The sequence below is a fragment of the Lynx rufus genome, unplaced genomic scaffold (assembly GCF_022079265.1).
Source record: "Lynx rufus isolate CCGP_SWC_20201006 ecotype Redwood Valley unplaced genomic scaffold, mLynRuf1.p SCAF_19, whole genome shotgun sequence".
Lineage (NCBI taxonomy): Eukaryota > Metazoa > Chordata > Mammalia > Carnivora > Felidae > Lynx > Lynx rufus.
Genome location: NW_025814833.1, coordinates 14,267,651 through 14,337,604, shown reverse-complemented (window position 1 = coordinate 14,337,604; position 69,954 = coordinate 14,267,651). Strand labels below are relative to the sequence as shown.

At 49.8% G+C, this 69,954-nt stretch overlaps 2 protein-coding genes and 1 long non-coding RNA gene across 10 annotated transcripts; 1 reads left to right on the top strand and 2 right to left on the bottom strand.

Annotated features, from left to right (window-relative positions):
• Positions 1 to 7,117: 7,117 nt before the first annotated feature.
• SLC25A5 (solute carrier family 25 member 5) lies at positions 7,118 to 10,251 on the bottom strand. Its single transcript, XM_047081874.1, has 4 exons — positions 10,076 to 10,251; positions 8,549 to 9,035; positions 8,191 to 8,331; positions 7,118 to 7,526 (listed from the first exon to the last, which is right to left on the bottom strand). The coding sequence occupies exons 1-4, from the start codon at positions 10,184 to 10,186 to the stop codon at positions 7,369 to 7,371; spliced, it is 897 nt and encodes a 298-aa protein (XP_046937830.1). The 5' UTR covers positions 10,187 to 10,251; the 3' UTR covers positions 7,118 to 7,368.
• A 10,859-nt stretch (positions 10,252 to 21,110) lies between these two features.
• On the bottom strand, positions 21,111 to 55,373 carry SLC25A43 (solute carrier family 25 member 43). Its single transcript, XM_047081873.1, has 5 exons — positions 55,099 to 55,373; positions 47,340 to 47,581; positions 44,616 to 44,788; positions 22,574 to 22,708; positions 21,111 to 21,987 (listed from the first exon to the last, which is right to left on the bottom strand). Exons 1-5 carry the CDS (start codon positions 55,371 to 55,373, stop codon positions 21,787 to 21,789), a joined length of 1,026 nt encoding a protein of 341 aa, XP_046937829.1. The 3' UTR covers positions 21,111 to 21,786.
• Positions 53,750 to 61,342, top strand: LOC124513874 (uncharacterized). 8 transcript variants are annotated; one of them, XR_006962535.1, is made up of 6 exons: positions 53,750 to 54,548; positions 55,928 to 56,133; positions 57,790 to 57,898; positions 58,363 to 58,692; positions 59,544 to 59,663; positions 60,883 to 61,342. It is a non-coding gene; the product is annotated as an uncharacterized LOC124513874 (long non-coding RNA). The 8 variants fall into 8 exon arrangements; XR_006962537.1 differs by lacking the exon at positions 53,750 to 54,548 and adding an exon at positions 54,642 to 54,814; XR_006962533.1 differs by lacking the exon at positions 53,750 to 54,548 and having other exon boundaries at positions 55,470 to 56,133.
• The last annotated feature ends 8,612 nt before the right edge of the window (positions 61,343 to 69,954 follow it).

Here is a 69,954-nt window from a genome sequence, read left to right as displayed (position 1 = left end):
TCATGATCGTTGTTGTAAATAAACTAAGTGCTCTGAGCTAGAGCTCAGAATTCTCACTATAACATATGTTCCTATTCGGCTATTCAGTCCAGTCCAAGAGTGTCCTTTTCTTTCTTTTTTTAAAATATTGATTTATTTTTGAGAGAGACAGAGACAGAATGCCGGTGGGTTAGGGGCAGACAGAGAGGGAGACACAGAATCCGAAGCGGGCTCCAGGCTCTGAGCTGTCAGCACAGAGCCCGACGCGGGGCTCGAACCCACGGGCCGTGAGATCATGACCTGAGCGGAAGTCGGAGGCTTAGTAGACTGAGCCACACAGGCGCCCCCCTTTCTTTCTTTATAATCTTCTCTGTGTGTGTGTGTGTGTGTGTGTGTGTGTGTGTGTGTGATTCACTTTCTGTAGAACCTGTGGCATTTTCTTGAGACTATTTTAGAAAATCTGGAGGGCAGGGATAAATCCCATGAATAAAATGAAAAGAATTTAAAGCGTTGTTCTAAGCACTTCACACGTTAACTCTTTGCCTCTATTCCTACAGGGTGGGCACTGTTGTTATTCACATATGCCAGATGGGGAAACTGAGGAGCAGAGCCGTTTAGTTGGAAAGTTGTCAAGTGAGAAAGTTTGGCGTTTGACAGTGAGCCCTGGGTGGGAAAATGGGGAATGGTGGGGGAGGGGGGGCTCAAGTGATAAGAAAGTCCCAGACTTGGGTCAGGCCTCTGCCCTGCTGTACAGGCCTAGCCCCACATTCCTTTCTCTATTCCAGTTCCAGCAGCTTACATGATTTTGGAGCCCTCTTTTTAAAATACACAAGCGTATCTCCCTTGTGAACATTTTACAAAACCACGTGACCACAGGACTACGTTGCTATGGTGCCTTCCAGGGGTGGGAAGGGGTCCCGGGCAAGGGACGGCTCTTAGCGTCACAGTGCCTCTGCCTCTGCCCGGGAGATGTCTCTGCTCCTGGCCGAGCAGGGCACTGGAATCTCATTTTGACAGAAAGAGTTTTCCTTTTCACTCCCCAACACGAGGCCCTGGGAAAGTCCATCTGTCAACAGCAAAGCAGACTTTGCTCTGGTTATGTCTTCACGTTCATATATGCCCTTCGCGTTATATCTGCAGGTCAGGAGTGAAAACATCAGAGTCCGTGAAATGCATCCCGTGATCAAATTTGGCTTAATCTCCACAGTCCTAAATTTCCTGCCTGCATTGCAAAAGTTGCCCAAGGAAATGAAATCCCAGGATGAATGTTCGCCATCAGAATAAGACCTCGCTTCCACTGTCCCCTGCTTTGACAGTCGTGGAAAAGGCATGAATTAATAGACTCTTTTAATTTATCTCAGTTTTGTCTCTGAAGAGGGTCCAGTGAAAACAACCACTCAATCTGTCACTTGAACATTGTTTATATTTGTTGCCAGGATACCAAAGGCTCTTTTAAGCCTTTGGCTCAGAAGAGCACCATGCATCTGAACTTGTTCACCTGCACATAAAGCAAATAATGGCTGAAATGATGGGAAAGCTCCTCCAAACATTTTAAGTGGCATACAAGGCATTTTTTTGTGTCCAGAAATCGCAGCATCCGATATCTGTTGTTCAAATAAATCTCCACCTGCCTACCGAAGTGCGCATTATACGCGAGATCCGGCGTTGAAAAGACAGTTGTTAATTACTTGGAGGTAAATCAGGCCACCTTTGACCCAGACCCCGAGCTGTAATTTTGGTGCTCAGTTTCTTGGTCCCGAAATTAATGTAAATCTTTACATTTGTGATTTCACTTGCCAATGCCGACCCGCCCACACGGTCTGCAAATGACTCTGTGTTAGACATTGAAAAATGTCCTCTGGAAGGATTCAATCACCGCTCCCCAGTCTTTTCACTGATTCTGCTTTATGTAAAAATGACGGAGCCTGAGAACATCTGAAACTCAAAGGGACCCAACAGCAGAAACTAAACCCCTGAGGTTGGAAGTGGCTCGTCACGACCCCCCACCCCCGGGGTCGCTCAGCAACCAAAGCTGAAACCTGAAAGGAAAGCACTAGCTTGGGGCTTTTATAAAGGGTCACACTTAGAAATCCCCGCTCAGAGTCCAGGAGCTATCCCTTCCGCAAGGCTCGTGCCTTCGATGGCGTCTGTGAGTCCTGGCATTCCCCACCGTCTGATACTGGTCTGGAAGCATCGTGCCATTTTGAATCCAGGCGGTCAGAATATGATTCCGATAAAAACAGACCAGCTGCTCTGACAATCTGCATTAATTCTGGAGGAGACAGATGCACCAGACCCTGGCCCATAACGGTCACTTTTGAGGAGGGCCACTGGGGAGGGGAGAGGCAGGGCAGAGAGGAATTAGAGAGACCGTAACTCGCAAACTTCACAGGAGACGTGAAATTGAACGCGGTAACGCTGACGCTTGAAAATCTGTCACCCCGGTACAGCAGTACTTTGAAAACATTTCTACCAAAGTACCCATAATGGCAGAGGAGGGCTGAATGCGTTCTCCCAGGGGTCTGGGTCCAGCGTGAGAAAGGGTGCTCTGTATCACAAGAACTCTCTTTGCAGCTTATGTTTTTAAAATGCATTGCAATTGTGCCATAGACTCGCTAGCATATCTGCGTCGCTTTCAATATGAAAATAATAGCGTAAATGACTTACCGTCCACGAAAACTGCCCCTGCGGGGAGACACTCCCGGTTTCTTTCTCCAGCGGCCCGGAGCACACGCCGCACGCCGCCTCCAGTGACTGAGTGAAGAGCCCCCGGAATGGGAAGCGCTGCTGTGAGCAAGCTGACCTGTATTCTGGCTCTCTCACCTGGAATCGGGCTCTACGAATCCTGTTATGCATTGAATAGCAACAAAACAACGGCATAAATTAGGGTGTTGCTAAGATTGTGTACCATCAATGTTCGCGTGAGCATAATGGACATAATGAATTCTATAGCACTATCCTGCACAGCTTGGAGAGATTAAAACCACTTTGTCTTGAAATTAAATCTCAAAAATCATTGAGCAACAAGAATGGAAAGAACAACAACAACAACACCCCCTCGTGTATGTCAGCCGCCCAATTGTAGGATGTACCGCTTCTTGCTTTCTGATCATTAATGCCCGGTCCCAGGTTTATTCTAATAGCTGCCAGATCAGGGAGTCCACATCCATCGTTATAACCATCAAGGGGGGTTGGGTTCCCTTGTATTGTGGTTTGCGGCGTGCGCGGCGAGCCCCTTATCCGCTTCCAGGATCAAAACCTGTAACTGAAAAAGACCTCGGCTGAAGTTTATTTTATATAAATGCTACTAATATAATATCTCTAGGCTGTTGCAGAAGAAGAAAAGTGGGCTTCAATTCAGTCTTCTTACATTTCTTTATGTTTACCTATTAATGCTATTGACTATATTCCTTATGCTGTACCTTTCATCCCTGTGACTTATTTATTGTATACCCGGAAGCTAGTGTCTCTTAATCCTTCCTGCCTATTTGGCCCATCCCCTCCGCCACACTCCCCTCTGGCGACCACCAGTTTGCTCTCTGTATTTGAGACCGTTTCCGTTTGTGTGGGTGTGTTTGTGGGCTCGTTTGTCTTGTTTTGCTTTTTAGATTCGACATGTAAATGAAATCATACGGTATTTGGCTTTCTCTGATTTATTTCATTTAGCATAATACCTTTCAGGTCCGTCCGTGTTGTAAGAGCTCATTCTTGTTTATGGATGAGTAACATTCCACTCCGCGCATACACCACATCGTCTTTATCCAGTCATCTATCGATGGGCACTTAGGCTGCTCCCATATCTTGGCTATTGCCAATGCTGCTACAATAAACATAGGGTGCACGTACCTTTTTGAATTGGTGTTTTCATTTTCCTCGGGTAAACACCCAGCAGTGGCTTTACTGGATCACACGGAATTGCCATTTTCAATGTTTTGAGAAACTTCCATACGGCGTTTCCATAACGGCTGCGCCAATTTACGTTCCCACCAACAGGGCACGAGGGTTCCCTTTTCTCCACGTCCTCGCCGACGCTTCATATCTCTTTGTCTTTTTGATAATAGCCATTCTAACAGGTGTGAGGTGACAGCTCATTGTGGTTTTAATTTGCATTTCCCTGCTGCCAGGGATGTTGAGCCTCTTTTCACGTGTCTGTGGATTGAATTCATTCTTTAAATATTTATTTATTTATTTATTTATTTATTTATTTTTTGAGAGAGACAGAGACAGCGTGAGCAGGGGAGGTGCAGACAGAGAGGGAGAGAGAGAATCCCAAGACAGCTCCTCACTGTCAAGCACAGAGCTTGATGTAGGGCTCGAACTCACCAAATCGTGAGATCATGACCTGAGCCGAAATCAAGAGTCGGACAGTCGACCGAACTGAGCCACCCCGGGCGCCCCTGATTGAATTCGTTCTTTTTAAAAATTTTTTTTTCAACGTTTATTTATTTTTGGGGGGACAGAGAGAGACAGAGCATGAACGGGGGAGGGGCAGAGAGAGAGGGAGACACAGAATCGGAAACAGGCTCCAGGCTCTGAGCCATCAGCCCAGAGCCCGACGCGGGGCTCGAACTCACGGAGCACGAGATCGTGACCTGGCTGAAGTCGGACGCTTAACCGACTGCGCCACCCAGGCGCCCCTGAATTCGTTCTTAAGTTGTGCCCTGCTTGGGCAAATCTTCGTTCAACCAAATGGAGCCTAATTATGAAAAATTCACACTGGAATGCTTACTAGATGCCAGGTGCTATACTTGTTCTATATGCTCTATGTTACGTGATCCTCACTCACAACACCCCTAGGAAATATGGCTAACACTATTATATCCCCATTTTATGGATGAGGAAACTGAGACTCGGGAGAACGGAGGTGCCTGAGGTCATACATCTAAGCAAGCAGCAGAGCTGGGATTCAAATCTAAGTACTTTTTTTTTTTTAACGTAGCTTATTTATTTTAAATAAGCTCTATGCCCAAGGTGGGGCTTGAACTCGTGATCCTGAGATCAAGAGTCACATGCTCTACCAACTGAGCCAGCCAGGAGCCCCTCAAATCCAAGTCCTTCCGATTCTGGAGCCCCTGAAACCTTCACTGTCTCCTAATAATTGTCATAGTCACCACTTATGGAGTGGTTATTATGTATGTTCTATGGTGGATGCTTCGCCTAAATTCTTTGATCCTTGTAACAACCTTCTGAGGCAGGCGTTATCACCCCTATTTTATAGAGGGAGAAAACCAGGGCTTAGAGAAATCAAGTTAACTTCCCTAACAGCAAAAGCAAACAGCAGAATCCAGGCTTCTCTGATACTACGGCCGAGTTTTGGGTTTTTGAAAACTTTGAGATATCTTTGACATATAAAAATGGTATATATTTAGGGGCACCTGCGTGGCTCAGTCGGTTAAGCGTCCAACTTTGGCTCAAGCCACGATCTCACGTTTCTTGAGTTCGAGCCTGCTTGGGTCCTGTCTCCCTCTCTCTCTGCCCCCCTCCCGCCGTTTGTGCTCACTCTCTCCCTCAAAGATAAATAAGCATTAAAAAAAAATTTTTTTTTAAAGGTATATATTTAACGGGCACCTGGGCGGCTCTGTTGGGTAAGCATTTGACTTCAGCTCAGATCATGATCTCTCGGTTTGGGAGTTCGAGCCCCGTGTCGGGCTCTGTGCTGACAATGTGGAGCCCGTTTGGGATTCTCTGTCTGCCCCTCCCCTACTGGTGCTCTCAAAATAAACAAACTTAAAAAAAAAATGATATACATTCAAGGTTAGGACTTGATGTTTTGATACCTGTATACGCCACGACGTGTTCTTAACTAAGCCATATTCTGATTCCGGTGCTTTTCCAGGGGGCATGTAACAAAACCCTGACGTCCCCAGGGCATTACTCCACGGCCCCCCGCAGACCCCGTGTGTGAGCTGCACTTAGACACCCCAGGGTGTGCGACGTCCCTCAGGTGTTTCACCCATGCACGTGGATCACCGGTCACTTTCTACCCTTAATGATGTGGCTTGTCAGCCCTGGTACTTTATTGCTCAAGTCTTGGGTTACAGGCAAAATCCACTGGATTTCTGAGGCCTAGCCAAGAGCTGCACAAACTGTAAACACGTTCTCATGTGGATCCCAAATAAGGGATTATTCAAAAGAAACTAAGTGTCCTCCGTTGACTGGGCTTATTATTAGCATGTTTGACAAAAGGTGGCAGATGCTACATTTCCTTTTTATTTTTTTTTAATAAAATGAGTTTTGAGGTCGTGGCAGGTGTCTGGCTCCCTCTAGAATCTTAAAGGGCCCAGCAATCCCCGCACTAACTGCCGGCTCTAATCCTCTGCTTTGAACGCGATTAAAAGCAGACGGCTTGGGCCAGGTGGATGAGGGAAGGCAACTGGACAGACGGAAGTCTGGAATCATTGTAGTTTAGGATTTTTTTGTTTCGATGAGATGAAATTCGTGTAACGAGAAGCAACCATTAAAGAGGTTTTTAAGTTCGTTTTGAGAGAGAGCACACAAGCGGGAGAGGGTCAGAGAGGAGAGGCAGAATCCCAAGCAGGCTTGAACTCTCGAACTGTGAGATCATGACCTGAGCCTAGATCGGGAGTCGGACGCTTAACCGACGGCCCCATCCGGGCACCCCCAGTAATCATTTTAAAGTGAACAATTCAGGGGTGCCTGGACTGCTCAGTTGGTTTAGCATCAGTCTTGACTGAGGCTCAGGTCATGATCCCACGGGTTTGGGAGATCGGGCCCCACGTGGAGCCTGCTTGGGATCCACTCGCCCACTCTGCCCACCCCTCCCCCCCTTACAGGCTCTCTCTCAAAATATTAAAAAAAATAATCAAGTTTATGGTTCTTAAGAACCACAGGATTAGGAAAGATGGCTACATAGTACTTTTTGGAGAAAGTGCATTCAGTTAGCACCATCCACAGGCAAGGGACCAGTGGTGTTTGGATACAGTGTGCCTGAATTTCATTTTGCTAGTGTCTTGGGAAAATGGATGGGTTACACCACACCAGGCTGCTCTGAGAAGTGAATGGCCAGCTGCTGCCTGGAAAAGAAAGCTCATCTCAGGAGATCCTGTAGCATTTATTAAACATGGAACATGTGCTCAAACGTAGCATTTCCTAAAGTACGAGAAGTCACAAACAAAAATATGTTTCGGATAGTGTTTATTTCTTCAAATTTATTTATCAGGAGTGACTGAAATAAAAAATATAATTGAGTCCCGTCATCGTGGAAATAGCTTTGAGAGAAAACTGGTCAGATGAACATTATTGCTTCCCATTTTCAACCAGTCAATAGTTGCCGTTGATAAATAGACAGCCAACAGTCTGTCGAGAATGCTCAAGATGTGTTATATAATACAACATGCCTGTTCACAGGGGAAGAGACTAGGAAATAACTTATGTGAACTTCTTGATTTCATCATACAAGACAAGCACGAAGGCACCACCCATGCCTCTGAGAACATTGGACCACGCCCCCTTGAAAAAAGCTTTGGCCCCTTCGTCACGAGCAATCTTCCTCCAGCAGTCAAGCGTGCCTGTGTACATGATGTCGGCTGCAAAGAATAAAGACATGGAGTTGGTGGCCAAAGTCCTCCCCAAGACTTACGACACTAAACCAGGGGCGCCCGGGGGGCTCTGTCAGTTGAGCGTCCGGACTCAGGTCATGATCTCACGGTTCGGGAGTGGGAGCCCCACATCGGGCTCCGAGCTGCCTGTGTGGAGGGCCTGCTTTGGACTCTCTGTCCCTCCCCTGCTCGCAGTCCCACCTCTAAGAGCTAATCGCACTTTTGGAATATCCAAGGGTTACACGCTTGTGTGGGTGATACTGAAATATTAATGCCGTGGCTAAGACAACAGGGATAGGTACACTACCCATTGGTCTTAACCTCTAATACCATTTAAGCCCCCTCACTCATAGGCATGCAAAGGGCCCGCTCAAAGGCAGATACTATCAACCCCATCCCTTGACCAGAACAGACTGCATTCCTCATTTTAGAGAATCTTAAGCAGGCTTCACGCTCAGCACGGAGCCTGACTCGGGTCTCCGTCCCACGGCCCTGGCATCGTGACCTGAGCCGGAATCAAGAGTCGCACGCTCGGCTGCCTGAGCCCCCCAGGCGCCCCTACACTGCATTTGTGAAGTCAGGCATCGCTAGCTTGTGGCCACACGTTGTCCCGTGCCCGCATCTCTTTCTCTTTTGCTCAAGTGGAACTTACTTCCTTTGCGCCCCGACTGCATCATCATTCGGCGGCGAACAGTGTCAAAGGGATAGGAGGTCAACCCGGCAACCGCTGTGACGGACTGTGCGATCATCCAGCTGATGAAGATGTGAGTGTTCTTGGGATCCGGAAGCATGCCTGGTAACAGGAAAGGGACACTTTGACCGGAAAGCAGAGTTTTAGTGGCTTGTTGTTTTCTACACCCCACCCCCAGCCCCTCGCGTGTCCAGTTTGTACGAGACAACCACGGCTTCCTCTAGCAATCACAGACCATCTCGGGCTCCGGAAAATTAGGGTGGCATTACTGATCTTTTAGATGAAAAGAACACAGCTTCAAAGCACACAGAGAACTTACCCTTTGCGGTATCATAGATACCAAAGTAGGCAGCTCGGTAGATGATAATGCCCTGCACAGACACATTAAAGCCTTGGTACAGGCCCTTAATCCCATCAGATTTGTAGATCTTAACCAGGCAGTCACCAAGGCCTCGGAATTCCCTTTCCGCTCCGGCTTTGCCCACATCGGCCGCTAGACGGGTACGGGCAAAATCCAGAGGATACACAAAACACAAGGATGTGGCCCCAGCGGCGCCACCCGATGCCAGATTCCCTGCAAAGTAGCGCCAAAACTGGGTTCTCTTGTCCACGCCACCCAGGAAGATCTGCTTGTATTTATCTTTGAAGGCGAAGTTGAGGGCCTGGGTGGGGAAGTATCTGATGACATTGGCCAGGTTACCGCGCCAGAAGGACAGGACTCCCTGCTCCTTGGGGATACGAACCACGCAGTCTATGATGCCCTTGTACTGCTTATCTGCGGTGATTTGCTTGCTGGCATGCTGCACCTGATAGACAAGGAGGCCAACAGGGAGAGTTACAACCGCGGAGGAGGGAAAAAGGAAGACAATACTTCCTCCCGATCACTGAGGGCGCTTTAAGGTTAGTTACTTCCTAAATCTAGTCTTCTAGGTCACACAGGATGGACCCTCCTAACCCTCAGGTTGTCACCAGCGGAAGGGAGGTCGGCACCCTTAGAAGGCACTAAGCCTCCACCCCTTTGGGTGGGGACGGGGCGCCCTCAGGTGGACCCGTGCCCTTTAGACCCGGGAGAGGTCACTCACTACCTCAGATCCAGGTTCGGAGGCATTAGGTAGGGCCTGTCGTACGCAGGGCGCGGTCACCTTGGTGACCGTGGCCTCCGCCTCAGGTCTCCGGGGCTGCTTCCCTCTCCCGCTCCGCCCCCACTCCTCTCCCAGAGGTGACCCGCGGGCCACCACCCCTATGCCCGACCGGGAGCGCCCTCTAGAGCCGCAGCGGGAGAGCGCGGCGCGAGGAGGCAGGCGGCGGGGACACGCCGGCGGCTGCGCGGGGGCGGACGCAGTAGTCACACGCGCTTCCCGGCGCCGGCTTCCGGCCCGGCGAGGCGAGAGCGCGTCCGCGGGCGGCGCGGTCCCTCGACCTGCCGCGTGGCCTCCGCAAGGCTGTTATCTCCTTGCCGCGACCTTGAGGCCCTCGCCACGGCCACGCGTTCCTGCGTCCAGCGCCGGCTTCCAGGCTTCGCCCTTGACCTCCAGGCCCCGGGGAGACTGCCACTCCCGGAAAGCCCCCTCCGAGCTGGCCGCCTCCGGGATGCCAAGGCCCTGGTCTCCCTCGCCTCCCTCCGCCCCGACCCCTTCCTAGATCCACAACTTCAGGTCACTAAAGCACCTCCCTCGAGTTTGCCTGTGGGTCCGCCGCTGCGGCCACCCCAGCCCGCACGCGGCCACTTCCCCCGACCGGCCTGAAGAGTTGGCTCCCCTCCACCCCTGGCGCAAGGCTTTCCGCGCCTCCCCCGCCCCCCACCCCCCGCCACTTCCTGGTCGGGTTCTCCAACCCCCGGACCTACCTGCAGCAGCAGCTTGACCCGCTCGATGGGCGCTACCGCGGTCTTGGAGATGGCCGCCGCCACTCCACCCGCCAGGAAGTCCTTGGCGAAGGACACAGCGGCATCTGTCATTTTGAAAGGAAAGAGGAGCCGGGCGACTGCGGGACTGCGGTAGGAACCGGCTGGGACTCCGGGAGTGCGGGGCGGAGCGAAGCAAATGGCCGATTTATATAGGGCGAGCAGGAGCCGGGGCGGCCGGCGTCGGGGGCGGGCCTTGGGCGGGCACTGAGCCCCGGCGCGCGGGCCCGCGGGGCGGCTGAGTGGCTCAGCGCGCGGGGGGCGGAGCCGCGGAGTGGGGCCCGGGGCCGCCCCCCGCGCCTCGCCGCTCGCCCGCCGCACCTGCCCTGGCGGGAGGAAGGGGCGACCCCAGGGAATACCTAGGCCCGGGGCCGCTGGACTCTTGGGAAAAGCGCGCGAGTGGGGAGGGCGAGTGAGCTCACGGTGTGCCTGGTTAGAAACTTCCCGAGTATCAAAAAAAAAAAAAAATCCCTATAATCAAGATAAATATTCAGTGCAATATTAAAAAAAAAAAAAGTAATACGGGCAAACTACGGCCCGTTGGCCCTGTCGCCTGTTTTTGTAAAATAAAGTTGAATCGGAGCCCCAGGGTTGGGATTAGGGTAAGGAGGATGAGGCAGGGTCATGGAAGTGCAGGGTGGCATCCTGTCTTTATTCTAAGTTTGGATAATTTGTTCATCATAGACTTTTGCATTACTTTGGCCTTTTTAAAAATAGTGCATTACAGATCGTTGGTCTTGATTACTGAGTTGTTTGGCGCCCCTTAAGCGAGGGCGGGTGCCTCGTTCCTCGCAGCTAGACCTGGCTCTGCTCTGGAGCTGCCCGGGTGAAGCCAGAGGAAATTGGGGGAACAGCAGAGTCGGGACACTGTCAGCGTGCCCCGGACTCTGGTTTGTAAAACCGACTTAACAAAGATCTTGCTGGGAATTGGCAGAAGACACTCCAAAGAACTCGGCTGGGGGTAGGGAAATTAGTTTAGCCAGGGGTCAAATAAAGAGGTTGTACCAGGAAGGTTGAGAGGCTGTGTGAACTAGGTTGGCATTTGGCTCCTCGGATGCAAAGTAAAGTACTCTTGGATTGAGTAGATTCCTCACTCCAGAAGCTTTCAGAGGAATCAATTGAGTTAGGTTGACAGCCATTGTGTCAATGGACAAGTGCTTACTGACTCCCTTAATCCCTGCTCTGGGTAAGCATTTGCCAGACAAGTCCTTAAAAACCTACTTGCTAGCTTGAGTGGGCTCTCAGGTTCAGAACGGGACGGGAGAGTATGAAAACATATCATACGTCTAAGTAATCACAAGAATGTTGACAAAAATGATCATTGTTGTAAATTGTAACTGCTGCTGATCCAAAGCTCCCAGCACACTGAAGACACAGGGGTGTGCATCCCTCGCTTTCCTATCCCGCCCTCTCCCAGCTTCTCCGAATCTGCTCATTGAAGGGCCCAATTCTCGGGGTTCCTCCAGGATTGTCAGGTCCTTCATTTAAGTATACTTTGCAATCCATTAAGTCTTCCCAGGAAGAGGTGTTCCTGGGACACCTTAGAGGTGTTCAAAGAAGAGCAGTTTTTTGTTGTTGTTTTCAAATGTGTGTATTTATTTTGAGAGAGAGCGCGCGCACGTGCGTGAGAGAACGTGAGTGGGGGAGGGGCAGAGACAGAATCCCAAGCAGGCCCCACGCTGTCAAGTGCAGAGCCCAACTCCAGGCTTGATTTCCACGAAGCGGGAGATCATGACCTCAGCTGAAATCAAGAATCAGAGGCATAACCGCCCGAGCCACCCCGGTGCCCCCAAAGAAGAGAAGTTTTGAATCCAGCTTTGTTGATCCTGGGTGACAGCTTTGACCTGTGTTCTTGGAAGCTGCTCCTCTTCTCATTAGTTGATTATAACGGTGACACAGCTGGATACCGAAATGACCTTACTGTAGAGTTTAAGTGATGAAGTATATTCTCTGAAAGTGATAGCCACTCCTCTCACCTTTACTGGTGAGAGAATTAACAGCTAAAACAAAAATCTACGGAGCATTTTGTTTAGAGGGAGGTGGTTTTTAGAGTGCATTTCAAAATAATATTCAGGGGGCGGGCGCCCGGGTGGCTCGGTCGGGTGAGCGTCCGACTCTTGATTTCAGCTCAGGTCATGATCTCACGGTCTGTGATTTCGAGCCCTGCATCGGGCTCTGCATTGACAGTGTAGAGCCTGCTTGGGATTCCCTCTCTCCCTCTCTCTCTCTCTGCCCCTTGCCTGAGTGCTCGTTCTTTCACTCTCTCTCAAATAAACTTTAAGACTAAATAAATTATAGTAAAAAAAAAAAAAGACAAAAAACCAGGGGCGCCTGGGTGGCTCTGTCGGTTAAGCATCCTACTTCGGCTCAGGTCATGATCTCAGGGTTTGTGAGTTTGAGCCCTGCTCTGGGCTCTACGCTTTCTCTCTCTCTCTCTCTCTCCCTTTCTCTCTGCACTTCCTGGGATTCTCTCTCTCTCCCTGTCTCTGCCCCTTACTCACTTGTGCTCTCTCTCAAAAATAAATAATAAAGAAAAATAAAACAACAACAACAACAAAAAAACACACAAAAACTAATTCATCCAGTGAAGCCTTAGTGGGGGCTCTGTGTTAGTAACTACTGTGAGTTCTGGAAGCTCTTTACAATACACGTATAATTAAGAAAAAGGAGCTAAAGCTAAGGCCGTGCCTAGTAATTCTCAAGAAAAAACTAGGAAGAAGGTCAGAAATGATACTTAAGGCCTCAGTTACCTATGTCCCAACACACCCAGAATATAGGTCATAAAGTGAATGTAAAATGCTGATACAAGCAAGAAAACACAAGTTTACAGGCATTGTTCAAACTTGGTAGAGTAGGACTTCTGACTGTCATTTGGAAAAGGAAGGGGAAACCTGGTTCACAGAGATACTATGTAGAAGGACAGCCGAGTAGTAACAATGCAGCAACAATGTATCAGTAATTCATTGGCTGGAGGGTGAAAATGAAATGAAAGGGAGAAATGAAAGTGATTGTAGTTGTGGAAGGATACAAGGAACTGCCTGGTTAGATAACAGCTGTGAATAATACTTCATAAAACCATCACATAGGCGAGAGATGGTGACCAGAGGCATAAACCATCTGAACACCTGCTGATAGTCTCATTATTCTGATAGCAACACATTGGATACATTCTTGACTCTCTGGTTGGTAATTACAGTTCTCAGAAGTCTAAAGAATCAGTGAGGTAAATTGCTAAATGGGGCTTCATCCTGATAAGAAATAAGGAAGATCTGGTTAGCAAAGTGAAAGTGACAAGAATATTGGGGAAATTGGGGCGCCTGGGTGGCGCAGTCGGTTAAGCGTCCGACTTCAGCCAGGTCGCGATCTTGCGGTCCGTGAGTTCGAGCCCCGCGTCAGGCTCTGGGCTGACGGCTCAGAGCCTGGAGCCTGTTTCCGATTCTGTGTCTCCCTCCCTGTGTCTGCCCCTCCCCCGTTCATGCTCTGTCTCTCTCTGTCCCAAAAATAAATAAACGTTGAAAAAAAAAATTAAAAAAAAAAAAAGAATATTGGGGAAACTGACCATGCCAGTGCCATCTGGATGTGTTCAGCAAAAGAATGCTGGGCATGGTCAGATAGGTTAACTAATGTGTGTGTGTGTGTGTGTGTGTGTGTGTGTGTGTGTGTGTGTAGGGGATAGACTTCACAGGGAAAAGATTAATAGATGTCCTGGCAAAATACCAAAAGAGAAAGATCGCTCAAGGGGGCAAAAGATTCCAAAGATAAAGTTCAAACCTGTACAATTTACAAAAATTCCAATGTGAAACTACAAAGGGAGAGATACTTACAAATGTAAATGTCCTTCCAGATTATTCTCTGATAAGCTCAGATTTTAGAAGTACATATATAGATGACAGGAGGGCTGGACTTCCGAGGACAAAGACCAAAGAGCATCACAGACCTCTAGGAGCTGAGTCAGAAGGGCTGAAGTCCAGAATAAACCCAGCTTATAAAATGGGATGGACCACAATGTAGGGTTCCAATGTTCTATTTATTGGAGGACATTTAAGGATGAGGAGTTAGAGTGGGCAGCAGGTTGGCTCGGTTGGTTAAGCGTCTGACTCTTGGTTTCAACTCAGGTCATGATCTTAGGACTCGTGAGTTCAAGCCCCGCATCAGGCTCTGCGCTGACAACCCAGAGTCTGCTTGGGATTTTCTGTCTCCCTCTCTTTCTGCCCCCCACTCTCAAAGATAAATAAACATTTTTTTAAAAAAGGATGAGGAGTTAAACGGCAGCATGTATGATAAAGAACTGGGGGGTCCTCACTGTGCGTTGGCAATGCAAAAAAGGGCCAATGAGTCTTTATGAGCTTTATGCTCACTTCTGGATGCCATGTTTAAGAGGAAATTGACAAACTGGAACATATTCAAAGAAGGCATCAGGAAGGTGAAGTTCCCGTAAATCATGTCATTTGAGAAATGGCTGAATGAATGAGAGATACTAGGGAAGAGCTTTGGGTGAAGGAGGGACATCATAACTGTGTTCATGGGGGTGCCCGGCTGGCCCAGTCCGAGGGGCGTGAAACTCTTGATGTCAGGTTTGGGAGTTCAAGCCCCACATTGGGCATGGAGCTTGCATTAAAAAAAAAAAAAAAAAAGGTAAAAAGTATCCGAAGGCAAATATTAGGTTAGATTGACCAACTCTTGAGTTTTAATGGACAAATCACTCCGCCCTTACTTAAGCAAGGTGGTAAGCCAGTTCTCAGCACCAGGTTGAGGACCCTACCTATAATCTGGCAACCCTATCAGTGACCACTGAAGCTGGATTTGAGTGTCTAAGAGGTACCCAGGAAAAGCACTCTGTGTGCCGACCTGGCGTGCACCACGGAAGACTGTAACATCACACCAGGGTTTGTCCTGCAGCTACTGAGGAGAAAACAATGCTGATCTTCGGCGGCAATCTTCTTGTCTCTAGTCTCCCATTACCCCTTCAGCTTCTGGAACAGTCTTGCTTACCTCCAGTTTTCACCACGGTCCCTTGGGTTGCTCAAGAAACAAGTGATCCCTCCCTCTTTGCTTGGTTGGTCAAACTAAAACTCCTCAGCTTAGCATTTGAAGCCCTTTTTTCTCCCATCCCCACCAAGGATTTTATTTCTGGCCCCTCCGGGTGTGTTTAGAAAGCATTTGATGGATTCCAGCCCGGGAGCCGCTGCCTTTAAAACAAAAAGCAAAAAACAATCTTATTGAGGTATAATTATCATACAATCAAACTGTAAGTATGTAAAGTTTACAATTTGGTAAGTTTTTTATGTATGTATAACATCTGTGAAGCCATCACAATTAAGATAGGGAATATTTCCATCACCACACTAAATGTTCTCCCTCTTGCCCCAAACAACCACTGACCGGCTTTCTGTCACCTTAGTTCCCATTTTCTTAGAATTTTCTGTCAGTGGAATTCTACAGGGGTGCCTGGCTGGCTCCGTCAGAAGAGCATGCGACTCTTGATCTTGGGGTTGTGGGTTCAAGCCCCCTGTTGGGGGTAGAGATCACTAAATAAAATAAACTTAAAAAAAATAAATGAAACCATACAACATGTTACCCTTTTGGGGGGGTTTCCTTCTCTCACTTGATATATATATCTATGTAAATCAATATATCAGTATCTATCAATATTTTCGAGATCCTTCTGGGCTCATTTTCACTTTTGGCCTATTATGAGTGATGCTGCTCTAAACATTCCTGTGCAAGTCTTTGTGTGGGCCTGTTTTCATTTCTCTGGGGTTTAAACCTAGAAAGTGGCATTATCAGACTGTTTTCCCAAATGATTATACCATTTTACATCCCCAACGGGAGAGTCCAACATTTCCAGTCGGAGCCAGAGTCCAAGATTTCCAGTCTGAGCCACCCAGGAGCCCCTCAGTCTCTTGGCTTTAAAAGCCGTCTATTTGCTGATAACACCCAGATTTCTGTCTCCAGCCATCGCTCTCCCCTGAACTCCAGACTTGTCCAGGTTCGCCCAGGACAGTCCTGATTTCTGTGTATTATTCGGACATAATTCTTAGCAGCGTTCCGGTGTGTGACTTTCCTGTCGTAGCTGTAACAAACGACCGCAAACTCAGTGGCTTAAGCAGCACAAATTTATTACCTCACAGTTCTGTGGGTCAGAAGTCTGACACGGTACTCCACTGAGCTAAAATTAAGGTGTCCCAAAGGACTGCGTCCCTTTCTGGAGGCCCTAGGGGGATACCAGTTTCCTGGCTCATTCACGGTGTTGGCTGGCAGTCGGCTGAGGGCTATTCTCAGCTTCTAGGGGCCACCCTACCCCTTGGCTCGCGGGCACCTTTGTCGTCAAAGTCAGCAAAAATGAGCTAAGCCCTTCTCATGCCCCATTTCTTCTGCCTCTTGTTCCATCCTTGAGTGTCTGTGACCCACTCTTCCACTTGTAAGGACCCCTGTCATTAGATTGGCCCTCCCTGGATAGGCGATGATAACCTGTCCATCTCAACGTCCTTAACCTTAATCACATCTGCGAAGTCCCTTTTGCCATAGAAGGTAGAGTCACAGGTTCTAGGGATAAGGGTGTGGATACCCTTGGGGGTGGGGGGATCATTATTCTGTCCATTGCAACCGGTTTGGACAGTTACATGGACAGCTTATGCTCCAGCCAACTGTCTACTTGACTTCTCTACTTCGGTATTTCATGTGCATTTCGAATTTAAACATGTCCAAAAGAGAACTTTTAATTCCTTCCCCACCAAAAGCCCCTTTTTTTTTTTTTTAAGATTTTATTTTAGGGGTGCCTGGGTGGCTCAGTCAGTTAAGCAACTGACTCTTTTTTTTTTTTTTTTTTTGTTTATTTATTTTTGGGACAGAGAGAGACAGAGCATGAACGGGGGAGGGGCAGAGAGAGAGAGGGAGACACAGAATGGGAAACAGGCTCCAGGCTCTGAGCCATCAGCCCAGAGCCTGACGCGGGGCTCGAACTCACGGACCTCGAGATCGTGACCTGGCTGAAGTCGGACGCTTAACCGACTGCGCCACCCAGGCGCCCCAAGCAACTGACTCTTGATATCGGCTCAGGTCATGATCTCGAGCCCCGAGACAGGCTCCACACTCCGCGTGCGTATGCTTGCTCCCTCTCAAAATAAATAAATAAACATTTAAAGATTTTATTTTGTTTGATATTTTTAACTTTGTCATGTTTATCTATTTTGAGAGAGAGAGAATGAGTGGGGAGGGGCAGAGAGTGAGGAGAGAGAAAGAACCTCAAGCATTGGGCTCCTTGCTGTCAGAACAGAGCCTGACTCAGGGCTTGAACTCATGAACTAGGAGATCGTGACCTGAACAGCAATCAAGAGTCAGACACTCAACCAACTGAGCCACCCAGGCACCCCTAAAGATTTTATTTTTAAGTAATCTCTACAGCTAACATGGGGCTCGAACTTACTACCTGATATCAAGAGTCACATACTCTACCGACTGAGCCAGCCAGGGGCCCCATTCCCTACCAAAAGTCTGCCCTACGTCATCAAATGGCAACATTATCTACCTTGTTATTCAAATCAAAAGCGAAAAACCTAGGTACCGTCTTTGATTGCATCGTTTTCTTTTTTATTGTATTTATTTTTCTAATGTTTATGTTTATTTGAGAGAGTGACAGAGCACGAAAGGGGAGGGGCAAGAGAGCAAGGGAGACACAGAACCGGAAGCAGGCTCCGGGCTCGGAGCTGTCAGCACAGAGCCCGACGTGGGGCTCGAACTCACCAGCCGTGAGCTCATGAGTTGAGCCGAAGTCGAATGCTCAAGCGACTGAGCCACCCACGTGCCCTTGATTCCACCCTTTTGTTGCCTACATTCAATTGTTCAGCACATCCTGCTGGGTTCAACTCCAAAATTTGTCTTGAACCCATTCTGTCCTCTCCATCACAGCCTTGCGTCCCTCTAATCTATTATCCACGTAGCAAACAGAGGGATATATTTTTTTATAAGTGTTTATTTATTTGTTTTGAGAGAGAGAGAGTGTGTGCGCATGTGCACGCACGAGTGGGGGAGGGACAGAGGGAGAGGGAGACCGAGAATCCCAAGCAGGCTCCATGGGGTCAGTGCAGGGCCCGACTTGGGGCTCAAACTCGCGCACCGTGAGATGGTGACCTGAGCTGATGTCAGGAGTCGGACCCTTGACTGACTGAGCCACCCAGGTATCCCCAGAGGGATATTTTAAAAAGAAAATCAGATTATATCGTTTGTGTACATAAAAACCTTCAATGGCCTCCAACTGCATTTAGAATAAAATCCAACTGAGGGGCACCCACGTGGCCCAGTTGGTTGAGCGTCCTCCTCCTGATTTTGGCTCCGGTCATGATCTCACGGTTTGCTTTGTGGGTTGGAGCCCCGCATCGGAGCCCGCTTGGGATCCTCTCTCTCCCTCTCTCTGCCCCTCTCTCTCTCTTTCAACATAAATAAAACATAAAAAAAAAAGTATAAAATCTAACTTCTCATTATGGCCCCAACGGCCACATATCCGGCCCTCTGTCCAACCTCAGCTCTTAACGCTCTCGCTCACACAGCCCACTCAGGCCACACTCACCTCTCCGCGGTTCGCCGGTCTTTTCCCACTACCACTTTAGCCCTTCTGTTCCCTCTGCCAGAATGGTCTTCCTTCAGGCCTCATCTCAAATGTCAGCTCTCAGAGCAGCCTTCCCTGAGTCTGTGATGCAACATTATTTCCCTGGCCCCCTCATAATTCTCTGATGAAGCTCCCTGTTTATCCCCTTCATAACATTACAATCTGTAATTACCTGACTTGCAGGTTACCTTTTTATGGCCTGTGGCCCTTACTAGAAAGCCCCAGAGGGCAAGGACCTTGTCCGCCTTGCGTTACCGCTGTGGCCAGGGGGTCCGACGGCCCGTTGCATCGACGTGTGGAAGTCAGTCTTCCTACTCTACCCCACTGTTTGCTTACTTCCATTCTTTGCGATACCACATGGGCCTCCCCTTCCGCCGGTAACCTATCCTTGACCTACCGCCAACCTGTTCTTCACCCCCCAATGTCCTCTCCCTTCCTTCAAGACTCATTACTGGCTCCTCTCATCTATGATGATTCCTTTAATCATTGATTCGGTGGCTATACAGGGAGCCCCCTGGCAGTCTTATACACGGCTGCTACCACATTAATTTTTAAAAATCTTTTATTTACTTTTGAGAGGGAGAGAGACAGGGACAGAGCATGAGCGGGGCAGGGGCAGAGAGAGGGAGACCCAGAATCCGAAGCAGGCTCCGGGCTCCGAGCTGTCGGCACAGAGCCCGACGCGGGGCTCGAACTCACGAACCACGAGATCATGACCTGAGCTGAAGTCGGACGTTTAACCAACCCAGTTTGGTGCACCCTGCCAGCCATAAAGCAGAAGTTTCTTTTAGGACAAAACTAGGGGGATTTACAAAAATGTATTTTTAGCAGTCTCTGCGTCCAGCAGGGGGCTCGTAGTCATGATCTCGAGATCAAGAGTCACATGCTCTTCTGACTGAGCCAGCCAGGCGCCCGGCCCCCAAACTAGAGTTTTAAGAGTGGTCCCGAAATTAGAAAAATGAGGCATTCCTTTTCCCCACGTAACTTTATTGAAAAAGTTAACCCTGTGGAAAAATACACAGAGGATATTAACATGATGTAAGTACCCTGAGGTTAGGATTTTAGATCGAGTTAAAAAAAATAATTTCTTTTTGTAGATTTTACAGCTGAAAACAAAATCGTTCACCTCCAGGAAAATGAAGAGTAATAAATATGACGCCTCACTGTGGGGAAAGAATTTGCCACCCTCCAAACTGTAACCAACAGACCGGGCTACAGCTACAACTCACATTAGTAACAAATGACCACACATTTTTCTTTGGGAAATAAATTTAACAGGGTAAAATACTTTTTATTTAAAAATTTTTTAATGTTTATTTATTTTTGAGACAGAGAGAGACAGAGCATGAGCGGGGGAGGGTCAGAGAGAGAAGGAGACACAGAATCCGAAACAGGCTCCGAGCTGTCGGCACGGAGCCCGACGCGGGGCTCGAACTCACGGACCGCGAGATCATGACCTGGGCCGAAGTCGGACGCTTAACCAATGGAGCCATCCAGGCGTCCCCCCCAAATACTTTCAACATACCAAAAGCCTGTGTGTGTGTGTGTGTGTGTGTGTGTTTATGCATGTGTAAATTAACAATTTTACTGTTTTTTAATGCATACATAGGCACTATTGGAAAGTACAGCTATAGAAACTTGACATGGAGTCCTTAAGGTGGAATAATCTGAAATGTGATTTTTAAAAAATCTAGTAGAGATGATTAGCCTGAAGCGTTTTTGTTCAGTTATATATGTATTTCTGATATGTGTGTCAAATGTTCTATTTGATCCTTTTTAGGCAACGGGGACACCTTGTGAGAATAACGTGACTAATTTATTTCCAGGGTAAGCTTGCAAGTTAAAGCAAGTTAAAAAGGTGGAGAATTCAGGCCCCTTCACCTGCACATGACTTCAACTGGAAGAAGCTCTTTTGGGGTATAATTAAGCGGTCACAGTAAAAACTGCCTTCTTGAAGCAAGATTCCTGAAATTCCTCAGCTTGAGATACTTTAAATTAAAAAAAAATTTTTTTTAGTGTTTTTTTTTTTTTTAACATTTATTTATTATTGAGAGACAGAGCATAAGCATGAGCATGGGAGGGGCAGAGAGAGGAGGAGACACAGAATCCGAAGCAGGCGCCGGGCTCCGAGCCGTCAGCACAGAGCCCCACGCGGGGCTCAAACTCACAAACCGTGAGATCATGACCTGAGCCGAAGTCGGACGCTTAACCAACGGAGCCACCCAGGTGCCCCCCAAAAAATTTTTTTGTTTATTTTTGAGAGAGACAGAGAGAGACAGAGTGCGAGCAGGGGAGGGGCAGAGAGAGAGGGAGACACAGAATCTGAAGCAGGCTCCGGGCTCTGAGCTGTCAGCACAGAGCCCGACGTGGGGCTTGAACTCGTGAACTGCAAGATCATGACCTGGGCCGAAGTCGGATGCTCAAGCGATTGAGCCACCCGGGCGCCCGGAGATACCTCAAATTTAAATAGAGAAGGATGCTTCTACTACGGCAGTGATAATTTTTAAATGTTAAACGTTTTAATTTAGTTTCTGAGAAGGTGTAATTTACGCTATAGCGTGTGCACTCCGGAGTCAGCAAGGATTAGGAGTTTCAGAGCAGCTATGTTGGGAAGTCTCGGGTCAAATGGAGCAAAGCTAGGCCAGTGTGGCTTAGTGCAAGCTGTGACCCTGCGGCTAAGCTCACGGTGTGGTATGTATCCGCTCAGCCACTCCAACTACACGTCGCTTTGAGGTCGCGGCGGGGCCATTTCTTTGGTGTCGTGTAAGTTGCACGTGTACGTTGCACATTTCGCTACAGCCACGTTTTGTTATGAAATCGGGTGGAATGCTGCCACAAAACAGTCACGTTGGGAAACTTCCCCTGGCACAGGTGTTCACCAGGACATCAGATCGGATCTCGGAGGTGATACGCGGCTCAACCTTCTCATTTCCGAGAGCAGCAGACAGGAGGACCCGCTTGTCGCTCCACGCACACGCAATTCCGAGGCTACCTCTTTTCTGTGATTGTAACACGCCTTTAGTCAGTGCCCTTCTTGCTCCATTCGGTTTTAAAGAGTTGGTTTCTTAGACTTCAGCTGTCTGGTTTTGAAGAACTTTTTAAATTCCCGTAATTCCTGGGGCTTCAAACTCTGATCCACCCCTGGGGTCAGCTGATAGCTCAGAGGAGACACAGTGTAACCGTTTTGGTAGAGACAGATTCTCTTGCAGAACTCAAAGGTGCCAAACATAACTCCAAAATACGGAACTATCTGTGTAAAAAGAAATGGAAAGCATGTTCAAATTTTAAGCAGAAAACAGTCAGTGCGTCTGCAGTCAACCTGACGCGATTCTCGGAATCAGGGAAGATGACAGAATGAAAGCTGGCGACGTATGCTGGTCTTGGTTGGAATCATTTAAGTGTCAGCTCACGCAAGATCAGTCCGGAGTTCTTTGCCTTCTTCGGTGGTGGTGGTGGTGGGGAGGGTCATGAGCTACTTTGGGAATACGATGAAAGCTTGGGATCCTCTCCCCAGAGAGATGCACGCGGGCACATCGTACGCTTTTTTGCAAACGATGTTAGGCTGGGGGGGGGGGGTTAGGTTCCCCTTAGGAGGCCATGAGCCCCCATGGGAGGAGCCTCTACACTCAGTGCTCAGCTGCTCGGGGGTGGGGTGTCAGATGCCCCAACGCCGCACAGGGTCCCCTCTCTCGGGGCTGACTGCCAGCCTCCACGCCTGGGTCTCGTGCGACCGTCGGCACAAGACAGGGTGTCTCCACACATCCTGTCGGGCAGCGGCAAGGGAACGGGCTAGAATGGGAAGAGGTGGGGAAGAAGAGACTGACCACCCTTCTCACCTTTAGCAAGTTGGGTGTCAGTCCGTTCCAGAGCGCCAGGACCCCTTGGGCCTTGACTATCTGCCGGAAGCAGTCCACCGCTCCTGAGAAATGGACGTCCACTCCTCCACGGTGCGGAAGGCACGGGCTCTGAGCCTGGCGGGAAATCGAGAAGATGGGATGAGGTGACGCAGTCACCGGGAAATAAATGTTCTAGCCAGAGAAGCCAGCGTCTCCAGTCCGGGCCCCGGTTGCTATGCTCCTGGCCAAGAGGCTGGCCAAGAACGGCTGTCACAGGCCTCTTGTCCGATGGGCTCAGGATGAACATCAACACGCAGTAAAGTCACGACGCCCCGTTCACATTTTTGCAGCTTGTTTTGCTCGGAAGGAAGCAACCATTCAGGACAAAGGAAACTTCATACTTAACGTGGCTTCCCTACCTATGCCCTCTGGACGTGATTAACATTCTCCCAGGCCCTTAACCTTTAAATGCCCCCCTCCTCTGGCTCCCCCCTTTTTTTTCTTTATTTTTGAGAGAGAGAGAGAGAGAGAGAGAGAGCCAGGGAGGGGCAGAGAGAGAGAGAGAGAGGGGGGCCAGAATCCGAAGCAGTCAGCACAGAGCCCGATGCAGGGCTCAAACCCACGAGCCATGAGGTCGTGACCTGAGCCGAAGTTGGACGCTCAACTGACTGAGCCACCCAGGCGCCCCTCCGTCTCCCTGTCTTAACTGAGGCCTCCCTTGTGAAGCTCTCAGGTGTGGGCCGTTCATTTCTCCACGTCACAGACGTCCCCGGTTGAGGAGCAGATCCGTCTCGCCGTCCCCGGACCCTGACTCCTTGGCTCTAAGGCCACAAGTTCTCGGCAGGGGCTCGTGTCACTGAACCACACTCCTTGCTGCTGCTCCCGTCTCTTGACCTCCTGAAGGTCTGCCATGTTCACTGAAGACCGTGCCCCCTGGGGGCTCCCCCTCTTCCAGATTCAACGCCATCTCAGGGAACTTCGGCATCCGTAAGACAACCCCTCCCGCACCCAGTTTCTGGACCTCGACTTCGGCGATCCTTACTTTTACACCACTTTTGGCCACGTTCACGGACTTCATCACTACTCCGAGGACTGTCCGGGCCGATCACCAAAATGCTCCCTCCCTGCAAGTCACATTTATGTCCTTTAGTAAAACAGTTTCAGGGACCAGATGAAAGGACTTCTCAGTATACCAGCTGCATACGCACGTGACAGCTCTGGGCCACCGTGAGGGGGACGGCCCCTTACAGCTGGCGTTCAGAAATGGTGTCAGGGTCACACTGAGCGTCGTGCATCCTTTGGTTTGTTTCCGAAATGTCTAGTTGAGGCTAGCATGGCATTCTCGTGAAGTGCAATCCAGATCTGCCAGGCGGGAGGGGCGCCCCGCTGGCTCGGCCGGAAGAGCACGTGCCTCTTGATCTCAGGGTCATGAGTTCGAGCCCCAACTTGGCTGTAGGGATTACTTAAAAATAAATAAGCAAATAAATAAACACACAACAAAAACGATCTCCCACGCGGGCGAGGCAATAGAGTCTCACAGTCAGAAGAGCAGAATCTCTGGAGTCAGACAAGTCAGGTTCTATCCTGGCCGCCTCACCTGCTGGCCATGTGACCCTGGGCACTTACCTAGCCCCCCCCCCCCCGAGCCTTGGTTTCCTTATTCATAGTACCCACTTCATGGGACTTTCGTGAGAATTAAACGAGGGGTGCATGGAAGGCACTCAGCAGCGTCCTGCACATGGGAAGGGTCAATAAATATGGGCCAGCGTTGCTATTTACTATTACATAGAAAGTTCGCTTCAGGGCGCCTGGGTGGCTCGGTGGGTTAAGCGTCTGACTCTCGCTTTCGCTCAGGTCATGATCTCACGGTTCACGGGTTTGAGCCCTGTGTTGGGCTTTGTGCTGTCAGCGCGGAGCCTGCTTTGGGTGCTCTCTCTCTCTCCCTCTCTCCCTCTCAGCCTGTCTCTGCCCCTCCCCCACTCATGCTGCCTCTCTCTCTCTCTCAAAAATAAATAAATATTAAAAAAAGAAAAAAACGTTCTCTTAAGGAAAAAAGACAACAACTGCTTCCTCCGTAGAGCTTCGTGTGACCATCAGCACCGTCAGGACACAGAAATGCCCCTCTGCCCCCGCGATGCTCTTACGCTGCCCCTTTCCCGTCAGGGCCTCCCCCATTCCCAGTCCTGGGCGGCCGCCGATCTTTTCTCTGGCCTTCTAGTTTTGCCTTTTGAGCATGTCACATACATGGAAGCGTACAGCCGGTAACCTTTCGAGACGGCCTTCTTCCACTGGCCCTGATGCTTCTGCGATCCATCCCTGTTCTGGTGTTCCTCGGTAATTTGTTCTTTTTATTGCTGAGTCGTGTTCCGTTGTGCGGCCCCACCACAGGGTTTACCCACTCGTCTGTTAACAGACGTCCCTTTCCCTTTTCATTTGTACTTTTTTTGCAAGTTTATTTATTTTGTATGAGAGAGAGAGAGAGAGAGAGAGCGCGCACGCAGAGGAGGGCAAACACAGGGAGAGAGATTCCCAAGCAGACGTTGCACCATCAGTGTGAACCCTGATGCGGGGTTTGAACCCATGACCTCACGTGATATCATGAAGCGTTGATATGACCTGAGCCAAACTCTAGAGTCGGACACTTAACCGACCGAGCCACCCAGGCGCCCCTTATTTCTTTTCTTATTTGTCTGTTCCTCTCAACTAGAATTTTAGTTCTGGGGCAAAGGGGATTTTTGCCTGTTTGGTTCACTATGGTATCTTCTGTATCCTTGACACAGAGCAAATGCTCAAGAAATATTTGAATAAATGAATATATTCATTTAGGGCCTCCTCACTGCCAAATTCAGTAGGATTTTTAAAAATATCTTTTTAAGTTTATTTTGAGAGAGAGAGAGAGAGAGAGAAAGAGAGAGAGGGAGGGAGGGCGAGCTGGGGAAGGGCAGAGAGAGAATCCTAAGCAGGTTCCTCGAAGCGTGGAGCTCAAGAACCATGAGATCATGACCTGAGCTGAAACCAAGAGTCAAACACTTAACTGACTGAGCCACCCAGGCACCCTTGGTATTTTCTTATTGGATTTTGGAGCAGTATTTGGCATTAATAACCAGTAACGTTTTGCCCTCCTCAATTTATACGACTTCTCTAGGAAATTCTACCATAGCCATGGCTTTAAACACCATCTACAGCTACATGACTTTCAAATCTTTCTCTTTGGCCCTGACCTCCCACCCTGAGCTCCCAAACCAAGCACTCAGCTGCCTACTGGACATCTCCACCTGGATAGCACACAGGTTCTCAAAACTTGACACTCTTAGAACCCATCATTGCCTTTCACCTTGACCACATGAAATTTATTCTTTCTTTTTTTAAGTTTATTTATTTATTTTGACAGAGAGAGAGAGAGAGAGAGAGGGGTTGAGCACAGGGGAGGGGCGGAGAGAGAGGGAGAGAGAATATTCTAAGCAGGCTCTGCACACGGTCAGGGCAGAGCCCAAAACGTGGGGCTTGATTTTCACCAACCGTGAGATCATGACCTGAGCCAAAATCAAGAGTTGGATGCTTAACTGACTGAGCCACCCAGGTGCCCCATGAAATGTATTCTCTCTTCTGTATTTCTTTTTAATTAATTAATTAATTAATTTTGAGAGACAGAGAGAGAGAAAACGCATGCGTAAGTTGGGGAGGGGCAGAGAAAGAGGGAGAGACAGAATCCCAAGCAGGGCCTGCACTCTCACCACAAAGCCCGATGTGGGGCTCGATCTCACGAACTGTGAGTTCATGACCTGAGCCGAACTCAAGAGTCCGACACTCAACTGCCCGAACCACTCGGCCACTCTTGTATTTCTTTTTTGTTTTTTTAAATTTATTTTTGGGAGAGAGAGAGAGAGAGAGAGAGAGAGAGAGAGAAAACAAGCATGCTAGTGGGGGAGGGGCAGAGAGGGAGAGAGAGAGACAGAGGACCCAAAGCAGGCTCTGTGTTGACAGCAGGCAGCCTGATGTGGGGCTCAAACTCATGAACCGCAAGACCATTACCTGAGCCAAAGTCAAAGGCTTAACTGACCGAACCACCCAGGCGCCCGGCCTCTTCTGTATTTCTTTTTTTTTTTTTTTTTTTTTTTTCAACGTTTATTTATTTTTGGGACAGAGAGAGACAGAGCATGAACGGGGGAGGGGCAGAGAGAGAGGGAGACACAGAATCGGAAACAGGCTCCAGGCTCCGAGCCATCAGCCCAGAGCCCGACGCGGGGCTCGAACTCCCGGACCGCGAGATCGTGACCTGGCTGAAGTCGGACGCTTAACCGACTGCGCCACCCAGGCGCCCCCTCTTCTGTATTTCTTAACTCCGTGAATGTCACCACCATTCAACCTGCAGCCCCAAGTCAGGAACCTGGGATTCCTGGGAAATCCAAGCTCCTTAGAATGACGTACAAGGCCCTTAAATAACAATTTTCCTGGCATTAAAAGCATCATTCACCCCCTGCAGTCCTTAGCAATATTTCTGTGCTTCCATTAGCGCTCATTATCCCCTCTGAAGACTTTTCATTTATTCAGATGCTTATTTCATACCCACTAGGTGCCAGGTGCTGGGGATACAGCAGTGAACAAACAGATGAAAGTCCCTGTTCCCACAGAGCTGAAATTCTAGTTGGGGGAGGGGAATGGACAAAGAAGGTAAATAATTATACCAAATATTAAAAGGCACGGGATGCTCTGAAGAAAATGGGGGCAGGGAAAAGATACAGGGAGTGCCTAGAGGGTGTTGAAGTCTTATTTGGGTGGTCAAGGGAGACTCACCAAGCAAGACCTTTGAGGAAAGATCTGAAGGACTTGAATTGTGCAGCTATCTGCAAAGGCCCTGGGGCAGGAGCATGCCTAGGGCGTTCGAGAGACAAAAAGGAGGCCAATGTGGTGAGAATGGAATGAACCAGACAGTAACAATGGCTGGTAGGCCATCGTAAGTATTTTGGCTTTTACTGAGTGAGAATGGGAGTCCCTGGGGGGTTCTCAATAGGAGAGTGACATAAAAATGTTTATTTTGAGAGGGGGGGGGCGGGAAAGGGCTAGAGAGAGGGGGAGAGAATCCCAAGCAGGCTCCACACCGTCAATGCAGAGCCCGACGTGGGACCCGATCCCACGAACTGTGAGATCATGACCTGAGCCGAAACCAAGAGCTGGCCACACGAGTCTGGAGCTCAGGAGAGAGGGTCAGGGCTGGAGATAGAATTTGGGAGTCCTCAACACCTGGATGGTATTTAAAGCCAGGAGACCGGATGAGATCACTTAGGGCCCGAGTCCGGGGATACCCCCACATTTAGAAGTCACGCAAAGAAGACCGAGAAGGGGCTGTCGGTGTTGAGAAGGGACAGCAGGCCAGGGTGGTGTCTCCGAAGCCAAGTGCAGGCAGTGAGCGAATCAGAGGGAGCCGAGAAGATGAGGCCTGAGTACCGACCGCTGGGTTTAGAGACACGGAGGTCACTGCTTGCCTTAAGAAAAGAAGTTTCTGTTGGGTGGTAAGGGCCAAAGTCTGGTGGGCATCATTCAAGAGAGATGGGAAGAGAAAGACTGGAGACAGTGAATACAAACAACTCTTTCCCATGTCCGTTTTTCGGAGGGGGCTGTGCACTCCGTAGGGACTGGCCTTGTTCAGTTCTGTATCACATGGCCGGGGCTCGGTGAACGGTTTGCTGAACAAATGCCTGAAATGCTCAGGACGGGAGTGGTCTGGAGTTTTTAAAGCGTTTTGGCATAACGTTAGGCACGAGTTACAAAGACGGTGGCTAAAAAACTGTCCAATATGATACGGAGAAAACCAGGATCAACTTTCACGCGGTTTCATTTCTCCCTTTGCAACACTGTGTAGATAGTTCTATTTTGCTAAGCACACCCGTCGCCCATAATAATAGTCGTAGTCCTATTACTAATCCACAGGCATTTGTTGACCGCGTATGCACCTGTTTCAGGTGAGGAAACTGAGGCCTGGGGACAGGTTCAGTGATTTGATCAAGGTCACACGGCTAGTCAATAAGACATTTTATTCTGTTTTCTGTTCGTTCGTTGTTTCGTGTTCTTTCCCCCGGAGACCGTAATTCCTGATGGCTGAGACCACGTCTTACTCTCCTCTTTCCGCCATCCTCCATAAATCTCCATAGAATGTACGAGCAAATTACAGCCAGAGAAGCAGCGCTCAAACTCAAGTTTAATCACTGAAACAAACTACCAAGAAGGTCAGGCCTCGGGGACTGTAGATTTCTGTTGTCTCTGACCACAAAGCCTGGCCCTGTCTTGCTCTCCTTCTGGTTCCCAGATCTTCATTACTCTGGGCCCCGATAACCCCGAATCCCCAAACCACAGACTCAGATCTGAAAGGGACTTTAAGATATTCTAGTCCAACGGAGGCGCCCGGCTGGCTCATTCAGTGGAACGTGTGACTCTTGATCTTGGGGTTGTGAGTTGGAGCCCCACCTTGGGTGTAGAGATGACTTAAAAATAAAATCTTCAGAAAATGATATTCCGGGGCGCCTGGGTGGCTCGATTGGTTAAGCGTCTGACTCCTGATCTTGGCTCACGTCATGATCTCACGGTTTGTGAGATCGAGCCCCGCATCGGGCTCTGCGCTGTCAATGCTTGGGATTCTCTCTCCCCCCTCTCTCTGCCCTCCCCAAATAAATAAACTTAAAAAAAAATGATATTCCTCTCCAATGACTTCATTTGACAGATGAAAACTCAAGATCTTGAACGGAAGAGTGACCGGGACGAAAGCCAGGTGCTCTGCCTCCTGGGTCACTGCGGCCTGCCCTCCAGGACCTGCCTCCCAGGGACTCCCTGACCTTGGCCTCTAAGTTCCAAGACATGGGGGCACCTGGGCGGCTCAGTCGGCCAAGCGTCCGACTTCGGCTCAGGTCATGATCTCGTGGCTTGTGGGTTTGAGCCCCGCATCAGGCTCGAAGCTGTCTCGTGGAGCCCGCTTTGGATCCTCTGTCCCCCTCTCTCTGCCCCTGCCCTGCTCGCGCTCTCTCTCAAAAATAAATAAAGCATTAAGTTCCAAGACACAAAATGACAACGTGTGCTGCACCCAACATGTACCTCACTTGTGTCCTTGCAGGACACCCCACCCCGCTCCTTGTCGCAACCCCCCTGGCGATGGCAGCAGTCCTCTATATCATTAGACTTTAGCCTCTCTCGTGAACCCCCACCACGAGGGCATATAATACACAATACAGAAAAACGTCACTAATTCCGACGTGTTATGTGTGTGTGGCGGGCGGGGCGGGGGGGAAGTGGGGGGTGTTCGTTTAAATTAGTGACACCTAAGTTACGAAATTTTAGAAGGATATTCTGTTTTATTATATATGACTGAAAGTAGGTTAACGAAGGACAGCCTAGTAGAGAAACTTTCCGGGCCCTACAATCGCAGACAGCTGAGCCGTTTGGGGAAGTCCAAGTGGGGCACAAAGGTCACGTGCATGGGTTTTACCGTCACACAGACCTGGATTCCAACCCTTCTCTCTGCCGGTCACCAGCTGTGTGATCACAAGCAAGTTCCTTAATTTCTCTGAACTTCAATTTCCTCATTTCAAAAACGGGATTTATTTTCTTTTTAAGTTTATTTGGGGGGAGACAGAGAGAGAGTGTGAGAGAGCGTGAGCAGGGGAGGGGCAGAGAGAGAGAGAGGGAGAATCCCAAGCAGTCTTTGCGCTGTCAACGCGGAACCCAACACGGGGCTCGAATCCACAAGATTTGTGGGATCACGACCTGAGCCGAGATCAAGAGCCGGGCACTTAACGGACTGCACCACCCGGGCGCCCTATGCTATTTATATTATTATTTTCCTTACCGAGTCCTGGGTTGTTAGTATAATTTGAATGCCATGCAAATTAATAAGGTTCCATAGTTCTTCATTTTATATGAGACATCGTTGTCTCTTTCCTCATTAATCCAGCTTGATCAACTTTTTAAAAAAGATTTTATTGTTTTTTTAAAGTTTATTTATTTATTTTGAGAGAGAGAGAGAGTGAGGGAGAGAGTCAGTCCCAGGCAGGTTCCACACTGCCAGAAAAGAGCCCCATGAGGGGCTTGAACCCACAGATCATGAGATTGTGACACGAGCTGAAGTCTGATGCTTAACCGACTGAGCCACCCAGGCGCCCCAGAGATTTTAAGTAATCTCTACATCCAACGTCGCTGGGGCACCTGGGTGGCTCCGTCGGTGGAGCGTCCGACTTCAGCTCAGGTCACCATCTCATAGTTCGTGAGTTCAGGCCCCACACTGGGCTCTGTGCTGTCAGGGAAGAGCCTGCTTCGGGTCCCCTGTCTCCCTGTCTCTCCATCCCTCCCCCGCTTGTGCTCTCTTTCTCTCTCAAAAATAAACGTTAAAAAAAAAAAAAAAAAAAGGACTCTTGCTAGATACTAAAAGACTCCTTTCCCCGGGGGTGCCTGGGTGGCTTAGTCGGTTGAGCATCTGACTCCTGATTTCGGCTCAGGTCAAGATCTCACAGGTTTGTGAGACTGAGCCCCGCAGTGGGCTCTGGGCTGACAGCACGGAGCCTGCTTGGGATTCTGTCTGTCCCTCCCCCACTTGTGCTCTCTCTCTCTCTCAAAATAAATAAATGAACTTAATTAAAAAAATTGTAAATTCCCTAATTGGAACTGTTTCCCAGCTCCTTCTTCCCTCTGTCTCTTCTTTTCTTAAACTTTACCTCTCTCTTTTTTTTTTGAGGATTTAAAAAAAAAATATTTATTTATTTAAGCAATCTCTACGCCCAATGTGGGACTTGAACTCACAACCCTGAGATCAAGAGTCATATGCTGTGGGGGCGCCTGGGCGGCTCCGTCGGTTGAGCGTCCGCCTTCGGCTCAGGTCATGATCTCGTGGTCCGTGAGTTCGAGCCCCGCGTCGGGCTCTGTACTGACAGCTCAGAGCCTGGAGCCTGTTTCAGATTCTGTGTCTCCCTCTCTCTCTGCCCCTCCCCCGTTCATGCTCTGTCTCTCTCTCTCTCTCTCTGTCAAAAATAAATAAACATTAAAAAAATTAAAAAAAGAGTCGTATACTCTCCTGACTGAGCCAGCCAGGCACCCCTACCTGTCTTTTTAAAAAACGTTGGGGGCGCCTGGGTGGCTCAGTCCGTTAAGCGGCCGACTTCAGCCAGGTCATGATCTCGCGGTCCGGGAGTTCGAGCCCCGCGTCGGGCTCTGGGCTGACGGCTCGGAGCCTGGAGCCTGTTTCCGATTCTGTGTCTCCCTCTCTCTCTGCCCCTCCCCCGTTCATGCTCTGTCTCTCTCTGTCCCAAAAATAAATAAACGTTGAAAAAAAAAATTAAAAAAAAATAATAAATAAACATTAAAAAAACCCCACAACCTTGTATTGTAGGGGTGCCTGGCTGGCTCAGTCAGTGAGCATATGGGATCTTGATTTCAGGGTGAGGAGCTGAAGCCCCACGTTGGGCCTCGAGCTTACTTAAACACACACACACACACACACACACACCCATCTGTGCCACTGTTCACGCTGCTGCTTTTGCCTGCAGAGACCTCCCCCTCCCCCGCTTTACTGCCAGGTAAACTCCCGGTGACACTTCAGGACCCAGCTGAAATGCGTCCTCTCCGGCACCTTCCCAGGTGCCAACCCACCTCCCTCACCTCCCCCTCCAATATATGACCCTCTGGAGACTGTAAAAAGATCAGTGCTTGCAGGAGTTTGGGGGGTGGCAATGAATAGGCAGAGCCCAGAGGATTTTTAGGGTAGTGCAAATACTCTGGATACTATAATGATACATCATTATACATTTGTCCAAACCCATAGGATGTACAACAGCAAGAGTGAACCCTAAGGTAAAGTCCAAACTTTGGGTGATTATGATGTCCCCGCAGAGTTCCATCGATTGTAACAAGTGTATCATTCGGGTGGGGGTGGTGACAATGGGAGAGACGGGCATGTGTGGGGGCGGGGGACGTGTGGGAAAACTCTGTACCTTTCTTTCAACTTTGCTCTGAACCTAAGACTGCTCTAAAAAAATAAATTCTTGGTTTAAAAAAAGAATATTTAAATGAGGTGCCTGGGTGGCTCAGTCAGTTGAGCGGCCTGACTCTTGATTTCAGCTCAGATCGTGATCCCCGGGTCGTGGCATCGAGCCCCGGGTCGGACTCTGCACTGAGCGTGGGGTCTGCTTAAGATTCTCACTCTCTCTCTTGGGGCGCCTGGGTGGCTCAGTCGGTTGAGCGTCTGACTTCGGCTCAGGTCATGATCTCGCGGTTCGGGAGTTCAAGCCCCGCGTCGGGCTCTGTACTGACAGATCAGAGCCTGGAACCTGCTTCAGATTCTGTGTCTCCCTCTCTCTCTGACGCTCCCCCATTCATGCTCTGTCTCTCTCTGTCTCAAAAATAAATGTTAAAAAAAAAAAAATTAAAAAAAAAAAGATTCTCACTCTCCCTCTGCCTCTTGCCCCTGCTCACGCACACACTCTCTCTCTCTCTCTCAAATAAAATTTTAAAAAAATTATAAAAAAGAGGGGCACCTGGGTGGCTCAGTCGGTTAAGCGTCCAACTCTTGATTTCGGTTCAGGTCATGATGTCACGGTTTGTGAGTCTGAGCCCCATGTGGGGCTCTGTGCTAACAGTGTGGAGCCTGCCTGGGATTCTCTCTCTCTCTCTCTCTTGCTCTCGCTCTCGCTCTCTCTGCCCCTCCCCCACGTGTGCGAGGGCCCTCTCTGTCTCTGTCTCTCAAAAATAAATCAACTTTTAAAAAACTATAAAAAAAGAGTATGTAAAAGGAGGGACAAAAGAAAGAAAAGGAAAAAAGAAGAAGGGTCTTGTACTTGGAGCAAACGGGAGCTCAGAACCTTTGGCCTGTTACTGGAAACAACTTTTTTTTTTTTAATATATATATGAAATTTATTGACAAATTGGTTTCCATACAACACCCAGTGCTCATCCCAAAAGGTGCCCTCCTCAATACCCATCACCCACCCTCCCCTCCCTCCCACCCCCCATCAACCCTCAGTTTGTTCTCAGTTTTTAACAGTCTCTGATGCTTTGGCTCTCTCCCACTCTAACCTCTCTCTCTTTTTTTTTTTTTCCTTCCCCTCCCCCATGGGTTCCTGTTAAGTTTCTCCGGATCCACATAAGAGTGAAACCATATGGTATCTGTGTTTCTCTGTATGGCTTATTTCACTTAGCATCACACTCTCCAGTTCCATCCACGTTGCTACAAAAGGCCATATTTCATTTTTTCTCATTGCCATGTAGTATTCCATTGTGTATATAAACCACAATTTCTTTATCCATTCATCAGTTGATGGACATTTAGGCTCTTTCCATAATTTGGCTATTGTTGAAAGTGCTGCTATAAACATTGGGGTACAAGTGCCCCTCTGCATCAGCACTCCTGTATCCCTTGGATAAATTCCTAGCAGTGCTATTGCCGGGTCATAGGGTAGGTCTATTTTCAATTTTCTGAGGAACCTCCACACTGCTTTCCAGAGCGGCTGCACCAATTTGCATTCCCACCAACAGTGCAAGAGGGTTCCCGTGGAAACAACTTTTATCTTCCGGGGACACGTTAAGACACGACTTGAAGACCAAGCCGTCCCGTCCCCACACCGTCTGAGGACGTATAGACGCGGAAGGCAGTCGTGGTAGGAAGCTTTTGTCTTCTGGCCCGTCTCCAATAACCGAGCGACAAAAGAAGCCCACCGTATGGGCGTAAAAGGACCTTCGTGGTCCTGTGAACCACGTGGCCCAGGTTGCTCTTGGCAGACCTTGACCCCCAAGGGCCGTCCACATACGGCTGGGGAACGCCCGGCTCTGCCGTGGGGAGGTCCGCACAGTGGGTGTGGGCAGCTGGCCTCATCACGGCCGCCCTCCACCCCTACCTGCATGCCTCGCCTCTCAGCAGACCAGGGGGGGGCCACTAGCAGTCCAGAAAGCCCGAGGTAACGGGAATGGCGGGGAAGCCGGCAAAGGGGACCGCAGCTTAGCAGTGCGCTTGGCAAGAGAGAAGAGAAACCGTGAGTTCCTGGGTGCGGGGTCGGGAGGTGGGGGTGGGGAAACCAGAGGTGCGGCTGGGCCCGACTCGCGGGGACTCGAGGAAGCGACTGAGATGTAGGGGAGTGGAGCCGGCTGAGGCCTTGGGAGCAGCGCCCGGAGCAGCAGTGGCCCCGAAGAGCCAAACTTAGCGTCACCCCCGATGGGGCTGAGGGGAAAGATCAAGAAAGCGGGTTTTCGGAGGGCTGGGAGTATACAGATGTGTGCCGTGCTGGCGCACGGTGGCCTCTAGGTAAATGCCTGTCAAGCTCACCCAACCCGATGAATCATTAACCCTCCTACCGTCCCCGCTCCCCATTCTCTCTCTCGAGATCGAGGGTCCTTTCCTTTGAGGTTTTGTGAGGCTAGCTGGCCCTTTTGTGTGTGTATGGCAATCACAGAGCACACGGAAACACACCTGGACAGGCTTTTATAGTTCGAATCGGGCCTCCAACGCCACACATAGATTCTGAAGAGATGCTTCAAGAACAATAACAAATAGCACCTCAGTTTTATTGAGGATCTGTCGCATGCCCAGCTCTGGATCTGCATTAACCCAATTCTGTGTTCTCTGCGGGTGTATGAGTCAGGCACTACGCTTACCCCCATGTTTTACGGACGAGGAAGACGAGGCTCAGAGAGGCCGCAGGCCTTACGCAAGTTCACAGAGGGGTAAGGGGCAGGGCCGGCATCCAGACCCCACGCTCTGAATTTTTTTTTTTTAATTTTAATATTTGAGAGAGACAGAGCGTGCGTGAGCAGGGGAGGGGCGGAGAGAGGGGGAGACGGAGGACCCCAAGCGAGCTCTGTGCTGACAGCAGACAGCCCAATGCGGGGCTCGAACTCTCAGACCACGAGGTCACGCCCTGAGCCGACGTCAGGTGCTTAACTGACTGAGCCACCCAGGTGCCCCCCAAAGCCCATACTCTTGACCACTGAGCGAGTCTGCCCATTACGGCTTTAAGAGGAACGTAGCTGTCAAAGCCAAACAAGCAACAGCTCCGTGGGGGGAGGGGGTGACCACCAGGGGTGTGTGCGTTTCCCAGCTGGCTGGAGGCCAGCAGAGGGGTCAGCAAGCTGTGGTCTTGGTCTCCTCCTGACAGCAGGGGCTGCGGTCTTTCCTGGCTGAGAGCAGGCCTTCTCTGGGACCTCTCTTTCTCTCTCTCCCCTACCTCCTTCTTCACCCCTGCTGTGGAGGTGGGGACCTCGCTCTCTCCCCTACCTCCTTCTTCACCCCTTTTGTGGAGGGGGCGGGTCAGCGCCTATCAGAGCTGCTGTTACTGTTGAGCTGGAGCTCAGAGAAGCCTGCTTAGCACAGGGCGGCCATTTTGATTCCCAGAGTAAGCCAGCTCAGGTCAGAGGAAAAGGGCAGAGTGATTTTACAGGAGTGGAATTAGGCAGGCCCCTCCCTACTGCCTCCTCGCCTGCCTCTAGGGCCAGTCTTGTTTCCATGACCAACAACTGCCATCCCTAAAGTATTTAGGGCACTCTACACCTTTTGGGAAAACCCAGGGGAGAGTTCTCCTTCCCCTACACTGGCACAACGATGCTCAACCAAAGCCATCTTGCCTAAGGGATGTCCGGACATCCACCTGGATCTGAAAAGTGTCTTCTTCTTCTTTTTTTTTTTTTTTTTTTTTGGCAGACTGCCAAGGTAATGCTACTGACTTAGGCAGAAGTTACTCCCCAAAGGGGCCAGACCCCAGAGTAAGCCGGCAGACAGCCAGGAGCGGAAAATGGCAACAGAGTAAAGGCAACGTTCCCGTCCTCTCCCACTACCCGGAGAGCTTTAGAACTCAGCAGTGTTTGCACCACTGGATAGGTGAGGTGGCTCTACCGAGCTCTGTTCCAGCTCTGTTCCTGCCGGGAAGAGACGCTATGTCAAGCAAGGAGTGTTGAACTAGACAGAAGACCTGAAACCCTGCTCGCCTGTGCCTGCCTGGTCAGTTTGTGGCCCGCCAGAGGTCCTGGCTACTGAACCATCTGTGTCCCTCATTCCGATCTGCTGGCTCCAAGCCTTCCATTGTCAGGCTGCCAGGGACTAAAAGAGAGCCTTTGGGCAGCCCAGTTTTTCTAAAGACTCCCCTCCCCGCCCTTTTAACTTGAGTTAACCATTCCCTGGCCCAAACCACGCTCTTGTCCGTCCGTCTCTGAGCGTGTACGTTATTGTTTTTTTGTTTGTTGGTTTCAACTGCTCTGGCACTGAGACCGTGAGCTCCCAGTTGTCAAGGTCAGGTCTCCGCCCTCATCCTCTACTCCTGCCTCCAGGGCAAGGGAATGGAAAGAAACGGACAGATTACCTGGTGTCTAGGCACAAGCGCCCCGTACTCCGTCCTGGAAGATAGAGCATGGGCCGGAGGAAGGAGAGGCCTGCGTTCCATCTCAGCCCCACCACTTGCTGGCTGTGTGACTGTTGGGCAAGTAACTTACCCTCTCTGCGCCTCCTTTCCTCAGCTAGAAAACAGGACTAGTACCGGCACTTATTTCAAAGGGTCGATAAGGAGGATGGAGTGGGATAATAAACTGCCTCGTCCCTGCTGCATGACCAATAAATGCTGGTTCTTATCAGATTATAATTTATTAATCCCAGGCAAGACTCTCCTTTCATTCCCTCCTCCTGACCTACTTTTGTCCCCACCCTTGCCCCTGACAAAAGCCTCCCCCTGTCACAAGAGAGCACAGATTGAGACCCCCCGTTCGTTCACCTTGGGCCACAGTTACTGAAATCAACAAACTAACAAATACAAATTCTCCGACGCTGGCCTTTCAGCATATTCACCTGTCTTCAGATGGGAACAGCTGGCGAGGGACGGGCACAGGACTTGGAGCTCACCCCATGGCAGCTAAGGCTCAATTCTGTGCTCACGGGCAGTGAGATCTCATAAGCCGGCCCTGAACTTCATTCATTTTTCAGCAAGTATCGAGTGCCTGCCACATGAGGCCACATGCGGTGGGGACACACAAATGTGTGAGCCCTACTTCCCGAAGGCAAAGAGCTTGCAGTCTCGAGGGGATGGAGGGGCTCGTGACACGGAAGGTTATAACACAAGGAAGCAGGTGACTTCGAGCCAGGAGAGAGCCATAAGGAGAGTTGAGCTATGGGGCATTCCCGAAGGGGGAGACTCCCGCTGTGAGGTGACAGAAGGCTTGAGGAGGTGGCCCTGATAGGGGGGAGGCGGAGACACAGACGTGGGAGAGGGTGGGGCATGTAGAGAAACGCTAAGGAAATTCAACTGGCTGGCTCAGAGGGCACATACAGACGGCGTCATTTAAAAGAGATCACTTGGGGGGGGGACGCCTGGGTGGCTCAGTGGGTTGAGCGTCCGACTTGGGCTCAGGTCATGACCTCATGGTTCATGGGTTTGAGCCTGGTATCAGGCTCTCTGCTGTCAGCACAGAGCCCGTTTGGAATTCTCTGTCTCCCTCTCCCTCTCTCTGACCCTCCCTTGCTTGATCGCACTCTCGCTCAAAAATAAACATTAAAAAAACGGGGAGGGGGGAGTGTTACCCACTAAGCTCTTGAAACAAATAAGTATGCCCTCAGGGGTGGGGTGGGGGTGAAAATGAAAACATAGTATCTGCAATTGTTTTTTTTTTTTAATGTTTATTCTTGAGAGAGGGCGAGAGAAAGAGCGTGAGCAGGGGTGGGAGAGAGAGAGAGAGAGAGAGGGAGACACAGAATCTGAAGCAGGCCCCAGGCTCTGGGCCGTCAGCACAGAGCCCGACGCGGGGCTGGAACTCACGAACCGTGAGATCATGACCTGGGCCGAAGTCGGACGCTTAACCGACTGAGCCACCCAAGCAACCTTGGCTTCCAATGCTTTCCAATCTGCAATTGTTGGTAAAGCACATTGTTAGTGAACTCTGCCTCTCCTGCCCCACAATCCCCTCCTTGTGGTGGTCTGGAACACCCTCATTGTGAGGTGAAACACCTCAGTTGAGCCTTCAAGAGGCAGGTAGATGGTCCAGGCAGAGGTGACAGGAATGTGAAATACATTTATTCATTCTCTAGGGGGCCCGGGGGGCGGGGACTAAGATCATTCTGACGGAACTGGAGGCTTGAATAGAGCAGAGGTTATAAAAAGGCAGGCCTTGGGGCACCTGGGTGGTGCAGTCGGTTAAGCGTCCGACTTCAGCCAGGTCACGATCTCGCGGTCCGGGAGTTCGAGCCCCGCGTCGGGCTCTGGGCTGATGGCTCAGAGCCTGGAGCCTGTTTCCGATTCTGTGTCTCCCTCTCTCTCTGCCCCTCCCCCGTTCATGCTCTGTCTCTCTCTGTCCCAAAAATAAAAATAAACGTTGAAAAAAAAATTAAAAAAAAAAAAAAGGCAGGGCTTATTTAGCCCACGCAAGAGTCAACAGTTTTTATTTGCCAACATTGGAACACTGGGAGATTTTGACATAAAAATCTGTGAGTGTAGCCTCCCCTGAAAAACTGGGCCCACGTTTCAAAATGGCATCCAACCCTTGGAGAAGGGGAACTCGCCTTGGCCTCCACTGGCTTCCTTTATTCCCTCCCGCGACCCGTATTGAGATGCTAATCACGTTTTGTGAGCACAGAACCAGTTAGCTCTCCAAAATGCTTCGCAAGCCAAAAAGACTGTGATGGCTCAGAAAGTCTTTAGTGGGTGTCTGTTATCTGGGTTTCCCTGCGTCGGTTTTTTTTTTTTTTTTCTCCATGTTACTTCCAAGTTGCTGCTGGCATTTGATTTTGCAACTCCGAATATAGGACCTCTGTGCAATGCGGTGGCAAAGTGGGTACAGGCAGCAGGCCAGGCCAAGGGGCTCAACTTCAGCTTGTGTTCTCTACGGGCAATAAAGCAGGACAGAACACGGGCAGATCTTAAGGAAATGGGGCTGGCGGGAGCCAGGGGCTGGGCTGGGCTGGAGGGACTGAAAGGAGTACTGACCCTGGAGACAAGCTACCTCTACCTGGTCTTTTTTTGAGGGGTGGGGGGGTGCGCAAGTGAGCCAGGGGCAGAGAGAGAGAGAGAGAGAGAGGGAGAGGGAAGTAGGGCTTGTGGGTTTTTTTTTTTTTTGTTTTACCCAAAGCAGGGAGTGAACCGTGAGATCATGACCTGAGCGAAAGTCAGGTGCTTCACGACTGAGCCACTCCAGGCTACCTGGTCTTCAATCACAGCTCAGTTACTTGGGCAGGTTGCAGGACCTTTCTTTCTTTCTTTTTTTTAAAAGTTTATTTATTTCGGGGCGCCTGGGTGGCGCAGTCGGTTAAGCGTCCGACTTCAGCCAGGTCACGATCTCGCGGTCCGTGAGTTCGAGCCCCGCATCAGGCTCTGGGCTGATGGCTCAGAGCCTGGAGCCTGTTTCCGATTGTGTCTCCCTCTCTCTCTGCCCCTTCCCCGTTCATGCTCTGTCTCTCTCTGTCCCAAAAATAAATAAACGTTGAAAAAAAAAATTTAAAAAAAAAGTTTATTTATTTTGAGAGAGAGAGAGAGAACACGCAGGGGAGGGGCAGAGAGAGAAGGGGACAGAGGATCTGAAGCAGGCTCTGTGTGGACAGCAGAGAGCCCAAAGCGGAGCTTGAACTCATGAACTGAACCGTGAGATCATGACCGCAGCCAAAGTTGGACGCTTAACCAACTGAGCCACCCAGGTGCCCTGGGACCTTTCAGTGCCTCTGTTTTCTCATCTGTCAAATGGGCTTCATATGAACAGTACCCACCTCGTAGGGTCGTTGTTAAGAATGAAATGAGATAATGAGCATGAAGTACTTTTGGCACAGTGCCTGCTACGTTAGTGTTCGGTGCTTATGATCATTTTTAGATTAAACATTTTTTTTAATGTTTATTTTTGAGAGAGAGAGAGCGTGAGCAGGGGAGGGGCAGAGGGAGGAGATACAGAATCTGAAGCAGGCTCCAGGCCGTCAGCACAGAGCCCGACGCGGGGCTCGAACTCATGAGCTACGAGATCATGACCTGAGCCAAAGTCAGCCGCCCAACCGACCGAGCCACCCAGGCGCGCTCCCATTTTTTGATTTAATCCTGGAGCCCAGTTAGAGGATTTACTGCCATAGCCTGGGCAGGAGCTGACAAGGTCCTAGGTTAGGGCAGGGACCGCGACAAAAAGACCAGGGTGGGAGCATTAGGCATGAAGAACCAACTGGACTCAAGGTTGCCTGGGGGAGGGGAAGAGGAAGCGTGAGCATCAACTTCTGGAATTCCAGTCTGGGTGACTGGGGGTGGGGGGTGGTGGGACTGAAATGGAAAGCCCTGGGCACAAAGTTGCAGGGGAAGGAGAGGTCGGTCTGATACAGATTACATTAGAGGCGACAGTGTATACAGGTGATAACCACGCGCAGCGGGCAGCGAGGAGCGTGGGTGGGGGCTGAACCCGTGGAGTCGGGTGTGAGACCCAGGAGGACAGGGCTGTGCCGGGAGGGGACGGACCAAGTGACAGCGCGCCCCGTTTGGTAAAGGCAGCCTGAGGTGCTAAGCATCTCGGGTGGGTTCAGCGTCTCTGTTTGAACAGCCCGGGGCCTCTCTTCGCTCAGGGACCCTGTGTATTCTGCTCGGTCAGCTGTGCCACTCGGCTACCACCTTTGTCCTTCAGTTTATGTACTTTCAGTTCAAATGCTGACCTGGCCCAATCCTGCTTGCCTTGTGAGCCTTGATGGGGTCAAAGTCCCCTGGGGTACAGAGCAACAGGCAGGCACTCGGTTTTATATTTGATGAAATGGAGACACCTAACATGGGTCGCGGGGGAGGGTGTCAGAGATTCTGGGCTGGGTGTGGGGCGGGGGGGGGGGGCGACACCAAGCTGGTGCCCGGTGCCTCCCACCTGATCCTCTCAGAGGGCCCGCCAGGTTCCAAGGCTCCCATGTTCTCAGCTGCTCCCTCGAGTGTCAGGGCAGCCGGTCTCCCTCTCTCTTCCACATGCACCTGTCCAGAGAACCTTTTGCTTAGGACTCCGTCCCCGGCCTTTATTAAGGGCCCACAGATTAATTAGACGGATTAGTCTCCGTCAATATCTTCCCTGTGCCACTTATTCTCTCAGTACACTCAGTGCTGCTTTGAAATACACATTTCAGGCCCACGTTCTGGGCCACGTGAGGGAGAATGACGATGAAAAGGACAGGCTGTGCCTGTAAGAGCTTGAGCCATGATGCACTGAAGAGCGGCCAAGGCGATTTCAGGCGGCACACCGGGTGGGGGACATCTCCTGCCATTTGTGCACAGGGCTGACCCACCCCCCGCTTCCCACCGGAAACCACTGCATCAAAACATGCACATTCATAATTTATTTACCTCCCCATTCCCTAGCATGCCAGCCAGGAGCCAGGGCGAGAAAAAGAGAAAGGAATAAAAATGAGTGGAAGCATGGTGAAGGAAGGGTTCAGCTGGTTCAACGAGACTTCTGATCATTCTCATTAATGTTTGAGAGCGTTCCAACCTGATATGGCATTAGATGGGCAGACTGTGTGTGTGTGTGTGTGTGTGTGTGTGTGTGTATCTGGACAAAAGCATATTAGGAGAACGAGACATTCAGATAAAGTGGCCAGTCAGTGTGGGAGTTGAGAAAATTCCCCACCCAGCTGGTTATCTAACAGACACCTGATGTGGATTCGCTTCCGGACAGGCAGCTCGAGGAGGAAAGCCAGCGGAATGCAAACATTGCCATTAAGTGTCCTCAGTTCAGGGCAGCCTGGCTCCCAGGCAAAGTCCCCTCGTTATAAATTCCACTGGCAAAACTGGCAGGCTCCCGCGGGGGGGGGGGGGGACTGCTAGCGAAGCTTTGTCTTGGAGAATGTGGATCGTGTGCCTTGCAGGAAAAAACCCACCACAACAGAGTTTCGAGTTAGCCTGTTGTTTCTAGGCTCCCTACCCTCCAAACTGAAGGTGGATTTCAAGCAGGGATTAGGAGGTTGTTAACTGGACAGAGATCGCTACCTGCAAGGCTAAGATCCTGAGTGCTCAGAAACGCCCCGTTTACTGCAGCGACATCTAATGGCCAGAGGAAGCAATGCATGTTGGGAGTGAATTTTTTTTTTAAGTAGGGTGGACCGGGTATTATTATGTTTATTAATGCCTGTAAAATAAAACTTTGACCGCAACCCTAAGAATTCACTTCCTATATCTTTGGGTGATATTTATGATGTTATTCATAACTGGATACTGATCATACTTTATGAAACCCATGCAATTACCTCTTTGGGATTTTTTTTTTTTTTTTCCAATAACCATCATGACTTTGTGTATATTTGAAAGCTTCTTGTTGAAGCTCTGTGCATCTGTTATCAAGAAGGTTTCCATACCAGGGAAAAAGATAATCAGGTTTACCCCCGAATACCTACTTCTAGTGCATCTTACCCCGATTTATGGTATAAAAAAATAAAAATAATTTTAAAAATAAAAGAAAGAAATAAACAAACAAACTTAAAAGGGGGGGCACCTGGGTGGCTCAGTTGGTTAAACATCTGACTCTTGGTTTCAGCTCAGGTCATGATCTCATAGTTCATCAGTTCAAGCCCCACATAAGGCTCCTCTGGCTGTGTGGAGCCCGCTTAGGATGCTCCCTCCCCGTCTTCCCCCCCCCACAATAAACAAACTAACAAACTTAAAAAAGCAAAAGAGCCTTACAATTATTTTTATCGTGAGACCTGTAAGTCGATTTGTAGGAATAGAGCTGAAGGGTGTCATCACGGATGTGAAAAAAATACAAAGGTTTTCACTGTAACGTTATCACCCGGAAAAATTCGAAATAGCCTAAATATTTAAAAACCAAGAAATTGTTCTTTATGGCACAATGGAGGCAGAGATTGAATCATGCAGCCACAGGCCAAGGAATAAGCGACCAGAGGCTGGAAGAGACAAGGAAGGATCCACCCCAAAGCCTTCAAATGGGGCCTGGCCCTGGCATCAACCCGATATTAAAATTCTAGCCTCAAGAACTTTGCAAGAATAAGTCATCATTAAAAAAAAAAAATCTATGGCACATCCACATGATGGAATATTTTTACATTTTATTTACTTTTGAGAGAGAGAGAGAGAGAGAGAGAGCGAGAGCACAAGTGGGGGGGGGGGGGCAGAGAGAGGAAAACACAGAATCCAAAGCGGGCTCCAGGCTCCGAGCTGTCAGCACAGAGCCCGATGCGGGGCTCGAACCCATGAACCATGAGATCATGACCTGAGCCGAAGTCCGACGCTCAACCGACTGAGCCACCCAGGCGCTCCCATATAATGGAATATTATGTGAAAATTTAAAAAGGCATTTTCAATAGCTGATGGCCTGGGGCAATACCCATTATATAATAAGTGAACAAAGTAGGATATTAATTTTTATATGTGGTAGGGACACAAGTTTGTAAAAAAACCCAACTTTCCATATACATGTATCATATACATTTATGCATACACACACATATATACATGCACACACACACACAAACATGCAGGAAAACTATTAATCATAGTGCATAGGTGCTGGGTTTATAGGTAATTATTGTTTTCTTTTTTATACTTTTCTGTATTTCCCAAATTTTCTTTTTTTTTAAGTTTATTTATTTATTCTGAGAGAGAGAGAGAGAGAGAGAGAGAGAGAGGAGGGGCAGAGAACGAGTGCGAGAGAATCCCAAACCATGAGATCGTGACCTGAGCCAAAGTTGGATGCTTAACCAACTGAACCACCCAGGCGCCCCTCCCAAATTTTCTATAATCCATGTGCATTAGTATAAATAAACTTAAACTAAACTAAACTGATTTCGGTTCTTTCCAGTCTGCCTCATTGAGGCAGCTTTGAGGAAGAGAGGAAAGAAAAGTGGGCCTCATCTGGAGGCTTTGACAAGGACCTGCAAAAGCAGAGTATGGGAACAGGGAGGTGACCTGGCTCGGGCCACTAGCCCTGAGGTTAGTAGCAGAAATGCCGGGAGGAGGGTGCGTGGGGTTGCACAGGATTTTCATGAATGGTCACGAGCGCCCTGGAGACCCGGCATCACTCAGGGTCAGTGTTCTTTGCAGCCCACGTCAAGGCGCCCCTTCGTACGCGACGCGCCCCCAACATAACCCCTCACCTGCATGTTTCTCTTCACTGTGTCGAAAGGAAAGGAGAGGGTCTGGGTTACTGCAGCGGCCAGGCAGACATTGGCAAAGTTCTGGAGGAGAGAGAACCGATCTCGGGGTCCATTCCAGATTCTCTCCAGGTTCATGTAAACGAGAAGGGAGCCGGCAGAGAACGGGAGAGCACCTGCAAAACGAGGCCAGGAAGAGGCTGCTTCTGTCTCTGGCAACACTGGCGTGACAACAGAAATGCCTGTGGGGAAGCCCGGTGAAGTAAACAGGACGGCCCTGGGCTTGTTAAAATCCCTCCCACCAGGGGCGCCTGGCTGGCTCAGTTGGTTAAGTGTCCGACTTTCAGCTCCGATGACGGAGGAGGATCTCAAGGTTCGTGCGTTCCAGCCCCATGTCGGGTTCGGTGCTGACAGCTCAGAGCCTGGAGCCTGCTTCGGATTCTGTGTCTCCCTTTCTCTCTGCCCCACTTGCACTCTCTCTCTCTCTCTCAAAAATGAACATTAAAAAAATTTTTTAAAATAAATAAAATCCCTCCCACCAGAGCAATAGGAAGGAACTTTTCTTGGGTGGTGATAATGTGCTACATTTTGATAGGGGTTGTGTTATTTGTCAAAACGCATGGGATGGTTCACTAAAGGTTTGCGCCCTTTACGTAAATTTTACGTTACGAGGAACCACAAACGAATATTGAACTCTAGATAATGATTACACAATGTTGAACGGGTTGAGGGGTGAAGCGCCTCGATGTTTGGAAATTACATGGAAATCATCAAAAATTATGGAAGATGGATGGTGAATGGCCAGAGGGATGGACAGATAGATGATAAAGCAAAAAAGTTAATTGTAGCATCTGGATGGTTGGGTGTTAGAAATGTTTAAAAATAAAATCTTGGGGGAAGAAAATCACTCCCATAAAGAAAAAGTCAGTGAGCGGCACTTAATCAGGTTTTGGAAGCGGTTAGGAGGGACTGGTCTTCCAGAAACTTTGGGAGCTATCTTAAGTTTACAGAGGTACTACATTTCCTTCAAATGAGATTTAAAAGAGGGGATAGCATCAGTGGGGTTGCTTGCCTTTAGGAAAATGCAATAATATTTATTTAATAAACACATTAAACATGAAGCACCAACCCCGCATTTACCTTCATTCAGAAAATATTTGTGGACTTTATGTCATATGCTGGGCCCTGTGTCAGCTGCTGGGAATACAAAGAGGAGTAAACACAAAGAGCAGGCTAATTCCTAGAGATACTCACCCTCTAGTGGAGGGGACAGGCAGCGGATATGTGCCATAATTGGGTGGGGCGGGGGGGGGTGGGCTATACAAAGTTCTTTAGGCACGTGACGATCCTCGTAATTTTGCCTAGGGGGATCAGGAAGGATTTCACAGAAGAGAGAACTTTTCCACTGGGTCTTGAGGATTGAGTAGGAGTTCGCCAGACATCGGGAGAGAGGACAGGCAGTCCGGACAGAGGGAACAGCAGGTACAGAGGGAGTGGGGTTTCCAGGAAACTGCAGGTTTTTCTGTATGGTTGGAGAGTGAGTGCAGGTGGAGGCGGGGCAGGAGAGGAGGTGGGATGGGCCGTGGGGGCCACGTGTGTGAAGGATCTGATGGTGTGCCATAAGGAATTTGGGCTTTCCCCTGTAGCTCAGAAGTCAGTGAAGGCTTTATCTGTTTATTTGAGAGGGGGTGGGGCGCAAGTGAGCGAGGGGCAGAGAGAGAGAGACAGACAGAGAAGCAGGGCTCACCTGAAGTGGGGTTCAAGCTCACCCGATGTGCTACTCGAACCCACGAACTGTGAGATGGTGACCTGAGCCGAAGTCAGGTGCTTAACGACTGAGCCACCCAGGCGCCCATCAGTGAAGGCTCTAAAGGAGGACAGCGGCACGGGGGTGGTGAAAGGGCTAATTTCAGTGTAGGCAGGAGAGACCCGGGCCTGGGACCAGGTGGGAGCGTCTTGCTCATGTCTGCAGGGAAGGGAGGATGAGCGCAGTGGGTGCAGGGAAGGAGGGGGCGAGTCGACGGTATGCGCTGACTGAAGCCACAGCGGTGAGAGGAGCGGAGCTGAGGCGATTGTAAATTTCTTCGATTGTAAATTTCTTCCCGCTTGAGCCACAGGAAGCAGCAGGGGAACTCTTAGTCTCTGTTATTACAGAGGTGACGTTGGGGGGTCATTAGAGTATCATGATGCCTGTTTAAGCCACTGGCCTAGCTGAGGCCACCCGGGGAGGGGATGGAGGGTGGAAAGAAAGGTAAGGAAGGAGCCCCGGGGAGAGTGTCAGGTGAGCCAGAAAGATGGGGAAGACACCCAGAAGCCGGTAGGGTCCTAGAAGCCAAGTTTCCGGAAGAAGGGGTGGCCAGTCTCCTCGAACGCTGCAACAAAGGTCAGATAATGGGTGAAAGTCGGCTGCGTCTGGCAACTGGGGGACACGGGCGACTCGTGCGTCTGTAGCCCTGGCAAAGGTTCCCAAGACCACAGAAGCTCCAGTTGTTGCCCTGGTCGTACGCGCCCATGGGTGCAGGCTGAGACGCCTCCCCGCAGTCAGATGGGGTGCGTGGGGTTGCCTTCCTATCAGTTTGGGCTGAGCCACCTCCACTGTCTCCTCCTTCCCGCCCTGGGGTGTGACAGGCCAAAGTTGCAAGTGGTTACGAGCAACGGTATACGGTACGTTCATACATATCACAGAACGCAGCCTTTTCTTGGACAAGGTGAAAAGTTCCATCTTACCTAGAACAGTAAGGGAAACCCCTCGGTAAAGGGCTAGGAACCCTTCTTGTTGATAGACAGTAGAAAAAGCATGGAAGATCCCTCGGTAAGATGGTTCCAGCAGGTTCTGAACAGTCAGCCGGGTTTTGATGAGGTCTGTAGGGTAGGTCACAACAGTGGAAACCATGCCTGCGAGACTCCCCGCCATGATAGATCTCCACTGGGAAATATGGCCCAGGTCATCCGTGAACAGCATGACAAACCTAGGAGACAAAAGGGGGAAAAGCCCAAGAGTGTCGGCTATGGATTGTGCTAGAGTGCTCTCTACAATTTCTTGCATTATCTCCCAGCGTTTGGAAAGGTTTTCCAAAGTGAAAAGTACAATACTAATGTATTAGGGTGAATGAATAGCACATTCGCTTCTACCATATCTGTAGAATTCTAGTTAGCTGCAAGGAGCCGTCCAAACTTCTTCTTGATGTCTACCCTAAGTTCTTCTCACTTCAGTTTTTTAAAAACCATTTTATTTTTTGAAAGTTTCTTTCTTTATTTGGCGAGAGAGAGCCCGAGTTGGGACAGGGGCGGGGAGTGGGGAGGGAGGGAGAGGCACAGAGAATCCCAAGCAGGCTCTGTGCTGTCAGCACCAAGCCCCGATGAGGGGCTCGAACTCACCAACTGCGAGATCATGACCTGAGCTGAAATCAAGAGTCAGATGCTCAACTGACTGAGCCCCCCCCCCCCAGGTGCCCCTCTTCCCACTTCATTTTAAGCATTTCTCCCCCGTTATCTGCCTGTCAACCCTGGCTTGCCAGTGGGATGTAAATGAATAGGAGTATTTGGTAAATACTGGAATGTGCCCCTTTGGTTCTGTTGAAACTTAAACGAATCCCTTGAAATGATAACTTGGGGCATCCCCAGTGGTTGATTTTTTTTTTTTTTTTTAACTAAGCTCTGTGCCCAATGTGGGGCTTGAACTTCCAATGCCGAGATCAGGAGTCACACGCTCTACCGACTGAGCCAGCCAGGCGCCACCCCTGCGCCCCCTGTAGTTGAGTTTTAAAAATGTATTGGTTGAACAATTATAAGAGAAGATGTGTTACCCCACTCATTGTCTGGGAAACGACAAGTAAAAACAAGGTACCATTTCTCCCCTCGCAGATTGGCAAAGATGAAATAGTCTGAGAATATGAAGTGATGGTGAGGACCTGGGGAAACAGGAATGTTCACCCACTGCTGGTAGAAATGTAAATTGGGGGGGGGCGCCTGGGTGGCTCAGTCGGTTGAGCATCCCACTTCGGCTCAGGTCATGATCTCACGGTTCATGGGATCGAGCCCCACATCAGGCTCTGTGCTGACAGTGCAGAGCCTGCTTGGGATTCTCTTTGTCCCTCCTGGTGCCCCTCTCCCTCTTCTCTCTTGGAAAATAAATAAACATTTTTAAAAAAGGAATGTAAATTTGGTACGGCCCCTTTGTAGTATCTAGCACAACTGAAAGAAAGCCTTTCGCCCCAGAAATTCCATTTCTAGGCACATCCCCTGGGGAAACTCCTGCACATGTACATGTGAGGACACATACGACACTGTTGCTGTGAAAAGTCAGACAACCTACAAGTCCATTCATAGGGAGATAAATTGTAGCACGCTCATACAATGGATACTGTAGTTAAAATGACTTTGCAACTATGTATTCACGTGGATAATCCTGAAAGCATAAAGTTGAGCGCAGAAAGCAAGTCTCAGGCTGACTTCCAGTGTATGACAATTAAGAAACTATTTACACTGAAAAACACACCCATGAAAATCATACCTTGTATCATTCATTGAGAGGCGTAGATACATCTAAAAATGTGTAAAACAGACCTCCGGGAAGGTGGAGGGGGGGAAGGGGCTGGGAATGAGAATGAACAGGACTCCAGCTTTCTCAGTAATATTGTATTTTCTTGTATTAAAACAAAGAAGATACTTGAAGTATCTTTTATACTTTCATACTGTCGCTCGTACTGTTACTTCCGCGCGGCGGGCACACGGGGTTGGTGTTTCTCTACAGTTTTACAATGGAGTCCAAAATGGCTTTGGGTGGACTTTTCCAAATGCCAACCAGAAAGCCACTGTGTTCCAGTCTCTCTCTCTCCCCCCCCTTTATTTGCTTGTTTATTATTTAACTTTTTAAAGCTTATTTATTTATTTTGAGAGAGAGGAAGACAGCAGGAGGGAGAGAGAGAGAATCCCAAGCGCTGTCAGCACAGAGCCCGACGCGGGGCTTGAACCCACGAACCGCGAGATCACGACCCGAGCTGCAACCAAGAGGCAGAGACGCTCAACCGCCCGAGCCACCCAGGTGCCCCTTTTTGGAAGCAGTGCATCCCCTAGTCATGAGGGCCTACCTTGGCAGAAATGGTTATAAAGGGACTTTCACACAGTACCCATTCCCTGGCTAGGAAGCAAAGGAATTTTACTCCTTGCTGATGAGGACAAAATCAAAAAGCGCTTGGAGACCAGGAAAAACAATATTCTCTGCCAGAGAATGGGGTAGGGGAGAGGGAGAGAAATATCAAGGGTTTGACTGAAGGGAAAGTGAACGGGGCTAGGCTAAAATAAAATTATTGTTATCTTTTTAACAACGAGAGCATCCTCAGTACTTTGGCTTTTAAATCTCCCGCAAAGAGGCATGTCCTGAAGTCACTGAAGAGGTTCCAGGAAGGTTTCCTTGGCGCCCAGGTAAACACTCATTGGTTAAAAGCATCTCCTTCAAACTGTAGGAAAGTCTTAACTTCATTTTGTCAACCTGCCTTAACCGCACTAATGGAAAACTTAAAAAAGAAAAGAAACACTCGTGAGTTAACCAGCTGCTTTTGTATAAAATTTTTTTAATGTTTATTCATTTTTGAGAGACAGAGAGAGACAGAGCATGAGCGGGGAAGGGGCAGAGAGAGACGGAGGCGCAGAATCCGAAGCAGGCTCCAGGCTCTGAGCTGTCAGCACAGAGCCCGACGCGGGGCTCGAAGTCATGAACTGTGAGATCATGACCTGAGCCGAAGTCAGGCGCTCAACCGACGGAGCCACCCAGGCGCCCCAACCAGCTGCTTTTGAAAGTCGCAGTAACTACAGCAGGCATTCGCCAAGGGACCATTGACTTGTTTCATGGCGTGGACACTTCCTTGTTCCTCCCTTTTTTTTTTTTCTCCCCAGGCTAGTCAGGTTGGAGGGGACCCTGAGGAGGGGCAGGGGGGACAGAGGAAATGGAAATGCTCGACCGGAAGGGCGGCCCACGGCAAGCTGGAACGGATCTAGACGAAGGTGGGAGTTTGAAATGCCAAAAGAAACACCATTCATTCTCATCGCCTCACCGTTTTCCCTATCTCACTTGGCCACTTCCGGGGCCTGAATTCATTCATTCCCCATTTATTGAACATCTACAACGTGCCAGACACGGTGCTAGCGCCCAGCATAGGTCCTAACAGAGCTCAACAGTCCTGCCAAAGCAGTGACCCACGGGGCAACAGGAGGGGAAACAGGCCCTTGGTTCACTGAATACCTTGACGGACTAGGAATAGGAACCTTGTCTTTGATCGGTCTGGTTTACAAAGGAGGGTCTTCCTCTCAAATCTCCAAAATTAAAAGGAACCAGAGGAAGGAGTCCTTTCTTCTCAGGCTCTTACCATCTGAACAGGCAATGACCACCAATCCTTCCCCTTTAGAATTGCAGAGTCAAGGCAGGCAACCCTGATAGGCCATCGATGACATCCGCTTAAGCTCTTGTCTGATTGCCTGGGGCGGCAGTGGCCCCCTTTCTGCTCTCCTCCCCCAGCTCGCTTCCCACGCAGGCACAGAAGCTTTTCCCAGGGAGACTGGGTAAGCTGGTGAACAGCAGTGACCCTTGCCTTTCAGCCGCGATGATATTTCACACACCCTGGACATATGTAGGTAGAGCTTCAACCTAACGTAGCTTAGCAGCCAGACCCAAGCTCATGACGTGGTTATACAATAAAGAGGTGGTGCTGGTTATGAACTATTTCAGTGTTGCAGGGACCCAGGCCAATGTTTATACAGCTAGACGAGGAGTCGTGGAGTAAAGTTGGATGAGCATCTACTATTTGATGTATTTGAAAGCCATCTACTGTGTTACGTGCTATTTATTGCAAGGACCTAGCTCCTAAAAGACTATGGAGTGGACTTTTGATCAGAAATCCAAGTGAGTAGACAGATGACGGTGGGCAGAGCCCTGGACTAAGGAGCCAGAAGACCCGGGTTCAAGCTCCAACTCTGCCATTAATTCTCTCTGGGGGCACGTCAATTAACCACTCCATTTCCTGAACATTCTGGATGCTTACGCTTTGTTCAAACCCACGATCATAGGCTATACCATTAACCTCCGCCAACTGTTTTCACAAACTCATGGCCAGGAAAGAGTAGAGACGAGTCAGTAGGATGCTGGGCCAAAGGTATCATCTTTATGTAGGAAGGATGGCACCATGATTAATCAACCACTTGGCTTTCTATGCCTAGCCACTCACTGAAACACTTCCTTTTAGTTTCCAGAAAGAAAATAATCGCGCAGGAAAAATTATTAGCAAACTTAGCCGGGGTAACTATCTCTTTCTTCCTCTCCCAGTCACCAGCCTGTCTCAGGTGCCCTCAGCTGCTACACGAACTAGTGCAACAGGTCCCTAACTGGTCCTGCCACCAGATGACAGTAATTCCCGTGGAGTTGCTTTCATCATCACACCCACCCCCCACCTCCTCAAAAATCTCCCACGCCTAACCTTGGCCGTGCGGAACCAGACTTCTTAACCTGGCACTCTGAGGTCTCATTCTAACCTGTTTTTCTGGCTGTACTTCCCATCACTGCTGCAGACCCACCTTGTGTCCCAGCCATGCTACATGCCTCCCCGCCTCTGTGCCTTTGCTCTTGACATTACCTGCAACCTCCTTCTCCCCGTCTTTGCCAGCAGATTCCTCCTCGTTCTCCCAAGGCCAAACTCAGATGGCTTTCTTCCTCTGTGAAGTCTTCACATCTTCTCCTCATCAGAAGTGTGAATTTCTTTTTCTTTTTTTTTAAGATTTTATTTTTAAGTAATCCCTACACCCCACGTGGGGCTGGAACTCACAACTCCGAGATCAAGAGTTGCACGCTCTACAGACTGCGCCAGCCAGGCGCCCCAGAAGCGTGAATTTCTATAGCATTTCAGCCACACGCTACGGACACACTAGTCTTACTCTTCTATCACTCTGTAAGCTCTGGTGAACAGGGACCGCGCCCCGTTCATCTTTGCGTGGCCCCAGCGTTACGCACACAGCGGGTACTTAATGAAGCCTGGCTAAATTAATGTCAGATGAATGCAGACAGAAAGGCAGCATGATGTAATAGAGTAATAGATCTGGAGGCAGAAGGTCAGGTGACGGGGCTCTCTGCTCGATCACTGAGGAGTGGTGCGGCCAGTCTGAGCCCAATTCTGCATCTGTAAAATGGGCATAATGCTTCCCACCTTATGGACCTTACAGGGCAGGAGGCAGGAATTGCAGAAACCCAATGTGTGCGTGTACACGCACACACACAATGTAGAGGTGATGGATATATTGGTTAGCTTGATTGCGATCATTTCACAACGTCCATCAAAACATCAAGTCGTACACCTTAAACATATACACTTTTTATAGGTCAATATCTCAATGGTGCTGTTAAAAAAAAATCCAATGATGTCTATACATACTAGGTGGTGCCAAGGCCAAGGGCAGACTTCGCCATCTTCAGGAGCCTGCTTCAGGTTCTGTTCTCTCTCTGCCTCCCCCCACTCATGCTCTGTCGCTCAAAAATAAATAAATGCATAAAAAACTTTAAAAATAATAAAAAAAAATTCCTAAGTCCCCTTGTTTCTGAGTGGCCCAGCAAACACTTGTTCACCAAACATTTTACTCTTAGTCCCAGACCCCTACACCTCCTTCTCCTTAGTTCGGAGTGACATCTCTACCTCATTTTGCCAGTCTTTGCAATCTGTGTGTGTGTGTGTGTGTGTGTGTGTATTCCTGAACATACATAGGAAATTAAGTTTGGCTTTCTCCCCTTAATCTGTTTCACGTCAATTTCTTAGTCCAGCTAGAAGAACCTCCCACAGAGGAAAAGGCTGACAATTCTTAAACCAGCCTTCAAAGTTCCACCCCCTTCTCCTTGGTACACATTCCAAAGTAAGATTTCCATACCACTTTGTGGAGAATGGAGGGAAGTAGGGAGGACTGGAGTCATTAAAACTCTGATAACTGGGGCGCCTGGGTGGCTCAGTCAGTTGAGTGTCTGACTTCCGCTCAGGTCATGATCTCCAGCTTCCTGAGTTCGAGTCCTGTGTCGGGCTTTGCACTGACAGTAGGGAGCCTGCTTGGGATTCTCTCCCCCCGCTTTCACACTCTCTCTCAGGATAAATAAAACTTACAAAAAAAAAAAAAAACCCTCAGAGAACTGTTTACAGACATCAGGCCAGATGTCGCAAGAGAGCCTTGAGAGAAATGCCCCAGGATCTCACTACCTTTCCTCCCCAGGGGAAGAGAAGGTAACTTCTCCCAAGCTTAGGTCATGCACGCTAGAGACTCAATGAGAAGAATGATCCCATCTGGCTTGTCAGCTGCCAGGTAAGCCGGGCCTCCCAGAAAAAAGGCAAAAATCCTGGCTGTTCGCCTCCAAGGCTTCAACTGTGTGGTCAAGACTGTGAGCTGTTTGTCTAATTCAGAGCCAAGGCCAGTCTTCGGAGTTGGCACTGTGCGCCACGGAATGAGGAACACAGGGACCATCCCAACCCAAGTACAGAAACATCCCCTCTTCCTGAAATTCCATCAGTACCATTTCATTCTTTTAAGCTTGTTTTCAGTTAAAATGCAGATATCTCTGAGCTCTGAGGAAGCTTTGAAGACTCATCTGGTATTTACATGTTTCGATAAGTGTCCTTAAGAAGCAGCTGTTGAGGGCGCCTGCGTGGCTCAGTGGGTTAAGCCTCCGACTTCAGCTCAGGTCACGATCAGTTCGGGAGTTCGAGCCCCGCCTCCAGCTCTGTGCTGAGAAGCTCAGAGCCTGGAGCGTGCTTCACATTCTAGGTCTCCTCCGGCTCTCTCTATCCCTCCCCGAGTCGCCCTCTCTCTGTTTCAAAAACAAACATTAAAAAAAAAAAAAAAAGCAGCTCTTGTTGGAGAAGGTGAAAAAAAGCCCAAAGGAGGAGGCCGGTGGGCAGAGGGTGCGGCGAGACAGTAAGTTGAGGGGCCTGTTTGCTTCGGGAGGAGGGGGGCGGGCAGAAATCTGTGGCCTTTTGCACTTTCTTCGGCGGGCTTTGCTCACAACTGCGCCACCGCGCAGACACCCCTTCCACGGGGTCTTTCTCTCCTGAGGCAGCCCAAGGCGAACTTTGCAAGTCGGTGCACGGAACTTTCCAAGTCGGTGGACGGTGGGAATGGTTTGGAGCCACCTCTCTGCAGATGCTTTTGCCCCATTCCACGTCCTCGCCCGTCCGACACCGGTGAGCCTCTCCGGGCCGGGGCCGCGCCCCCACAAAACGGCGCCTGGCGGGGCAGGGAGCCCCAGAGTGCGCCCCGGGGGCCCGCGTCCCGGCCTAAGTGCCCCGAGGGGCTCGCACGCGATCCGGAAGGAGGCTGCACCCCCTCCCCCCGCTCCCCGAGCGCGCCGCCCCCCCCCCCCCCCCCGCCCCGAGCGCGGGCCCGGGCAGCAGGGCGGCGTCGGGCCGCGGCGGCCTCCCGGCTCCGGCTCCCGGGCCCGCCCCGCCCCTACCCTACCCCGGCTTACTTGCGGTAGGCGGCGAGCTGCACGGCGCTGCAGGGGAAGAGGCGCAGGCACGCCACCGCGTTCCCCTTCCACAGGGCCCGGGGCCCCTCGGCGCGCCACACCCGGAGCCCCTCGGCCCACGGCCCCCGGGCCCGGCCCCGCCGGGCGCCGACCTGGGCCAGCACGGTGGCGAGCTCGAGAGGCGCGGTGAGGCTCAGGCTGAGCGCCCCCGCCACGCCGGCGCACAGCAGCCGCTGGCCGCCCGTCAGCCGGCCGTCCCGCCGCCACGTCGCCATCGCGCCCCGGCCGCCGGGCCCGGCCCGTGGGGACCGCGTGGCGCGGGGCTGCGGCTCCCGGCTCGGCGGGCGGATCGGGCCCCGCCCGGCAACGGGGCGGGCCGCGGCCGGGACGGGAAGCCGGGTCCTCGTCCGCGCCGGCCTCGGGGCCGGGACTGGGCGGGGAGGCCGCCCCGGGCTGAGGCCTCGCCCCTGCACCGCGCGCGCTGCGGAGGGCCCGGTTCTGTTTGCCGTTGAGAGTCCCCAGGGCCCCGCCGCCCCCACTTCTTCGTTCCTAAGTCTTCAGCGCTCCCCCCACCGCCTCGTCTCTCGTGTTTACCTCTCCTCCCCCGCCCCCCCTCCCCTTTCCACATTCCACCTCGGCCGCTTCCTCCCCGGGCCGGGGCTCTCCTTCCGACCTCTGCTTTTCTGCTCCAAGAAGAAGGCGGGCCAGTTTCGCAACGCAGAAGGGGAAAAGAAACCGATTACACACAGCTGCCACCCGTCGCCCTTGTCAAACATCGGGTTCCCTCCCGCACATGATCTCATTTAATCCTCAAATCATCCTTGAACAGGTACGTCCTCGTGTACTGCCCTCCTTTGGAGAGGCTGTACGTGGTGGCGGCTAGAGTTTGGACTCTGGAACCTGCCTTAGCATCTCGGCTCCGCAGTTTACCAGCCGTGTGACCTGGGGAAAGTCCAACCTCTCCGTGCCTCAGTTGCTCATCTGTAGTTACTTCCTCCAGGAGTTGTTGTAAAGATTAAATGAACAATGACACAGGTAAGCACCTCCGGGCAGCAAGAATTTCCTGTCCCCTTCAGGGTCCTTCTAGATAAAGAATCAAATTGACACGAGGGGCGCCTGGGTGGCTCAGTCCGTTTAGCACCGAACTCTGGATTTCAGCCCCGGTCATGATCTCACGGTTCCTGAGTTCGAGCTCCTTGCCCCCCGCCCCCCCCCCCCCCCCCCCCAGTGCAGCTCGGGCTGACTTTGTACAGCCTGCTTGGGATTCTCTGCCCCTTCCCTGCTCGTGCTTGCTCTCTGTCTCTCTCTCTCTCTCTCTGTCAGAAAGAAATAAGTATACTTAAAAGAATCAAATTGACATAAGACAGATTAATAGAAGATCAAATTTAATTTTGTACACACAGGGAACCACACACACGTGGAAATTCCAAAGACAGGTAAAACAAGGGATATATGTCATCCTGAACTCAGAAGGGGGTAGGGTCTGGGACTTGAAAGGAAAGGAATGCAGCTCACCGGGCAGTAAGAGCAGATGTTTGGTAATTAGATGTTTGTCCTGCCAGACAGATGCGTCACTCAGATAAAATTTATCTCTGGTAATAGCCCTTTATTCAGGAAAAGACCCTCAATTTAAATTCTTTTGTGTCGTTAAGGGAGGGGCAAACGTTTCTTTTGAGCTCACGGGGTCTCCATTGCCTCAGCTCCAAAGAGTTGGCCTGCCGAAGTGGTCCATCTTGGGACCGCCTGTCCATGGCCCCCGAAGGCACTGTGTGTGCTACGATTAGGTCTTATTTTGCAGAAGGGGAAACCGAGACGGGGAGGTTGACCTGCTCTAGGTCACAGCTGCTGGAGGCAGGCGGGATTCAAATCTAGGTCAGTCTTCTGCCACCTAGTAGCTACACTACACGTCCGCTATGACTGCAGGGTGTACCTCAAATAGGGACATTTCAGTGGTTTTGTAAGCTTCAGAGGGCAAGGAATGGAGGCAAGAGTGATTTGGCCAGAACCCAAGAAGAATTTTCTTTTTTTGTTTTTAAGAAGAATTTTCTTAAGTTAAAAAGAATTCCCAATTTCTCCCTGTCTCTCTTTTTAAAAAGCCACATTGATAATAACAGTGAAAAGGAAAGGGGCGGTCAGCAGTCTCTTAGGGTAAAACATCCCAGGTACACAGTTGCTTTTAGGCTCATTCAGTTCTTTTTTTCTTCTTTTTACTTCTTAAAAAACTTTTTTTAGTGTTTATTTTTGAGAGAGAGAGGGGAGACACAATCCAAAGCAGGCTCCGAGCTGTCAGCACAGAGCCCAACGCGGGGCTTGAGCCCATGAACTGTGAGATCATGACCTGAGCTAAAGTCGCATGTTTAACCGACTGAGCTACCCAGGGACCCCTCTTTTTTATTTTTGAGAGAGAGAAAGAGCATGAGTAGGAGAGGAGCAGAGAGAGAGAGAGAGAGACACACACACACACACACAGAATCCGAAGCAGGCTCCAGGCCCTGAGCTGTCAGCACAGAGCCCGATGCAGGGCTCGAACCCACAAACTGTGAGATCACGCCCTGAGCCCAAATCAGATGCTTAACTGACTGAGCCTCCCAGGCGCCCTTCATACAGTTATTTTCTACGAGTTACTGACACACAGGACAATAAAGAAACCTTTCCTAAAAGGCATCTAAATATATATAATATTTTAAGTAGGCCTCACGCCCAGTGCCCAGCATGTGAACCCACTGCGGGACTTAAACGCACAATCCTGAGATCCAGACCTGAGCTGACGTGGAGTTAGTCGCCTGACTGAGCCACCCAGGTGCCTCTGGTTTTCATTTTGTTTAATGTTTTATTTACTTTTGAAAGCGAGAGAGAGCCCAAGCTGGGGAGGGGCAGAGAGAGAGGGCCGGCAGCAGGCTCCAGGCCCCGAGCTGTCAGCACAGAGCCCAACGCGGGGCTCGAACCGACGAGCCGTGAGATCATGACCCGAGCCGAAGTCTGACGCTTAACCGACTGAGCCACCCAGGCGCTCCTGTTTTTCATTTTGTTTTAAGGCAGCTTGCGTGAGCGTCACACGTGCACCCATCCTGACGACAGGGTACATACATGCTCTTGTCTCCAGCGCTGCTGTTCTTTTTGTCCCCAGCACGAATAAGATGCTCCAGTGAGCCAGAGGCAGGAACAAGTGTTTCACTTTTCATAGCTGGGAGCTGGGAGAAATCACCAGCCGACGATTTATTTTAACCCAGAAAGTAAAAAAGTATATGTTTCTTTTTACTGCAGGTGCGCTAAACGGTAACATGACAAACAGGAATATGTATTGCCTGTCCTTCTGTCTTTTCGCGATAGGGTGCTAACACAATGAGGTGTGTTCTTTTTACTCTGCCACGGCCCATTCATTCGCTAGGATTGACAACCTGGTGTGCGTTGATCTTAACCATAAATCAGTTTCTGATGGTGTCTTGGATGTGCACTGTGCCTTGTAGACTCAAGCTAACGTTACTGCTTCTGTTGCACCCTCGTTGAAACGTCTGTGAAGAAGCACTAGCAGGTTAAGGATCCCCAACTTTGGAAAAGGAACGTGATGTGAAACTAGAATTCTCTGTTAAAAAGGTATGGTTACTTTTTAAAGAGGAGGCGGGACTCAGTCGGCGGAGCGTGCGACTCCTGATCTCGTGGTTGCAAGTTCGAGCCCCACGTTGGGTGTAGAGATTACTTTAAAATAAAAATAAAAATTGGGGCGCGTGAGGGGCTCAGTCGGTTAAGCCTCTGACTTGGGCCCAGGTCATGATCTTACGGTTCTTCGTGAGTTCGAGCCCCGCATAGGGCTCTGTGCTGACAGTTTAGAGCCTGGAGCCTCCTTGGGGTTGTTATTAGCAAAAGAAAAGAAAGGATTGCTGTAGGCCAGGACATCTGCTTTGGAGGGGTGGGCAGTGCCGGAAGGGAATGGCAGGGTGTTTATCATGCAGGTTACATGACCAGTGCTGAGGGAAGCATTTCAGGTTGACTGTTAGAAAGTCACATTCCTGGGAGAGGTGGAAACTAAATCTCGGCTTGCTGTCCTCGGTGGGGGGCAAGTGACTCCAGTTTGGGCTTTTTTTTAAAACAATAAATTACTTTAGTTGACTTGCTGATGTTTCTCAGATTATAGTGTACCTTGCTATGATTTTTAAAAATTTTTTTAATGTTTATTTATTTGAGAGAGAGAGAGAGAGAGAGAGAGAGAGAGAATATGAGCGGGGGACGGGCAGAGAGAAAGGGACCCACGGAATCCGAAGCAGGCTTCAGGCTCTGAGCTATCAGCACAGAGCCTGACGTGGGACGCGAACTCACCAACCGCGAGATCATGACCTGAGCCGAAGTCGGACGCTCAACCGACCGAGCCACCCAGGCACCCCTATCTTGCTCTGATTATACCAAAGTTAGTTGATGCCTGCTCTCTTAATTTGTCTTCTGTTCTTTAGCCTTGTGGAATTTTGCAAATTACAGAAGTAGTACATGCCTGTCAGAAGCTGGGACAAACAGTACAGAAGTGTATTAAAGAGAGTTAGGCGCCCCCTGCACATGCTTCGAGGCGCTCAGGGGTAAGAGCTTGGCAGGCATCTGTGCACCTTTCCTTGCATTTTTTTTTTTTTTCACGCTCAGATACTCCTTTATGTGGGTTTCCCCCTCCCTTTGTTCCCTCCTTCTGTTAAAAATGGAGTCACTTACGTTAAACCCCACCAAAACTTAGTACCCAGGCTAATTGCAGCTTCCCAGCTTCTCCCAGAAATGTGGTCCTTAACCAACCTGGGACTTTTCTGCTGGACCCTCCCATTCCCCTTAGGGGGGTGACCTTGCCTAAAACAATGCATTCTTTGCTAAGAATACCGGCCCACCCACCCCCACCTTTGAAACCCTCGGCTGCAGCTCAGTGGAGCTCCTTACTATTTGCTAGATGGAGTGCTGGCAATTTGATCTTTACATTTACTCCGTTGAATTTTTTTCTTTTCTTTTTTCTTTTTTTCTCGTTTTTAAGTGTTTATTTATTGGGGCGCCTGGGTGGTGCAGTCGGTTAAGCGTCCGACTTCAGCCAGGTCACGATCTCGCGGTCCGGGAGTTCGAGCCCCGCGTCGGGCTCTGGGCTGATGGCTCAGAGCCTGGAGCCTGTTTCCGATTCTGTGTCTCCCTCTCTCTCTGCCCCTCCCCCGTTCATGCTCTGTCTCTCTCTGTCCCAAAAATAAATAAAACGTTGAAAAAAAAAATTTTAAGTGTTTATTTATTATCGAGAGACAGAGCACGAGCAGGGGAGGGGCAGAGAGAGAGGAGAGAGCGAGAATCCCAAGCCGGCTCCTCACCGCCAGCACAGAGCCGGACACGGGGTTCAAACTCATGAACTGGGAGATCATGACCTGAGCCACCCAGGCGCCCCATGCCAGCCTTTCTTTTAAACAAAAGCGAGATAATTCCTCTGGAGAGACATCCAAAAAGCTATTCAACAGGTTCCCTCAAGGAAGGGAAACGTGAAACTTGGGAACAGAGGTGCAAGGGAGATTGAGTTTTTTTTTTTTTTTAATTTTTTTTCAATGTTTTTTATTTATTTTTGGGACAGAGAGAGAGACAGAGCATGAACGGGGGAGGGGCAGAGAGAGAGGGAGACACAGAATCGGAAACAGGCTCCAGGCTCCAAGCCATCAGCCCGACGCGGGGCTCGAACTCACGGACCGCGAGATCGTGACCTGGCTGAAGTCGGACGCTTAACCGACTGCGCCACCCAGGCGCCCCAGGGAGATTGAGTTTTGACTGTGCCCTTTTGTGTTGTAGGGGCCAAGGCCGACTGCCCCCAAGATGTGCCACTTTGGTCACGCAGATCATGCCGAGCTGAAAACAATCCAGGCCCAGAAGACGCAGGGAGAAATTTTGACCTTGCCCCCAAAACTGCCTCAAAGAAATGAGATTGGGGACGTGCTCCGGGAAGGGAGCCATTGCCATACTTACCTACATTATAATGTGAAGTAGGTATGGTGGAGAGCGAGGAATTCAGCAAAGTCCGGTTGATCAAAATCTTCCCTGTGTCCCATTGTTTCTGGATGACCCAGTCAACATTTATTTACCACGTTCGCTCTTTTTCATTCTTCCTGTGAGCATTCCTTCCCTTTGTAGTCTCAGACTCCTTCCTCCTCCTTAGTTCAGGGTGACTTCGCACTGCCTGGCTGTCTTTGGAATCTTACGCGTGTGTGGATTCCCTATGCCCCTGAAATTAAATTTGATTTTCTCCTGTTAATTTGTCTCCGGTCCATTTGCTTCTTACTCCAGCTAGAAGGATCCTGGAGGGCAGAGGTAATTTTTCCTTCCTCACAGTACTGTTTCCCTCCCCCGCTCTTTTTGCCAATTTAACAACAACGACAAAAAATCTCTACCAATTAAAAAAAATGCTCTCATCCGCCATCAATTTCCTCTGAAGCATTCCCGTTCGGTACAGTGTTTTCTGTGACATTGGCTTTACCCTCAGGAGGGGTCGGTTTCAAAATGTTGACCGGCTCTTGGTGAAGGTCCGAATGCAACAAAATACGACCTACCTTCCACTTACGTGTTAGTTGCGTTCCTGGGAAATTTCATGCACAGGAAACCGTGCAAAAGCCGGTTCGTCTTTGAGTTGAGCAGAGTTAAGCTCTCAACTCGGATGATTATTATTAACGCGAGTGTCTGGTAGGATCTATGGAAGTCATGAAGGAGGCAGGACATTCCCCTGCATCACAGAGGCCTGGCCTTTGCCCATTGATTGCCAGTAGAGCACCGCAATCGGTGAGGCGCCCCCCCCCCCCAATTTTCAAAACGCCCCCCTAGAAGCCAGTGCCGTTCCTTTTGAGAACCACGTGCTCTCGCCGCTGCTCCCTCGGCCTGGAAAGTTCTTTCCTCAGACGTTTGAGGAGCTGGTTCCTTCGTCTCGTTCAAAGCTCAGCCGAAACGTTACCTCCCCAGAGCGCTGGCCTTTCTTCGTTTTTTTTTTTTTAATTTTTTTTTTAACGTTTATTTATTTTTGAGACAGAGAGAGACAGAGCATGAACAGGGGAGGGTCAGAGAGAGGGAGACACAGAATCCGAAACAGGCTCCAGGCTCCGAGCCGTCAGCCCAGAGCCCGATGCAGGGCTCGAACTCACGGACCGCGAGATCGTGACCTGAGCCGAAGTCGGACCTTAAACGACCAAGCCACCCAGGCGCCCCAGAGCGCTGGCCTTTCTACCCATTCCACGGAGGCCCTGTTCACTCTACCACATTTTGCCTCCTTCCAATTCTCCCTATAGCATCTGTCCCGATCTGCTACTTTTCTTTCTCGGTTGATCGCCTGTGTTTTCACCTACCAGAGTGTAAGATTCACGAGGGCAAGGGATCTTGTCGCTTGTTCACAGCTGTGTCCCCCGCCGCGCCCGGAGCGCTGGTTGACGCACGTCACTCTGCCATCGTAAGTTACAGGAAGGAAAACAAAAAAAAAGGAAGGGAGGAAGGAAATCTCTTTTTCCGCCGTACGATTGGGCCAAGATGAACGAAACACAACGTCTTCATGAAAGTTTCTAGGTCATGTGTGATAAATAGCAGAAGATTAGCTGAATTCACAAGATCCGTGGATTCAATTGGCCCTGGATGATATTTGCCTGGTCAGAACTGGATATTTGCCATTTTACGTTTATAGCCGCATCTGGAATTCTAAAGTGAACTGATCCTTGACAGGGACACTTGGCTTTAGCCCCAGTCCTCACCGTCACCCTGTCTTCCGTGGCAGGTTTTTGGCAGACATGTCAACAATGACTTCAGGGGGCGCCCGGGTGGCTCCGTCAGTTGAGTATCCGATTTCGGCTCAGGTCGTGATCTTCCGGTTCGTGGGTTCGAGCCCCACGGCGGGCTCTGTGCTGACAGCTCGGAGCCCGGAGCCTGCTTCGGATTCTGGGTCTCCCTTTCTCTGACCCTCCCCTGCTCACATCCTCTCTCTCTCTCTCTCTCTCTCTCAAAAATAAATAAACATTAAGAAAATTAAAAAAACCTTCGCAGTGAAATATAAACACCATAAAATGTGGCTTCCATGGTTTTGGCATTTTTATCCCTTGGCACGCGGTATTTAACTTTAGGCGATGCTTGGACATCCATCCGCTCTGCTTCAGAAGTTTCGATGATGTTTGACGCAGGAAGCCTTCGCGTGAAAACTAGGTGAGGTTTTCATTCATTCATTCATTCATTCATTCAGTCACTCATTTATTCATTCCACAAATATTTAACAAATACTTGCTCTGTATCAGGAACTATGCTGTCACCTCATGGAATTTAATTAGCTCCCGTGACCAGGCCACAGTAATCCAAATTTCAATTTTTTTTTTTTATGGTAGTCACATGATACTTTTAGTTTCTTGGCTGCTGGTAGGTTACAACTCTGAGAGATGGTCCAGGTTGAGAGAGTGATACATCTGTAGTACTGTGTCGGCGTAAAACGCACTGTTTTTAAATTTTTTTTTTTTTTTAATTTTTGAGAGAGAGAGAGAGAGAGCAGGCGAGGGGCAGAAGATCCAAAGCGGGCTCTGCGCTGACAGCAGGGAGCCCAATGCAGGGCTCGGATTCACGAGCCATGAGCTCGGGACGGGGGCCGAAGTTAGACGCTTCAGGGACCGAGCCACCCAGGCGCCCCAGTGCAAAAAGCATTGTGCTCTTAGCAGGGACACAATAAGGGAGTAGAGCCCGGGCGCCCAAAGTGAACGCAGAAAGCAGCTTTGTTAGTGACAGTACACTTAAGGTGGGACAGCTGGCAGGCCCCGAGGCGGCAACTGCCCTGAGGGCACAGGGTCCTTTCCTTTTCTGTGAGGGAGGCGGTCTAGGACCTGGGACAGGGTCCTCTCTCTTGGAGGCTGCTTCCAATCATTTGGGGGCACTCCTCCCACAGGTCGCGAGGGGGAGTGTTTGATCCTACAAGGTTTGCAGAGAACCCTTGAGATCGTGACCTGAGCTGAAACCCGGAGTCTGATGCTTAACCGACCGAGCCACTGCCCCTCTGCCCCCGCGATGCTCTTACGCTGCCCCTTTCCCATCAGGGCCTCCCCGATTCCCAGTCCTGGGCGGCCGCCCATCTTTTCTCTGGCCTTCTAGTTTTGCCTTTTGAGCATGTCACATACATGGAAGCGTACAGCCGGTAACCTTTCGAGACGGGCTTCTTCCACTGGCCCTGATGCTTCTGAGATCCATCCCTGTTCTGGTGTTCCTCGGTAATTTGTTCTTTTTATTGCTGAGTCGTGTTCCGTTGTGCGGCCCCACCACAGGGTTTACCCACTCGTCCATTGGTGGACATTTGGGCTGATTCCAGTTTGGGGCTATTATGAGTAAAGCAGCCATGAACATTTCTGTACAGGCATTGGTCTGAAAATATCTCCTTTAGCGGCACCTGCGTGGCTCAGTCGGTTGAGCGTCCGACTTGGGCTCAGGTCATATCTCACACTTTGTGAGTTCGAGCCCCGCGTCGGGCTCTGTGCTGACAGCTCGGAGACTAGAGCCTGCTTCGGATTCTGTGTCTCCCTCTCTCTCTGCCCCTCCCCCGCTCTCCCTCTGTCTCTCTCAAAAATGAATACACACACACACAAAAAGCAATGTTACAATGAATAACTTTGGGAATATGTATTTTGGTGTTGCTGGGGTTGATCTTCATCTGCTGTTAAACTTTAAAATCCCAGTTGTAACCACTGATCCGTGTTGAGTTCAATAGAAAACAAAACAGAATTGGGAATGCAAGCTGGTGCAGCCACTCTGGAAAATGGTACGGAGGTTCCTCAAAAAACTAAAAATGGACCTACCCTACGACCCAGCAATCGCACTACTAGGCGTTTATCCACGGGATACAGGGGTGCTGTTTTGAAGGGACACATGCAGCCCCATGTTTATAGCAGCACCATCGACAATAGCCAAAGTATGGAAAGAGCCCAAATGTCCATCGATGGATGAACGGATAAAGAAGATGTGGCGTATATATACAACGGAGTATTACTCGGCCATCAAAAAGAAGGAAATCTTGCCATTTGCAACTACGTGGATGGAACTGGAGGGTATTCTGTGAACTGAAATTAGTCAGAGAAAGACAACAGTCCTATGACTTCACTCATATGAGGACCTGAAGAGACAAAACAGATGAACATGAGGGAAAGGAAACGAAAATAACATAAAAACAGGGAGGGGGACAAATCAGAAGAGACTCGTAAATACGGAGAACAAACTGAGGGTTGCAGGAGGGGTTGGGGGAGGGGGGACGGGCTAAACGGGTCAGGGGCACTAAGGAATCTGCTCCTGAAATCATGGCTGCACTATATGCTAATTTGGCTGTCAATTTTAAAAAATAAAAACATTAAAAAAAAAGAAAACAAAGCGGAAGAATGAAGCACTGGCCTAATTCCTCATAAAAATTATACACGCCTTTTCCTCCTTCCTGTACGAAGGGTTGGGTTGTCAGCTTCCGGCAATGGCGTGTTGAGGTCTGTGGACCCTCAAGATACAAGGCCCCACGCTAGGGCTCCAGCCTGGGCTTGTGAAGTGCTTCCCCACACGGCAGTGGTCGTTGGCCAAGAGCTGAGGCGGCCTTGGGGAGCAGGGGGAGCCCCCCCTCCACTCCGTGCACCCTTTCAGGCATCTCAGTGCCTGCGAGATAGAGAAGAGACAGCCTGGTCTTCAGAGGGGTCAGCGCACCGCCAAGGTTTCAATTACAGCGGGATGTGGAGGGAACGTCCTGAGGAGAGGTTCGAGGCTGGAGGGACTTGGCCCATCACAGCCTGGCAGTTCTAACCTTAACCTAGCCCCTAACCCTGACTTCACCCTCACCCTCACCCTCACCCTCACCCTCGCCTTCTGGCTACAATGAGCCATGTGGCCCTTCGCTATTGGGGCACTGGGAATGGTTTCCAGCGTCTCTTCTGAGTGTTCCCCAAGATCGGGCCCAAGGACCTAGTCGGCGTGGGGGAGGTCACAGGGCCGAGCCCCCCCTGCAAGTGTGACATGCATGGTGCTGGTGTTTAACGTCCCAGGTAGAGGCCAGCCACACCTACCAAAGTATCGCCATGCTGCAGCTGCTGTTCTCCCTATGATTTGCGTGAGGTTTGTTGTGCTGAAAAGAAGTCAAAGAGAAAGGCTGCCCGGCTACTGAGACTTCACAGGACGGCAATACCTTGGTGGGGGTCCCCGGTATCTATGCCTTAGCTTTGTGGATCCAGAAATTCCGCTTTAGGAGCGTACCCAGCCGTGAACTGGTGCAGTGAGTCAACTCTTGATAACTGTTGGTCACGCCTCAGTCTCCTTTGCTGCTTCTTCCTTATCTCTTTCTTTTTTTTTTTTTTTTAAAAACTTTTTTTTTCAACGTTTATTTATTTTTTGGGGACACAGAGAGACAGAGCATGAACGGGGGAGGGGCAGAGAGAGAGGGAGACACAGAATCGGAAACAGGCTCCAGGCTCTGAGCCATCAGCCCAGAGCCCGACGCGGGGCTCGAACTCACGAACCGCGAGATCGTGACCTGGCTGAAGTCGGACGCCCAACCGACTGCGCCACCCAGGCGCCCCCCTTATCTCTTTCTTTAAAAGTTTTTTTTTTTAAAGTTTCTTTATTTACTTAGAGACAGAGAGAGAGAGAGAGAGAGAGCACAAGCCGGGGAGGAGGAGAGAGGAGACACGGAATCCCAGACAGGCTCCACTCCATCAGCGCGCGGCCCAGGGCGGGGCTCAAAGTCACAAGCCGAGAGATCATGACCTGAGCCGAGATCAAGAGTTGGAGGCTTAATCCACTGAGCCACCCAGGCGCCCCTGGTTTCTCCTTATCTAAATATTGAAGTCCTCCAGGCTCAATCCTTGAACCTCTTCTCTATTTACACTGAATTCCATGGGGATCTCATCTAGCCTAATGGCTTTAAGTACCATCTATGTCCTGACGGCTCTCAAATGTGTATCCCCAGCTTTGAATTCTCCCCGAACTCCAGATTCTCATACCCGGATGCCTCTTTAACAGCTCCTCTTGGACATCTAATGGGCGTTTCAAACCTGATGTGTCTCAAACCAAACCCCTGGTCTTCCCCATCTTCGTGAATGGAGACTTCGTTCTTTTTTTTTTTTTTTTTTTTTTTTTTTTTTTATTAAAAATTTTTTTTTTTTCAACGTTTATTTATTTTTGGGATAGAGAGAGACAGAGCATGAACAGGGGAGGGGCAGAGAGAGAGGGAGACACAGAAGCGGAAACAGGCTCCAGGCTCTGAGCCATCAGCCCAGAGCCCGACGCGGGGCTCAAACTCACGGACCGCGAGATCGTGACCTGGCTGAAGTCGGAGGCTTAACCGACTGCGCCACCCAGGCGCCCCGAGACTTCGTTCTTTTGGTAACTCAGGCCAAAACACTTGTAGTCTGCCTGACACCCAGTTTTATCTTTTTAAAAAATTATATTTAATTTTTTAAAAGTAGGCTCCATGCCCAATATGGGGCTTGAACTCACAACCCTGAGATCAAGAGTCACATGTTCTACTGACTGAGCCAGCCCGGTGCCCCCTTTTTTTTTCTTTAAAAAAAATTGTTTTTAATGTTTATTTATTCTTTGAGAGAGAGAGAGAGAGAGAGAGAGAGAGCATGAGCAGGGGAGGGGCAGAGAGAGGGAGACACAGAATCTGAAGCAGGCTCCAGGTTCTGAGCTGTCAGCACAGAATCCAACACGGGGCTCGAACCCACGGACCATGAGATCATGACCTGAGCCAAAGTCGGACGCTTCAACTGACTGAGCCATCCAGGCGCTCCTCTTTTTTTCTTTTTTAAAAAATGTTTATTTATTTATTTTTGACAGAGAGAGAGAGAGAGAGAGAGAGAGAGAGAGAGAACACGTAGGGGAGAGGCAGAGAGAGAGGGAGACACAGAATCCGAAGCAGGCTCCAGGCTCTGAGCTGTCAGCACTGAGCCCGACGCGAGGCTTGAACTCACGAACCTTGAGATCATGACCTGAGCCACAAAGTCAGGCACTTAACTGACCGAGCCACCCAGGCACCCCCAGGTGCTCCTGTCTTTAAAATGTATCATCTCTCGGGGCACCTGGGTGGCGCAGTCGGTTAAGCGTCCGACTTCAGCCAGGTCACGATCTCGCGGTCCGTGAGTTCGAGCCCCGCGTCGGGCTCTGGGCTGATGGCTCGGAGCCTGGAGCCTGTTTCCGATTCTGTGTCTCCCTCTCTCTCTGCCCCTCCCCCGTTCATGCTCTGTCTCTCTCTGTCCCACAAATAAATAAAAAACGTTGAAAAAAAAATTGAAAATAAATAAAATGTATCATCTCTCACCTACGTTATTGGAATTTCCTCCTAACCGGTCTTTCTGCTTCCACCGTTGCCCCCTTCCCTGCTTTCTTTTTCTCTATAGAATGTATCACTGTCTGATGTACCACACATTTTCCTTAAAAAAAAAACCTCTCTTTAGCCTGCTAGACTGAAGACTCCGTGAGGAGTCTGTTTTCGTCTGTTTTGTATACACTTGACCCTTGAACAACGTGGGGTTAAGGGTATGGACCCCCTGTGCAGTCAGAAATCCACATACAACTTTTTACTCCCCCCAAACTTAAATACTAATAGCTTGTTATTGACCAGAAGCCTTACCAATAACAGAAACACTGGTTAACATATACTTTGTATGTTATGTGTATTAAATACTGTATTCTTACAATAAAGTAAGCTAGAGAAGAGAAAATATTAGGAAAATCCTAAGATAAAATACATTTACTGTACCGTACTGTGTTTATTGAAAAGAATCTGCATATAAGTGGACCCATGCAGTTCAAACCCGTGTTGTTCAAGGGTCAACTGTACTTCCATATTTCTAGAACTTAGAACACTGCTGTGGAACATAGTAGGCTAGTAGGCACTCGATAAATATTTGTTGAATATATGTATATATATAATATACATATATATTATACATATATACATTATATATATGCATTATACATTATATACATAAATATTTGTTGAATATATATATATATGTTAGAATGATCCTACTTTAAGATACTGATATATAAATCAGAATGCCTGTTTTTTTTTTTTTAATGTTTATTTTTGAGAGAGAGAGACACACACACAGCATGAGCAGAGAGAGAGGGAGACACAGAATCCGAAGCAGGCTCCAGGCTCTGAGCTGTCAGCACAGAGCCCAACACAGGGCTGGAACTCATGAACCGCGAGATCATGGCCAGAGCCAAAGTCGGACGCTTAACCGACTGAGCCACCCAGGTGCCCCAGAGTGTCTGTTTTTTTAAGAATGTTTATTTATTTTGAGAGAGCATGTGTGAGAGAGAGTATGCGTGAGTGGGGGAGGGGGCAGAGAGAGAGACAGAGAGAGAGAGAGAGAGAGAGAGAGAGAGAGAATACCAAGCAGGCCCCGGGCTGTCAGCACAGAGCCAGATGTGGGGCTCCATCTCACGACCTGGAGATCATGATCTGAGCTGAAATGAAGAGTTGGACACTTAACTGAGCCACCCAGGCTCCCCTAGAATGTCTGTTTATTAACTTACTGTGAGAAATATGACTGCTAAGCGGACCTGAATACTCACATTGTATATTCAGGGCACCCTCTTTCCTTTAGGGGAGTCTTAGTGCGCTTTTCCGCTACAATGAGAAGTTAGGGAAATATTAGGATACTCTTTACAGGTAATGCTACCAACCCATCTTTATTGCAGGAATACGCCTTCCTATTGGACTGTAATATTTATGGAAGTTTTTCTGGAATCGCCCTCGCACTGGGCTCCTTGGCTCTCTCGTGTTTTGTTTCCATGTAGAGGAAAGAACGTCTAAAGTTTGGACTTGACTCATTGGGTGGGGGTGGTGCTGCAAGTAACTGAGATAGGGAAGGACTTTAAGCTCAC

Bases quoted from the DNA above. Each gene is read 5' to 3' on its own strand.
- SLC25A5 (XM_047081874.1), bottom strand. From the start codon at position 10,186: ATGACAGATGCCGCTGTGTCCTTCGCCAAGGACTTCCTGGCGGGTGGA. The intron at 9,036-10,075 runs GTAGGTCCGGGG...CTTGTCTATCAG, and splicing joins GGGTCAAGCTGCTGCTGCAG to GTGCAGCATGCCAGCAAGCA. The intron at 7,527-8,190 runs GTAAGTTCCACT...TATTCTTTGCAG, and splicing joins GCAGTCGGGGCGCAAAGGAA to CCGACATCATGTACACAGGC.
- SLC25A43 (XM_047081873.1), bottom strand. From the start codon at position 55,373: ATGGCGACGTGGCGGCGGGACGGCCGGCTGACGGGCGGCCAGCGGCTG. The intron at 22,709-44,615 runs GTGAGGGGTTAT...ATTTCCCGCCAG, and splicing joins CAGTGAAGAGAAACATGCAG to GCTCAGAGCCCGTGCCTTCC. The intron at 21,988-22,573 runs GTGAGAAGGGTG...CTTTTTACACAG, and splicing joins TGACACCCAACTTGCTAAAG to ATAGTTCCGTATTTTGGAGT.